At 46.4% G+C, this 72,089-nt stretch overlaps 1 protein-coding gene across 1 annotated transcript; it reads left to right on the top strand.

The window, feature by feature from the left end:
- Positions 1-29,873: 29,873 nt before the first annotated feature.
- GFER (growth factor, augmenter of liver regeneration) lies at positions 29,874-58,870 on the top strand. The gene is made up of 3 exons (XM_069209778.1): positions 29,874-30,186; positions 53,581-53,792; positions 55,801-58,870. The coding sequence occupies exons 1-3, from the start codon at positions 29,911-29,913 to the stop codon at positions 55,961-55,963; spliced, it is 651 nt and encodes a 216-aa protein (XP_069065879.1). The 5' UTR covers positions 29,874-29,910; the 3' UTR covers positions 55,964-58,870.
- Positions 58,871-72,089: the final 13,219 nt, after the last annotated feature.

The following is a 72,089-nucleotide window of genomic DNA, read 5'->3' as shown; positions in this document are numbered from 1 at the left end:
GTTTTCAGTTAATTTTGCTTGCAGTTGTGAAATATATTTCCCAAATCTGGCCAGCTCTACTGGCTTTTTTAGAGTGAATACCAAAGTTCTAGCCTCAGAGCAAGATCTTATGCCGTAGCAGAGAAAGAGAGGTCTTAGTAAAGTGCGTTGTGCATTTAAAAGTGCCGAACAGCAGCATAACAAACAGATAAATGTCTCTGTTTTATAGCCACAAAGTGTGCAACAGCTTATACAAGTAAGGGAGCGCCAGTTTGGATTCATTTCATTTATTTTTAAGCCAAGTAGTCTGGCAAAGGCAATTTATGTCACACAGGCCTTCCTGATTGTGCAAGCTAAGTATGGCTGGCGTGACAGATGCTGTGAATCACTCTTATAAGATGCCACCTCCCTCTTTGTACTGCTGTGTTATTCAGTTTACCCAGATCACATGCTCGGGAAAGGAATTTTTGTCTGTGTTTTCAGGATCGCCTTGATGGATATTTGTGACTGTGCTAGTTTTGTCAGCACAGCTTGATCGATTTGAGGGCCTGTTAATGCTGTGGTTAAGTATTTTGACCATGGGTTTGACTTTGTTTCGAAGATGTAACAAATAAATTATTTCAGAGTATTGGAAGGTGCCATAATTAATTTGTGGTAGTACTCCAGGAAAGCCTGCATACATTCCCAGTTTTGACCTTCCAGCCCAAATTCTAATCTTATCAGGACACTCCTTAGATACTGAAGGAGTCTGAATATTCTTTTATAGATTTTCACTTGAAGCTTTTCTATCAGTGCAGTAGGGTGGCCTGGGTATGCTTAATGGCCATAATTTAATGCTGGTAAGAAAGAAGTTTTCGGTACTTGAAGGATTAGTCTGGCGGTCTGGCTTTCCGTGGTTTTGTTTAACTGGTAGAGTCTAGTTATTATGAAATCAGCTTTTGGCTTCAAGTGATGAAGATGAGCTTTGGGCTTTCCATTGGCCGATAGCCAGACACCCAGATAGTTGTAGGTGTCTGTGGTGCAGATGTTAATTTGCCCAATTTTCCAGTTGAGGAGCCGGTGTTTCTGCGGCCCACCAAAGATTATTACTTTCGTTTTTGGGGGATTCACCATCATTTTATTTGCGGTGTTCTAGTCATACAGAGCAGTAAGTGCTTTTTGTAGGCCAGTTTTTTGAGTGGTCCTGCAAGATGATTTCATCTGCATATGGCAGGAGGGTGAGTTTGAGGTTCCCAATTTTTGGTGGTATCAGATTTGTGTGTTTTACTGTTTGTGACATGTCTGGTGTGTAGAGATTAAATAGAAGTGGCGCAAGCACACAACCTTGCTTTAGCCCTCTGGTGGTGGTGATCTTCTTACTAATGGCAGAGTTCGATAGCTTAATTCTTACCCAGGTTGATGAGTAAAGTAAAATTATTGCCCTTAGTAGTTTGCTTGGAACTCCCCAATTTTGGAGTTTCTCCAAAGCCGGTTCCGGTCCACCGCGTCAAATGCTGCAGAATAATCTACAAAGCACGCAAATAATGGAGGAGTCTTTTTGGTAGTTGCTTTGTGTATCAGAAATGAGAGAGCCAATACGCTATCTATGGTTGCATATTTTGCCCTAGAGCCGGTTAGGCAGAGAGGTACTACCCCTGTGTCCTCCACCCAGTTTTGTAGTTCATCCAAGAGGACAGAGGCAAGGCCTTTTGCTTCGATGTCTAATAGGGCAATAAGGAAATAGGTGGCAGGGTTGTGTCTGTCCCCCTTTTTTAAAATTGGGTGCAGTATGGAGCCTCTCCAGACTGGGGCAATTTCCCCTAATTCCAGACACAAACAGTAGAGAGCCGATAAAACCGGGGACCAAAGCTGTTTTCCTTGAAGATTTGTGCAGAGATGCCATTTAGAGCAGGGGCCCCCGATGATCTCATATTTTGCAAGATGTTGGAGACTTCCCTTGATGCAGGTGCAAAGTCCCGTGCCATCGGGTATCATATGTGCCTGGTTTAAGCAGTTGATGGTTGGAAATCGTTGAGTTGACTGTGTACAATTTCTTGACATGTTTTATCCATTCCGTTTCGTTTATTGCATTAATTTGAGGATTGCTCTATCTCACCTTGTTTAATGTACCTCCATAAATGAGCATGATTGTGCTTTCCCATCAAGGAGTATATATGGACGGCCTCTTTTTACGTGTATTTGTGTTTTAACAGCCAGATCAGCTGTTTATGTTGTTTAACATGTTCCCGTAGTTTTATGGCTAGCACCATTTTCTCTGCAGCATTCCTAGTTTTGTTGTGTTGTGCTCTCAATCTACCAAGACTCCGTTTGCTTTCCATTATGGGTGGTTGGGGGAGGGTTTTACTAAGGCTCTGTTGTGGGATATATGATGATCCTGCATATTTCAAGAGATTGTTGGTGATGACCGACCAATCAGCCTGAAGTGTATCACCAGCCACTGTCAGCATTGTGGGGCCATTTAGTTTCATCCGCGAGCTTTATAGCCGGATTGCCACTGGACCACATTTTATCTTCCTGATTATTTGTGATTCTTCCTCTCCTCATGAAGTTCCTACTAACTTTTGTGTTTCCATGCATTTTATATCTGTTTTTAAGTTCGCTATGAGTGGGAGGTGGTCGCTGGTGTTGACCTGTAAGATTTCAAAAGAGACCAGGCGGTTAATGGTTGCCTCTGACGTGAAGATATAATACAAGTGCTTTTACCCTGATAAATTTTTGGGAATGACTGTGTGTGAAAACTTATATTTTTCTAGTGTTGGAAGGAGAAGAGACTATGGGGGTCATTCCGACTCCCGCCGGCGGCGGTAACCGCACGCCCGGCGGGAGCCGCCGAATGACTGCACCGCGGTCAAATGACCATGGCGGCCATTCTGGCTTTCCCGCTGGGCTGGCGGGCGATCGCCAGAAGGCCGCCCGCCGGCCCAGCGGGAAAGCGCCTTCAACGAGGAAGCCGGCTCCGAATGGAGCCGGCAGAGTTGAAGGCGTGCGACGGGTGCAGTGGCACCCGTCGCGATTTTCAGTGTCTGCTTGGCAGACACTGAAAATCAATGTGGGGCCCTGTTAGGGGGCCCCACGACACCCATTACCGCCATCCTGTTCCTGGCGGTGAAGACCGACAGGAACAGGATGGCGGTAAGGGGGTCGGAATCCCCATGGCGGCGCTGCAAGTAGCGCCGCCGTGGAGGATTCCCTGGGGCAGCGGGAAACCGGCGGGACACCGCCGGTTTCCCGTTTCTGACCGCGGCTGTACCGCCGCGGTCAGAATGCCCATGGAAGCACCGCCAGCCTGTTGGCGGTGCTTCCGCGGTCGTTGGCCCTGGCGGTCGGTGACCGCCAGGGTCAGAATGACCCCCTATGTTTACTGAGAAAATTATGGCAATATTGAGTAGCCCTGCATACTGGTTGTTCAGTAGTTGGCCTCTTTCCCAGGGACCTAAGGTTAAGGTCTCCGCAGATTAAAACGTTGTAGCTAATGTGATCCGTCCAGAATATCTACTAGGTGGGCCATATTTTCTGCTCTATCATAACCAAATTTACTAAAATAAATATTAACTATAAAAATGTTTGACTTTTGGTGTTTTGGCGTTGAAGTTTCTAGCCTAATCATCTGTAACATTTCATTTTGTGTGGGAACCACTGAGACAGTGAAGTCAAGATTGATGTTTAGATATATTGAGAGGCCGCCAGATGGTCTGCCAAATATATATATTTTTAATGTCCCACTTTTTGTATTTCTTGAAAGCCTGGGATTGACAATGGTGAAATTATCCATGTTTCTTATAGGCATAGTATGTCAGCTTTTTTTCCCAGCAGTTGTGTCTGGTCATACTTCATAAGCCTAGTCAGGCCTGCCACATTCCAGGAGACAAGTGTCAGATGGCGATGCAGCGTCTCTATGGTGCTTTCGTTGTTAGGTATATTGCTGGCTGATATGCTGAGAGAATAGGGGAGCTTCTGTTGGTGTTGGTTTCAGTTCCTCGGCTTGGAGTACTTTTCTAGTGCTGCTCGTTGGAGTCGAACAGGTGCAAAGTATGGAGAAATTGGTGTGCTGCCCTGCTACCTTGAAGTAGCCTGTCTCTTTTAGGATACCGTTGGTGTTGTTTTTTGATGCTGTGGCTCACTGGGTTCTTTTTTGAGCGGGATGGGGTATTTGGTCTGGCCAGGCGTTACTACTTTAATGCCCCATTACCGAAGGACCAGCTTGTTTGCGGGTGTATGATCAGCCAATGTCAGGGGGCTTAAAGTTATTATAGTTGATTCTCTGTAATTGTTGTGTTCGGGTAGTACCTTAAATGCCACCTTAAAATATTATCAAAGTTGACAGTAAACTTTTCTGGTAATGCCTTAAATAACCTCAGTGAATTCAACTGGTTCAGGATATCGTGTCTCCCTTCTGAGCAGTAATGGGGTGTGAGAACTAATTCTGCAGAGAGCGCACTATTCCTTCGAGCGTTTGTCCCTTGGATCCCTTCTTCGCTAGCTTTTAATTCTACTGGAGTATTTCTTCTCATCTTAGATTGTGCTGAGTTATTAAAGCTTTGCGCTTCGGGTTTATGTAGTAAAGACAATGTGTAAAGAGGCGGGCAGAGGAGGGTTAACATTTCTGAAATGGAGTGTGGATCCTGTCGAAAATAACTGGTCGTCGTGCTCGAATATTGTTGTACTCGGTCTGCCCTTGTTGTGAGGTGTCCGCTGCCTGTCTATCATCATCGTGCTTCTGATTTGTTTGGTCAATCTTCGTGCCCTTGAAGATAGGGTAAATGCTAAGATCACCTGGTGGTGCTGCCTTACTTTCCGTGTTTTGCTGTGCTTTTAGTGAGGCCTTATTTGTTTAGAGCTTTGCCTTTTTTAATCTTTTTCGCTTTCTTCCATAAAACTCTTGTCCAGTGTGGCGTTCTACTGTTCCCATCTACGTTTCTGCATATCTCTGCTTCACTGTCGCTTTGAGGAAGTGAGAAATATTTTTGGAGTGTGTGGGTCTCATCCATTTGTAAATTTTCCCTTGCGACTGGGAAATTGCGCTGGTTAAGATAATTGTCCTGCTGGTGTGCCTGGGCCAGGGGTGAGGTGGTAGTTTGGGAAGTATCCACCACTTCCGTTGATACTTCAGTTGGTGCTTTCGTTAGAGGCTGGTCTGTGGAATTAGCTTGTGCTGTGTCTAGCATTGATGGCCTGGCTGTGCGAGCGCTTTGCAGGGCTGTTTTCCATTCAATAACCATGGAGGACAGAACTTCTGGTAGAGATGACTATTTATCCACAATCGCCATGCAGGCAAATGCGCTTGTAGTTGAAGTGTTGCCCAATATTACGGAGTCGGTGTTTAACTCTCTTTGTTCTAAGGCTGTGAATTTCAATTCCAGTTTATTAATGGATTTGGCGAACGCATATATGAGATCTAGTTGTATTTCAAGCTTATCCGATTACCAGGTAAGCACGTTTATTGCAGTTGTCAGAGTGGTGTTGATTTATGCCAGCAAACCTGATTGGTCTGTATCCATTAGAAGGTCCAAGATGCTTGTTCTTTCCTGGGTGTTTGGTGGATCCGTCTGGCTCAGGGTGTAGGACGAGTAGTATTGTTATTGTAGGAATCTATGTGCCTCTTTTCGTTGCTGAACCTCAGCCTAAAATCTCGCTCAATAGTGGGTTCGTGCTCGAAGTCACGTTGTCCTGGCTGTCCTGGCCTGGGGTAGCAAGTTGGCTTTCCTAGTTGGCAGGTATCTCGCGATGAAGTCTGTGATGGTGGAACAGTGCAGGACACAGGGGTGCAAGTGCTGTATTCCTGTGTTTTTTTAACTGGCTGAAGGGTTACCTCGTTTGGGGTCCTGGAGAGGGTGGCCATGCTGCATCCATGGTCGACTTGATACACATGGCGTAGGTAATCCTTTATTACAGGTGGGGTGTTATCTATAATACTGTTGGATGATATTTCCATGATTGTGTCGTCCGTCCGCTGGACCGACCCACTGTATGATTGAACCTGGGGTTCCTTTGCCCACTGTTCAGCCCCTATCTTGGCACAGGAATTGCTTTTGCATGGAGGATAGTCTTCAGCTGAATTGAGGTTTTTTTGGAGCCCTGTTAAAAAAATCTAAAACTGATCTCTGAGCTAGTCTGCACTATTTAGTTGTTGTTGCTGCATTGGTGCTGTTCCTAATCAGGCGGTTTCCCTTTGTTGAATATTGGTTTTGCGCCTTTATGCTTTGATGATGATTAAGCAGTTCGTTTTGCATAGGTTCTGGTCTTTGGGCAGCTGCAGCCCAGATGCCCAGGGCCTCGGTGACTGTGTATGGATTGAACCCGAAACCCCTGAGGTCGCCTCCCAGAACTTCCTTCTGGGGATTTTTGAGTCTCTTGTGTGGCCTCAGGTGGAAAGTCGGGTTGGAAATATATCATTGAATACCTTGCTTTCAGATCAGTTCGTCAGCTGAAGGATAACAGGTTAGATATTTTCCAGGTGGGTAGTAGCATGTGTGGCACTTTTAGGTTGGTATGGGAGCCTTCCTGGGCTCATCCTAATGCCCCTGGGTTTGCCCCTAGTTTTGCGCAGAGTGATCGAGGGGGGCACGGTGGACATTGCTCATCTCTGTCATATTAGTTTGGGTCTGAATTTAGAAATTTTGAGATTTTGAGATTTGAATTGGGGAGCTGAGTGGCAGTTGAGGAAAAATTTAAGAAAAGTTCTCCGCAGATCTTGCCTGGTCGTTATGATTATGTACAGCTAGTTGAACTGATAGTTGTCCAGTTATCTAGCAGCGTGTCGACTGCCCTGGAGGGAGCCAAGGAGAGTCCAGAGGGCCAGGAGAGACTGACTAGGTTGCTGAATAGGCAGAGATAGAACAGTGGGGCGCTCTGCTGGCGTGGGGGTTGAGGTTGGAGGGAGTTGGGAGTGAGGCTCACCAGACCCTCAGCAAGGTGCTTCTGAGTTCTAAGGGGCTCCTGTTGCTTCCTTTCCCCCCCACCGGCAGATCTTCACCAGTCCTAGGAGTAGTGGCAGTAATTACAACTTCAGGCTCCAAAGGGACAGGGGCCTGGGGTAGGGCCTGTAATTGCAAAAGGGTACCCCCATTGGCCCCTGCTAGAACATCTGCAGGAGTCAACTCAGAAGGTCCACCGCTTTTTAAGATCGGCACTATGACATCTGAACAGGGGGATAAAACCTCTGAAGCTCTTAAGGGGGAGAATACTGTGAGGCAACAGAGAGCCCACGCTCTGCCAACTCGATTTTCTTGTCAATAATGCCAACTGCCTGCATTAAAAAGTTATCCATACTTGTTCTCTGAGGGCCGGGAGGGCCAGGGGCAGCTTTAGAAGCAAGCTTACGTTTACAAGTGTATGCCTTCGAAATGCTGAAGTAACAAATAGGCTTTACTCGTAGTCAGCAGCAATCTGCAGCATAAGCCACAATAATTGGTACCTCCTCAAGACCACAAACATCAAAGCTGCACTTCCAAGAGAGATGGCCCACCCCAGCCTCTTCCGGCCGCGGACTGGTGCAGACGGGCCCCGTGCTGCGGGCAAAAGTGTCCCAGAAATAGTGCCTCTGGGTGCTCAGCAGCGTAGTGCGCCAACCTCTAGCCGCTAGGCGGGATAGAAGTCGAAGTCTCACTCCACCCTGGTTCCAGACCAGCGCGTCCCAAGACATGGTGCAACAGTGTCCCAGAAGTAGCGCCTCCAGGTGCTCTGCAGCGTCCTGCGGCCACCTCTAGCCGCTAGGCACGATGGGAGTTGGAGTCCTACTGCACCTGGTTCCAGACCAGCACGTCCCATGTCACTGGGAGAGTGTCCTAGAAGTAGTGCCTCCGGGAGCTCAGCAGCGTTGTGCGGCCACCTCTAGCCGCTAGGCATGATGGGAGTTGGAATTCCACTCCACCCTGGTTCCAGACCAGCGTGTCCCATCCTGATCCTTCTGGTCCTAGCTCTCCTGGTGGGCAGTTTATATTCCTAGTACGTCTAATGGGCCAGCCCCCTTTCTTCTCAGTTTCCACCACTCCCTGGTGTTACTGGGGCTTCTCCACCTGGTCCTCTTCTTTATCATTCTGTTTCTCTGCTTCTTCCTCCTCCTGAGGTCTTGGGCCTCGTTCTGATCCTTCTTCTTCTACTCCCACTGCTGGTTTTTCTGAAGTCCACCTGTCCCTCCTTCACGCATTACCGATGCTCTGCCTTGTCTTCCTTGCACTCCTGATGTTAACTTCATCCTTTATGGTTCTCCTTCTCCACACTTGCTCCTCCACTTTGCAACTTCATTCTCCTTGTCCCCCACCTACCCATGCAGTGCTCTCCCCACCCTAATGAAGTCTGCAAGATATGACCCTCAAGCAAGGATACCTTCATGTCCCTCATGAGGCTCTACACACTGTGAACCCCAGCTGTGTAGCGTGGCCTGTGAGATGCCAGTGTTTTTTTGCAGGGTGACTGGTAGGGAGAAACTTCAGCACAGGTGTCCTGCAAGTCACATTTTTGGAAAGATGTTTTCATCATTAAATCTTCTAAGTATGAGGGAGTTGAATATCTGCTGTGAAGCCGACCAAGAGCCAGACAGGGACTGATCTCAACATGAAGGGTAGGCAAAGTTGCATGATTGTTAAGAATGAAATGTGGTCTGCTAGTAGAATGCATTAGTTTTGTTCACGCGAGTGTGCACGCCGCATACTTGCAAGATGTTGGTAGGATACTGGTTCAAGTAAAAAAACCTCTTTGCAAACTTTTTTCTACTCAAACAAGTCTCTTGTGGGCAAAAATAATATGTGAAATTCCGTACTACGAAATTGCAAGTAATTTTGGAAAATTTGAGTAACCTGAAATTCTGGAATTATGCAAATTACGCCAGTGTAAATAACATTTTTCCTAGGCCTAGACACCACCCAATTTTGTACTTTTCCGAAACTCCGTCACAGCAGGATCCACCAAATTACAGTAATGCAAACATTCTTCAGACCTGTCGCAAAACACCTTTCCTTATGGGGATGCGAGAATCTAGTGAAATGAGGTATAGTTACCCTATGTCTTCATGTCATATGGTAACAGCTCTGTGACAGAGAAGTTAGGGCTGTGGAATTTCGGTTTACAGATAATTGTTCTCAGTGTAATACTTTGCTGTATGCCAAGACCACAAGTCCCTGCGTGCACTAGTAGTTGGATACCTAGGATTAGAGAGAAGATCAAAGTGACATGCTAACCTTACATGAAGGCCACCTTAATCTCCAAATGCACAGAAGGAAAAGGAATTTAATGTGCACTTTCCACTGGGTAGTCCAAGTTCACCAGGTCCTGCTTTTCACAAGGGACCATCCCTTCAAAAGATATTGCCATTTATTTGATCTTTAATGTAGCAATTCCCCCACCTGCTCTTACAGAGGTGTCAGGTATGACCCATTCAGCAAGTCCGTACTTTATAGCCAACAGCGCTTTGCATGATGGGATTTTATGGCAAAGGTGGACATTCCTGTTACGCTCCCTTTTCTTGCTTTAATATAGCAGCAAAGCTTCAACTGTAAAAGTACACGTCACAGAGAACCACAGAAAGAACAAACACCAGTTAATCACTAATGTGTGACCAGTAGGCAGTTTTTATGCCCCCACTAGACTGAATCGCGCACTCCTACCATCTTGGTCAGTCGTAGACTCTTCCAGCTTGAGGGTTCCATGTTAGCCTGGTATTTCATTTATTTTTGGGATGCGTTTACTAACGTTTTAGAAGTGTACCCATTTACATGCAATTTATATTTCTAATTGTCTTTTGTTTTCAAACAGCCAAATTACTATTTCTATACATTCTAATTCTATCCATTGGGTTCTTTTTTCCTTAATTACATAAATATATGTTGTTAATTTTCTGAACCATAGTATTCAAAGACAATGCACAATGTCTGATAAGTCTAAGGCGGTCAGAGCATATGAACAGCAGGTTGATGAGTAAAATATTTATAGACAGTATGAATTCCTATATAAGAACATCTGGTTCTACCTCTGTAAAAAAAAAGGCTATACTTGCCACTGTACAAACAATTTCTAAGAAAACTCATACTTCGGTCCCTCACATTTTAGAATGCTCTAGCTTGATCGGTTCTGCTGATGAAAGTAGGAAATATTTGGCACTTCCTGATACACAAAAAAGAACCGGGAACAATAATTCCTGTAGTGATTTTTGTTTAGACCAGGTGTGCCCTCAACCAGCATACATCTATGCTGGCAGACAAAAAATCATACCATATCCCTGGCGTCAACACTTATTGTTGGTTGCCTACTTTGAATGGAATTACTTCACATATGAAGAGTTGTTCTCAACCACCCAAACTCTCAGGCTGAGAGGTAGAGAATTTGGCAAACATGACTCAAAAGTTTATTGTGCTAGACACTGTATCTGAGGCAGATGATGACTATAATTCACATTATTATGAGGATAGGCCTAACTTCACAACATATTAATTAGTTTGGTTCCCTTACAAAAAGTGCAAACTTTATCAACCTTTTATATAATGAGAGCTACTTCTGCTCAATAAAATTAATTGCAAGCACTAACAAATGTAATCACTGTCCAATAGCAACTATGTCCATAAACAATAGAAATAGAAAGACCCAAACATTTCATGTGGACTTACCAGCAGAAATGCCAGGAAAAACATTATTAGTACAAATGTCTCCACATGACTACTGAAATAACAGCCAAAGCAGCATGCGCACACTGGCACAATGTTAATAACCACTGCAATGAGTCCACCCAACTCAGCTTAAATTATCATTTAACTATCAGATTTAAATATATTTTAGAAATGCAAATATTTTGTCTTAATCAGCATATCTTTTTTTCAGAAAAAAAAACATTTTTCAATGGAATACTCCCATTTAGAGCAAACAAACTCAATTATCAGCATTTATTTACTGAACGAAACATATTTTCCCTCCTAATAGCAGTTTTCATTTTCGGTAAATATATGGTTGCCAAACATCAGCTTCTATATGTCATCAAATTCTCACATGAACAAATGCATCACATGTTCAGGATTTCCTTAAAATGTCCAGGTTTTATGATAATCTGCCATGAATGCTCACAAGAGCAGGCACGCCTCCGACAATAAAGCTCACCATTTTATCGGAGGCACCATTGTGCCAAGGCTGGACAGCATAATGACCAGGATGCTCACGTCATAATACACCAGTCGTGATCCCTATTATACCAGAGGCAACCACTTTAATGTCACAGGTGGACAAAATCATATGTCTGTGATGGCTGTCAGCATGAACCAACTAGACCGGGAATGCTGAGAATGTGTCAAGAATGATAAGTATTATTCCAGGTCTACTATTATTTCACGAGTAGTGGGAATCAACATATATGTTTGGTAGTTTGTTTACACCAGGAATTGTATCCAAGAAGTAACAGTCTGTCAGGCAGAAACACAATGCCAAACACACACAAGCAGATAGATACGCTCATAAATGTGCACACATTTATGCTTAAACAATGGGGCTTGCATAGTGATTCTTGAAAATGGATTTCACTTTGGGTCCAGCCTTTGCTATCCCCAGCTTCTAGCTGATCATGCACTCAACTCATACATTTTCTGTCTGGTCTTTCCTGCCAGCCAACTCTTACATGACTGCACTCTGGCAACTGCTATCCTGGCCCATTGTTCAGACACATACTGTGACTGATAGAGAGGAGCCTGAAACATGTCCAATCTCCTTGTGCTTTATTAGATTGACAGAAGATGCATAAGGTTATGTTTCAGGCCTTCTAGGCTAACACATAGGGCCTGATTCTAACTTTGGAGGACGGTGTTAAACCGTCCCAAAAGTGGCGGATATACCACCTACCGTATTACGAGTTCCATAGGATATAATGGACTCGTAATACGGTAGGTGGTATATCCGCCACTTTTGGGACGGTTTAACACCGTCCTCCAAAGTTAGAATCAGGCCCATAGTGTGTTTATATTTTGTTTGGCATAAGCTGCTTTCATTGGATTTGTTGGTTGCCACTGAAAGTGTCTTGGGATGTGGAGTGCTATTGTCTTTAATATGCACAAACCCTCACAATAATGTACTGGACTGAGCTCCCCTTTGGAGAGCTACTTCAAGAGTGTTGGCATGCTACCAGTAGCATCTAAGCTACTTGCTGAAGAGCCACGGAGTAGGGTTACCATTAAACAAAGTGTTATGAAATAAAACTGAAATGTGACTATCCCACTAATACAGATAAAGTTGTGGCTACTTCTCTAATTCAGGTAAAATTGTACTTTCTTTCTCATAGTATAACGACGGTTCCAAAACCTGCAGAGATTCTAACTCATTTTAATGACAGTATAAGCTTTTTGACATTATGGGCCTGATTACAACTTTGGAGGAGGGTGTTAATCCGTCCCAAATGGGACGGACATCCTGCCCACCGTATTACGAGTTCCATAGGATATAATGGACTCGTAATACGCTGGGTGGTATATCCGTCACATTTGGGACGGATTAACACCCTCCTCCAAAGTTGTAATCAGGCCCTATATTTCCTTCAACCAAGATGCTAGAAATAGTTGAGCAAGATCTGACTTTCAGAGAAAACATTATCAAAGAAATTGTTAACTGTGTCTCTGGTTTTGCTTCCATAGACAAAAACAAATCCAAGAATGAGTGTTAGCCTTGGGATTTTTAAAAAAGTTAGTAGAGGCTAAGGAAACCTAGAAACATGCACTCAGGTTGCATGACTCCAAAATCGCCCGAGACCCCAACCCATCCGAAAAATGAAAAAAAGGGTTTTGATCTTTTCGATCAAGAGGTCATGTAAGAGAATGGTCCTCGGTAGTAGGAATTTTCAAATATTGCGTCTTCCCATAGTGGGTTGATTATGTATGTTTTACAAAAGTTAGACAAAGTAAGCAGGAGATGATTGTGTTTTTTTCTAGTCTGCTTTTGGCTTCACACCCTTTACCCGTATAATTTTCAGAAGCAAACACACAAATTGAGCAGCTAGTATCATATTTGAAATAAAAGGATGTGAAAGAACAAACATGGTTTTCCTACATTTTTGCTCAGCACACTATTTTAGATCAGAAAAAAACACTTAACGTGGACAGTGATAAATATAGTTAATTTAATTTGGTGTTTACTGATATTTCAGGATGAAAATGATTGTTTATCTGAAAGACTCTCTTACCAGGAGAGTGGAAAGTCTAGATTCAATCTCTAATGTGCCTGGGTGGACATCTACACGGATGGTCCATGAAAAGAGCAGCCAACTGCATCTCACAATGCACCTTCAAAACTCTGGTGTAACCATCAACAAGAGACATCTATGCAATCAACCTCGCTTCATTCCAGGTGGTATGTATATCAAGAGCAATACTCAGCTGACGCAGATGTATGATGTTGCATATTGTGGACGATGCTTTACGCATCCTTAATGATGGCCACTCACACTTACTCATCCTCCTAGAACTATCAGCTGCATTTGATAATATTGGTCAACCCAACTTTCTTAAAATCCTCTAAAGTCGGGTGAGAATGGATGTAGCAGTCCTTGCTCCACAGTGGCAAACATGGTTGTGACATCGACTCTGGAGCGAAGGAACAGCAAGATTGGCAGGCTAACTCAATCACGTTTCTGGGAGAGTACTCTGCCAAATTCTGAATGAGCTCTTAATCTACAAACCCATATCAACTGCTAAGCTGAGAGCACACAGCCTCCACTCATCCCAGAACTTTATTTTAAAACTGCCAATAAATCTGTGTTCCCATCTTTTGGGAATCCAAAAAGACCAAGTACATCTGTAAGCAGTGCTTCAGGCTGCAGTAAAACTGGTATCAGTAAGAAACGTTCGGGCTGTTTCTACCATGTGGCTTTCACAATACAATGGGAGTCCACTGAAGCCAGAGCCTTGTTCCAAGAGGCCGCATAGTACGTAAAACCCTCTATTAAAATTACAGCAAATTACCAGGACACACAGTCATGCTCTGTGGAGGCCCTGGAGGTCACGGAGGATCTGACTCTCTTTGACTGGAAAAAAATGATCTTAAAAAATCAAAGAACACTTTCACAACCCTTCTTCCTACAGAGACCTGACTAAACTTCAAATGAAATAGTGAAAAACGTTCTGAAGCATCTAGTATTTCATCGCCACTCACTAATAACATCTGTTTCTCTCTGCCAGGTAAAGACCCCTCTCGAAAACATGCAGCACATAGGGCTGCTAATATCTTTTAGGTCTATGGTGTAAAATTATTTTTTGTTAATTTGCCTTTATATCTATTTCCTTGGTAAATAAATACAGTACCCATGCAGTATGGTTCAAGCTATGCAAACGTTCAAATAAGAAAAATCACCTCCCAAAGTATGTATCCTGCGCTCATACAAGCGTCTCCCTGCCCCCCAGCCTCTTAAATCCCCCAAATCTGGTTTACAACTTCTTGTAGTGCTACCTCCAGTGAATTCCTCAGCTTACTCTGCTTCTCAACGCTCCATTCAAATTATGAACTCCAATCAGTTTGACTCTCCATGGAAAAAGAGTGCTAAATGGATTTCAGAAAAGGCTGGCACGTATACACACTAAGGGCCAGATGTAGGAAGGCTTTTGCACCTCGCAAATGGCGAAAAATGCCGTTTGCGAGGTGCAAAAGCCCTTACGCGATGCAGAAACACATTTTGCGAGTCGGTACCGACTCGCAAAATGTGTTTCCGACTCGCAAATAGGAAGGGGTGTTCCCTTCCTATTTGCGATTCGCACCGCGATGTAGAGTTCATTTGTGACCGCGAAAGCGGTCGCAAATCAACTCGCAGTTACCATCCACTTGAAGTGGATGGTAACTCATTCGCAAAAGGGAAGGGGTCCCCATGGGACCCCTTCCCCTTTGTGAATCCTCACAATATTATTTTTTCAGAGCAGGCAGTGGTCCTATGGACCACTGCCTACTCTGAAAAAAACCAAAACAAAAAGGTTTCGGTATTTTTTCTATTTGCAGCTCGTTTTCCTTTAAGTTTGCTATGGGGTCGCAAACTGCGACCCACCTCATAAATATTTTTGAGGTGGGTCTTTGCGACCCCATAGCGAGTCGCAGAAGGTGTCTGAGACACCTTTCTACATCGCGAATTGCGAGTTGCAAATTGCCACTTACATACATCTAGCCCTAAATTACCCTGGCAGCTCCTGGGGCAGCCAAATGCATATAAATTGCAGCACAACTCAACAATGTAGGGAGGAATCAGAGTGCGCGTGCAGATGTTTCTGACTACATCCTCTAGGTTCCAATGTTCTATGCCAGATGATCCAACAAGGACACCACACTGCACACAACTCGCCCTCGCAATAAAAGTAGTTTCAGAAGTACAAACTGCGGGAAGTTAGGGCAGCAATAAAGGCAAGTTTAAGTTTTCAAATAAAAACTCCCACCCAATAGCAGCCACAAAGTCATGGTGTACACAAGTCACAACATATGCAGTAAAGAAGCGTCTTCAAACATGTCAGAGCTGATACCACAGAACAAAAGACCATTTGAAAAGGTTAACTAGTTTAGTTTAGTTGCTCTACTCGGGTGACAAATTGGTACCAATGGGGTACAACCTGCCCAAACATTATTAATATATCTTAAAGTGACAAAATAATTAAATAACTCTCGCAGAGAATGCCTCATTACATCATGTAATTTGTGGCCCTTCTTTTAATTACTAAAGTTTGTATTGCTAAAATGTAAATATGATTTGTGAAATATAACGCTACTATTTAGCATTTTAATAATGTACACAATATCATGGAATGTGTATAAAATACAGTCTATGTTTTGGGATTAAATGGCATCCTGTTTTCACCATTCCTGGCTAACTAGTATTTCGACTTAAGTGCTCCCCTGCTGTTTGAGATTGTGCTGCATCTCCCTTGGTGCAATTTTAGGTCGATACAGCTTACAGTAGACATCTGTAAGGGCGCCACAAAGAAGATGAAGCTGTAGACAGTTTATTACTTGACTGGCCACCTAGGGTGTCACCAGCCGTAGTACAAATTGCTCCGAACAGCAATAAAAGTTAACTCTACGATAAGAGAAGCGGCTTCCAAATGTCACGTCAGTAGAAAACACTTCGGCCCTCATTATGACATTGGCGGTAAATGCTGCTTACCACCATGCTGATGGCCGCCAGCTTACCGCTGCACTGGCGAATATCCGTTCACCATATTATGAAACACACACCAATCCGACAGAAAACAGTCACATACACAAATCCGACAGCCCAAAGGTCAGTGAAAAAGTGGCGGTCCCAAAACCCACACTGTTACGCCAATAGAACTACGCCCATCACATTATGACCCACGAATCACCACAGTGGACATTCAACGGCAGTAAACCATTGGCTGTACATACCGCTGCGCTCACAATGGACACTCACAGACAAAACACCACCACCTTGGCCAATTCAAAAAACACACACCTGACACCCATACACACACCACACCCACACCACTATAAAACATGCACCCACATTACCCACAACCCTTTACGAATACAAATCATTGCCACCAGACTGACACCACACCACTCCCACCCATACACCCCTCACGCACGCCACATCACACACCCCAAAACATTACCCAACACATCCTCACCAACGCACATCACATAACACACATGGCACCACAAGGGCACCCCCGTTTCACTGAGGAGGAGTTAAGGGTCATGGTGGAGGAAATTGTCAGGGTAGAGCCACAGCTATTTGATGCACAGGTGCAGCAGATATCAACAGCAAGGAAGATGGAGCTATGGCGGAGAATCGTGGACAGGGTCAACGCCGTGGGACAGCACCCAAGAGCAAGGGACAACACCAGGAAGATGTGGAACGACTTACGGGGGAAGGTACGTTCCATAGCAGCAAGACACAAGCTCGATATACAGAGGACTGTCGGTGGATCCCCACCCCCCATTCCCACACAACTCACAGCACGGGAGGAGCAAGTCTTCCATTACTGCATCCTGAGGGACTCGCCGGAGTTGGAGGAGGACTGGACACTGGTAAGTCTACTTTTAACAATTATCATCCCTCATACCTGCATGCCATCACACACCCTCACCTCCATCACTCCACCATATCCCACACAATCCACCATCACATCTCACTAATCACAATGCCAAGCCCTGCTTGCTGTACCAATGCATGGACACCCCTCCCAGCCCTGCATGAACAATTATCACCAAAGCATGCAAAGCATAGGGAAACTATCATAACCACAATACACCAACATACACAAGCAAAATGTAGCAGGGCAACACCAACGATAGAGGGGAAGCTACAGAGGTACAAATGTCAGACACCTGAAGCATAATACATCATTTACATCCCCACAGGTACATCAGCCAATGTCACTGGAGGGGAGGTGCCACCATTATGAAGTCCCCCAACAGAAGAGGCCCGCATTAATGACAGTAACTCTTCAGGATCTGGAAGATCTACCTGGCCCATCGGGACCACTGGACAGTCGGTCACCCAAGCCCAGTCACGGACCACCACTGAGCCTCCCCCATAAGGAACCAACAAAACAGCACTCACCCAGCATACCCACACCTCTGTCCCCAGGACACATCAATCAGCAATGTGCCCACCTGTAGAGGGACCCCAGGCCACACCTCCTACACAAGACAATCAGGGACCTGGGGTCAGTGGGCACACCATTCAGGGGACAGAGGCATAGGCCAACAGGGACACTGGGATGACTGCTGTGCACCAGGGGGAGGACAGGACCAGGGAGCCGACACTCCAGGAGGCACTCTCTGAGATCCTGGGAGCCTGCCACCATTCCCAGGACACAATGGGCCAAATTCTAGACAACGTGCAGGAGAACAGGCGCCTGCAGGAGGGACAGTATCAGGGAATCAGGGAGGACTTGCAGGCCATTAACACCATCCTGGTCTCCATAGCAGGAGTGCTGGCAGACATGGCCAACATAATGAGGGAGGCAGTGTCATACCAGCGGGCCCCTACCACTAGCCAGTCATCTGAACAGCCCTCCACTTTTACTGCTGCTAGTGGCCAGGAGGCTCCGCCACAGGACCAACAGGCCACCAGTACCCCTCCCCTTGCAGAAGGTGAACCTCCCGGCAAACGTTCCCTGTGAACCAGACAGAAGCCAGAGACACTTGCCAAGACCACCACCAGGAAATGAGACTCTCCTGATTGTCCCCCTTCTGTCCCACTCAGTCACCTTGTCCACCTTGAACTGCTGTTGCTCCCCTTCCTATGTCCCCATGGACAATGCACCTGTGCTACAAACAGCCTGGAACAATACCCTGGACTTTCCTCTATCCTTCTTTCCATCATCACCCCATTCCATTGCACTTTCCCCTCTATATCTTGACACAACAGCACACACCCTTGGATAAAACTTCACTACTAGTATTTCATGAATTGCAAATTTGTATTTATTGAAACAGCTACAGCCATTGCAAATGAACCGTAAATAGAATGAGCATAGAATTAACAACCTGTTGTTGTTGTGTTGTGATCACACCAGGAGAATATGTCATATCACCAATATCTGCAGAGTGAATATCCAGAGGTAACAGTAAGTAGTGCAAAGAAGTGGGTAATGTCAGCATGGCAGTGCCACACAGAATACACCAATAGTCATAGAAAAGTAAAGTTGCACTGTCTCACCTGTGTGTCATTGGAAGTACTGACGTATCACAGATATTCTGTTGTCCATATTCTCATCCTCTGCCTCCTCATCCTCACTGTCCTCAGGGTCCACTGCTGCTTGAGGGGCATCTCCAGTCTCCTCCTCCTGCAGAAAAGGTACTTGGCGTCTGAGGGCCAGGTTGTGCAACATGCAGCATGCCACTACTATCTGGCAGACCTTCTTGGGTGAATAGCACAGGGATCCACCTGTCAGATGAAGGCACCTGAACCTGGCCTTCAGGAGGCCAAAGGTCCTTTTAAGTATCCTTCTGGTTCGGCCATGGGCCTCATTATAACGTTCTTCTGCCCTTGTCCTGGCATTCCTCACAGGGGTCAGCAGCCATGATAGGTTGGGGTAACCAGAGTCACCTGCAAATATTGAGGGACAACATTTAGCCACACACTATCCCATATGGCCCACACCATAACCATACACCAACATATACTGGGTGGGAACCAGGGCTCACCTATTAGCCACACCTTGTGCCTCTGTAGTTGGGCAATCACATTCGGGATGCTGCTATTCCTCAGGACAAAGGGATCATGCACCGACCCAGGATACTTAGCATTGACATGGGAGATGTACAGGTCCGCCAAGCACACCCTCTGTACATTCATAGAGTGGAAACTCTTCCGATTTCTGAACACCTGTTCATTCTGGCGGGGGGTCAAATGCAATATGTGTTACATCAACCTCCCCAATTATGTTGGGGATATGTCCCATTGCATAGAACTCGGCCTTCACTGTGGCCAAATCTTCAACCTGGGGGAAAACAATGTAGCTGCACATGTGTTTAATCAGGGCAGACAACACTCTTGTCAGCACTATTGAGAACATTGGCTGTGACATTCCTGCTGCCAAGCCCACTGTCACTTGGAAAGAACCAGTTGCCAGGAAATGGAGCACTGATAGAACTTGCACAAGAGGGGGGATCCCAGTGGGGTGACAGATAGCAGATATCAGATCAGGCTCCAATTGGGCACATAGCTCTGTGATTGTGGCCCTGTCAAGTCTATAGGTGAGGATAATGTGCCTATCCTCCTGTGTTGTCAAGCCCACCAGGAGTCTGTACACGGGGGTATGTCTCCACCTCCTATTCATCCGCAGCAGTAGGAATCCAAGGGACAAAAGAGTGAGGAGCCGGTCACAAACTGAACAATGGAGCTTCAACAGAACTTTGCATCCAGTTAACTTGTAATGGGTCAGTGCGATTTGTCCAGTATGTCATAATATCACCAGTGACGCGGCAATATTCCAGGGCCTGCCCCCCTCCCGAAATGCCATCCGCCTGTCCTGTGTGTAGGGACAGGTGGAAGTGAGGTAATTCCGCTGACGTCGTGCCCAGTTGCGGGAGGCGGTCGGGAACCGCCGTGCAACTCCTCATTGGTTATAATTGGGCCCTATGGGGTACAGTGGCCAATGGTGATCTACGCAGGCGGTGACGTATGCACCGCCGTGGACATTACCGCCATTTTGTATCTGATTCCTCACTTGCTACCTGACCTTCCACAGGAGAGGACCTACACTGCATGTGCTGCTGTGACCTGTGTCTGGAACCTACCATGGCCCGTGTGACCGGGGAAAGGGCCCCAGCCTTCACTTCGGATGTGTTGGAGAGACTGGTGGATGGGGTCCTACTCCAGTACGGACCGTTGTATGGGCCACCAGACCAACAGGTGAGTACACTATGGGCACGATGCATGTCACATAAATGCATGGAGTGGTGTGTGTGAAGGCCTCGTGTAGGGGGGGGTGGGTGGATGTCCTCTGGGCGGCGTATAGGTTGTGTGCTGGGCCATGTGTGTGCCAATCGTGATGGAAACAGGTATGGTGGGCAATATGTGTAACTGGATGGACTGTTTGTCTAAATCTATTTTCTTGTGTGTATTGCCTCTGCAGGTCAGCACCCATCAAAAGAAGGGTATATGGCGTGCCATCGCCAAGGAGGTGCAGACCCTGGGGATCTTTGGCAGGCAGAGCACCCACTGTCGGAAACAGTGGGAGGACCTGAGACGCAGGGCACGGAAGACGGCGGAAGCCCAGCTGGGCTCCGCCTCCCAACGAGGAAGGGGTGCCTGTACTGGTGGTGGCCTATCCAGCCTATCCAGAGCTGGATGGGTGCTTTAGGGCATCACCGCAGCCACAAGGGGGTGAGTACAGTGCCCATCATTACAACTTACGCATGGTAGGGTGGTATCCAGGTGGGGGATGTGTGTCAGTGGGTGCCCCTAGGCCAGGCCAGACATTGCAGCATAGGTCCCCTGGTGGCTAGGGTTCAGAAGGGAAAATCTTGCTACCTAGCTCGTAGGCATCCACTACTGGTCAGGGCTGCTTGGGTCCCAGGTGTGCTGCATTTGGCGGTGTGTGCCCCTACCCATGCCTTAGTTGCTATTTCTCTGGTAGTGCTATGGCATATTGCGTAGGCCTGTTCCCTGTGTGTTTGGTGCTGTGTACGCCAACGGTGGTGTTGTTGCAGCCACTGACCAAGTGTATCCTTTGTCTCTTCCCCCCTTTTTGTTTTGTCATCCTGTCCTTATGCGCATTAGCATCATCTGGTGGAGGAGTGGAGGCACCGGCGACGGAGGGAGCTGCATCCCACAGGACCCAGGATGAAGAGTCCACTGACGGTGAGAGCACCAGTGGGATGGAGGGCGAGGGGAGCACCACAGCGGAGACTGGAGGGGACAGTTCTGACACAGATACCTCCTCCGATTGAAGCTCCCTGGTGGTGGCGGATACTTCTGTGACCACTCCAGCTACAGGTACATCCGCCACACCCGTACCAGCACCGCCCTCCCAGAAGCCCCTCATCGAGTTTCCCGTGCTCGCTCACCCAAGAGGGTGGGCATTTCCTTCGCCCTGCTGCCTGAGTGAGGAGGCTATTGACCTCCTGAGATCCATCTCTGTAGGGCAAACAACCATTGTGAATGCCATCAAGGGGCTGGCAGCCAAGATGCAACAATCTAATCCATTCCTGGAGGGCATTCACACTGGATTGGCGGCCCAACAGAGATTGATTCAGGCTCTGGCCTCCTCTCTGATGGCAGCCATTGTCCCTGTTTCTACCCTCCCCCCCAACTTCCACTGCCCAGTCCCATTCTCCTCATCCCCAACCCATCCCAAGCACACAGCCAGACGAGCATGCACACAAGACAACATCCAAGAGTGTCACAGGCAAATATAAGCACCACACTTCATCCCACAGGCACTCACACAAACACCATCCAGTTGCAGACACACCAACATCCACTATTTCCACTGTCTCCCCCTCCTCCTCCTCCTACACCACCTCCCATCCAGTTACGCCCACACTCACACCTGCATGCACTACATCATCATCCACTACCAACATCACCACACCAAGCAGAACACGCACCTCACTGGCAGACACCTCCACAACAGCCATGCACACGTCCCCTGTGTCCTTTCCCACTGTGTCTCCCCCCTCCTAAAGTACACAAACGCAAGCACTCAGACACTCAACAGCCATCCACCTCACAACAGCATGCAGGCCATGCACCTGCACCCAAAAGCAGCAGACAGACACCTCCAACAACCACTCCCTCATCCTCCACTCCTATTCCTTCTCTGTCTTCCAGCCCCAATGTCCCTAAAAAACTGTTCCTATCCACCACTGACCTCTTCCCTACCCATCCCACCTCCCCGTCCTGCACGTATGGGCAAGGTAGGAAGAACCCAGCCAAGCACCTCAGCCACACAGTCCACGGGCCCAGTCTTCACCACACCCACTTGTAGTGGAAAAGGATCCAGGCCACATGTCCTGAAGGTGAAGGAGCCTACACCAGGCAGGCTCAAGGGAAAGGAGCCTGCCCCAGCTTCCAGGAAGACCAAGGAGCCTGCACCAGCAGATAAGAAGGGAAAGGAGCCTGCCCCAGCTGCCAGGAAGACCAAGGAGCCTGCACCAGCAGGCAAGAAGGGAAAGGTGCCCGCCCCAGCAGCCAGGAAGACCAAGGAGCCTGCACTAGCAGGCAGAAAGACCAAGGGGCCAGGGACAGGATCTGTGACGGACCCCCCACCACCAACCATGGTTGTGCAGCCGTCTGAGGTTGCCGGTGATGGGCTGGAGCCTCCCCCCACCAGTAGCACCACCACCACTGTGCAGCCGTCTGAGGTTGCAGGGCATGGGCAGGAGCCGCCCCCCTCCAGCAGCACCACCACCACTGTGCAGCCATCCGAGGTTGCAGGGGATGGCAGGAGCCACCCCCCACCAGCAGCACCACCCCCACTGTGCAGCAGTCACCACCGGCGGACGGTATGTAATCCTGCCTCCATGGGCTGCTGTACAGCCTGCCCCCTCCAAAGCCAGTGGGTATGACACCCAACTGAGAGACTGTGACCTTGCACTTCCCAGGATCAAGCACGGGGCATGTAGCCTCCTCCAGAACCAGTGGGTAAGACACCCACATGGCCACCACTCCCCAGGACAAAGAGCACAGGGCATGTTGCCTCCTCCAGAACCAGTCGGGAAGACACCCACCTGAGAGACTGTGACCTTGCAATCCCCAGGATCAAGCACAGGGCATGTGGCCCCCTCCAGAACCAGTGGGTAAGACACCCACATGGTCATCACTTCCCAGGACAAAGAGCACAGGGCATGTTGTCCCCTCCAGAACCAGTGGGGAAGACACCCACCTGAGAGACTGTGATCTTGCACTCCCCAGGATCAAGCACAGGGCATGTTGCCCCTCATGAACCAGTGGGGAAGACACCCACCTGAGAGACTGTGGCCTTGCACTCCCCAGGATCAAGCACAGGGCATGTTGGCTCACTCCAGAACCAGTGGGGAAGACACCCACTTGAGAGACTGTGGCCTTGCACTCCCCAGGACACAGAGCAATGGGCATGTTGCCCCCTACAGAACCAGTGGGGAAGACATCCACTTGAGAGACTGTGGCCTTGCACTCCCCAGGATCAAGCAAAAGGCATGTTGCCCCCTCCAGAACCAGTGGGAAAAACACCCACTTGAGGGACTGTGGCCTTGCACTCCCCAGAATCAAGCACAGGGCATGTTGCTCCCTCCAGAAGCAGTGGTCTTGTAATATCTCCCGACTGAGGTGCCCCACCTCCCCCATCTCCCTGAGGTGCCTTCCTATTTACCAACTGATGCCCTTGCAGTGTTCTCTCCGTGTTGAGGCAGGTGACATGTGTGGCCGTGGACTTTGGCATGTGGCCATGTGGCCTACGTACATTGTGGACTGGGCTGTGTCCCTTTTTCTGTACATATGTATATATCTATTATCTTGCCTAACTTATTTTTCATCTGTGTTGATCTCATTACATTCACTTTTGCAAAATCGTTTTGTCCTTGCATTACTCAGCCCACTTACGGGGTAAAATAGTTTTTATAATGCATCTGGTTGTGTGTATGGTGTGTGTGTCTGGGGTGTGTATGATGCGTGTGTGTGTCACTCTCGTTTTCCTCCCCCCTCCCTTGTGTACTAGGCTGCTGTACTCACCGTCGTCGTCTTCGCCGGCGTTGGTGTTCGTGGTGGAGCAGAACGCAGATCATTGGGAAGACATGCAGTTCTGGTTCCACGGTGGTGTGGTTGTTCCCTGTGTCTCCAATGGTGAGTCCTTTTCCTTCTGAGCTCAGTTTCCGCCAGGCTTTTGATGTCGTTGGTACCGCCCGGGAAAAGGTGGCGGTTTCCAGGGTCATAATATGGTGGGCGGTACATTGACTTCCACCTGGCTGTAGGCGGCTGCCGCCGTGGTGGCTGTTGTTTCCGCCCTGGCAGTCGGTGTGATGCATTGGCTGTCTTTCGGAGATCTTTCCGCCATGGTCATAATTTGGCGGTAGTTACCGCCAGCCTGTTGGCGGCATTACTGCCACTTTATCACCGACCGCCAGGGTCGTAATGAGGGCCTAAGTGTTTCTCAGATAAGCATAAGATAAAGTGTCTCAGGAGAGCACCGGAATATGTGTACTTGGTCAAGCGCCTTGAGGAGCTTTAATTGAAACCTCTCAAGTGGGCATGCATGACCCTCAAGGTGATGTCAATGATGTGCCACTAGTGAGCAATCAGTCATGCACCTCAGGGATGCACGGGGTCATGAGCTACAGAAACAAAATGGATCATGAGACTGAGGAGTGGAGCAGGTGATGTGTTTCGCAGGCTCGATGGATCATGCCCTCAAGAGTGTGCTCTGTCATGCGCCTTAGGAAGGCAATTTCGAAATCACTTAATAAAGCGAGTAAAAAATCTGTATCCAGCAGGTGTGGAGTAGATTACCTGAATATCTTGTATGCAGCTACCCTTCCAGTTAAAGACTTCATACACAGTGTGAACATAAGATATTGTTTTATAAAATAGTGCTTAAAATAGGTTCGGTTTAGTTATCATAATTAGGACACATTAGCAAAACTGCTTGTCACATTGCACAAAAGTGCCTGTTTATTTGTTGTGCACGAGCTGCTCTTTCATATTTCATTCAGAAAATCCTAGAAATCCAGCTGCAAACCATGGCCTTTGTCCCTGGGTGCAGCTGTAACTAATAACTAGCTTCCTCGATAAGGGATGTACGTGTGTTGCCACGTTTCAAGGCTGTGAGCTAAGCCTGTTTTATGAATATGTAGAAGCAGTCTTTTGTTTTCTAATGTTTTGCATTAGTAAAAAGGATGATTTATTATGTGCAACAAATAATGTAATTTACACCAAATTAATATAATTTGCAAGTACTTTATTTGACTTCAATAGAAAATTGATTTACTGCACAAGAAACATCAGTGCTGCCCATTTACTTAAAATCAACTTATGAATGTGCATTTTCTTTGTACAGAACATTATAAAAGATGTGCTTTTTGAGGATTCTATAAGCTAACTCCACTGAAAACCATCAACAAAATATAAAGGAACAATCTATGGCCACAGGTTGTATTTATATGCTTTTGATTAAAATATATGGACACCCAGGGGTACAAAAAGGAGAAGTGTGCAAATTGAAATATTGTTTTGTCTCAGATGATTCTTCCTTATTGTTGTGATATGTGGTATATATTGTCCTATATATTTATTTCATTTTAAGGATTTATATCATAGGATTAAAACCATATATATTTTTCAAAATCTTATGTAGTGTTCAATTTTGCTGTGTCTATAGGTATATGTTAATATAGATGATTGAGGAGAGTTTGAACAGTTGTGGAGTGCTCATGATATGTTTTAATATTCACTAAGGGGAGAATTTAATATTTTGGTTTAGACAACCTGTCCCCTTGGCTTGAGAGGGTACTCTCTATTTTGTTTGGATTTTGGGGTAAAAAACTGTTTTATCCTTCTTAAGCTTTTACACTTTTTCTGCTTGTTGTTTAGCAGAGGGCTAGATGTTTGTGGTACTATCTGTATTTTTGCCTGTATACTATTATTAAAATGACTGATTGACAGATGTGCTGCACTTGTTTAATTTCTTAAAGGCACATTGCATTATATTTATTATGATTTTGGTTTAATGCTAATTCCCCTAACTAAATGTTGCTACATGTGCGTCAATGATGTGCCATCAGTCATGTGTCTCAGGAGTGCACTGGTTAATGTGCCACAGGAGAGACATGGATCATGATCTTATGGAGAGCACTAGGTGATGTGTCACACAGGCTCAGCGGGTCATGTGTGTCATGGATGCCCTTGACAGTGCTCAAGAGTGTGCTGGGTCATGCACCCTGGGGAGGTAATGAACCATAAGTGTGCCAGAATACTTTGCTCTTTTCATCCAAACCTGTGACCTGGAGTCCCCACATCCACTGACCCAACCGTTAGTGAACCGCTCCACCCCCCCACCCAAGCTCACTCAATATCTATTTTAGCTATGATCCAACCTTCCCTACCTCCTTTTTAACCACTTATCACCCAAAAGGTGACTTAGGGGGTTATTCTGACCCTGACGGGCGGCGGAGGCCGCCCGCCAGAGTTCCCCCACCAAAATACCGCTCAGCGGTCGAAAGACCGCTGAGGGTATTTTGGGATTTGCCCTGGGCTTGTGGGCGACCGCCAAAAGGCCGCCCGCCAGCCCAGGGCAAATCATCCTTCCCACAAGGACGCCGGCTCAGAATTGAGCCGGCGGAGTGGGAAGGTGCGACGGGTGCAGTGGCACCCGTCGCGTATTTCAGTGTCTGCATAGCAGACACTGAAATACTAAGTGGGGCCCTCTTACGGGGGCCCCTGCAGTGCCCATGCCATTGGCATGGGCACTGCAGGGGCCCCCAGGGGCCCCGCGGCACCCCCTACCGCCATCCTGTTCCTGGCGGGAGACCCGCCAGGAACAGGATGGCGGTAGGGGGTGTCAGAATCCCCATGGCGGCGGAGCACGCTCCGCTGCCATGGAGGATTCACATGGGCAGCGGAAAACCGGCGGGAGACCACCGGTTTTCCGCATCTGACCGCGGCCGAACCGCCGCGGTCAGAATGCCCTGCGGGGCACCGCCGGCCTGTCGGCGGTGCTCCCGCCAACCCTGGCCCCGGCGGTCTCTGACCGCCGGGGTCAGAATCACCCCCTTACTGCTACAGGAAGAACTCTGCCTGAATCAAGAGTAATACTCGTCTGCACTCCATCTCCGAGTGGCTGCTCCCTCAACCTCCCTGCAACACTCAGAGAAATTGTCAACTGAAATGTAATGATTTAAAAGAAACAGTAAAGCCTTATTTCAAATGGGGAGTACCAGCACTTTGCAGCATATGCAGTCAGTGATAGCCTTAGGGAGGTGAAACCGGTACCACCACGCTTTGCTCCTAGCTCGGTGGAAGGCTGTATTTTGAATTATCTGATGGATAAAAGCAACTGCTGCAGAGTTCCTTATGTGACCAGAAACTTTCAGGCAACAAAAAGTCTGGGTAACTCTGCTGCTTAATGGATCTACTAGAGAGTGCTTTGTTTTGACTAATGCAGTGTTGACTCATCATAAAGTTAGGCAGAAGGTAACTGTCCCAGCTGCAAAGTGGGTGTAACATCATGCAGATCACAACATTGTATTTTATGTAACTAGCTCAGTGGGTTACTGCTTTTGTCACGGGGATCCATTACTTGTAATCATAAGTTAAAGTCCTTACAAAATAGCACAGTGAGGTATGAACTGACATCGAGGAACTGCATGGAAATTGCAAAGCATATGTTTAGAATCTTATTTTTTCCCCCTCGGTCTTTCATTAGTTTAAGGTAAATAAATGGATTTGTTTTGGTAGAAACAAATTCTTAGGGGTAGTGCCAACCCCAACCATTGTGTTACGTTTTAAATCCTGAGTTTGTGCTCCCCAGACTAAGCACTCCGACAAATGACTTCTACACCTTGCAATTCTGATTGTCTTGTGTAACATTTCCTATACACTGACTCAAGATTCATTGTCTCTGTATAGGGTGTGTGTGATGTAAAATGGCCTGACACCCTACGCTGTTATGACCAGAACGATAAAAGAAGTGAAATACATATGATAATAATAATGAACAGATGAGGGGCACCACTGTAGAGCTGTAGTAAGGGACTCTGTGGAGAATGAGGTCATTGGACAAGGGGCGCCACCAAAGATCGTTGCACCGGGCACCAACAGTGATAAAGCAGGCCCTGTGAAGAGTTCTTTTATCGGTACAATACCGCCAGTACTGTAACTGGGCAGGCACTGGCCGGTACTGAGTACCTGCACTTCTTTAATTTGATGTGTATATATATATATATATATATATATATATATATGTGTGTGTGTGTATGTTTTGTATGCTTAACATGTTCATAGGTCATTGCATAGCTCCTAGATAAGTTGTTATATTAGATACTTATATATCCCTGCTCTCATTTTATATCACACTGATCACATGTTGTATTATTAAAGGCATTTGGCTATTCAAAAATCGAGTAAAGATAAATAAATGTTAGAAAAGTACACTTATTCATTAACTTGAAGTATTACAAATCTTGAAAGTCTGTGTTTATACAATACTACTTGTCTTCTCATATTATACCCATTATTATATTCCTTGGACATATATTCCCTTACTATGTATTTACATATCTGTTTATTTATTACTCTAGTCCTACTGTACTATAGAAAAAATGAAATAAAAATAAAATCTATAAATAAAATTCAAATTATAAGTAAATTAAAAAATATATATTGATAATAATGAATAAATTAAATTAAAATGATCAAAAAATGTATATATATATATATATAATTATAAATAAAAAATATTATATTTGTACTCTCTTGCCAGCTTTACCTTGTCTACCCATCACCATGTCATGTCTCTATCAATCTATCCTCCATCCCCACTCTGACTCATCCTAAATCCATTATACTACTTTCATCTCCTAAAAAACCCTGCCTAAACTCTTCCCTCCTCTTCCCCATCTCAATCACCCAAACCTGTTTACTACCATGATCTCCCAAACAACCCTACTAAATTCTCCCTCATTTATCTCACCTTTGACTCATCCAAAACTACTCCTGCTACTATGATCCCCCCAACCCTTTCCACAGACTCTTCCCTCCTCCATCCCTCCCTTATTCATCCCAAGCCTTATCCTATTACTATAAACTCTCAATTAACACTTCTGGATTCTTCCCTCCTCTACCCCTCCATTATTCCAGTCCAATTAACTCATAATAAAACTAAACTCATATTTCCCTATACTAATCCACCACTAATTCCTTTTGGGTTCCGGAGTAGCGTGCTACTCATCGAAAAGCGCTTTGGCGCCTCGTCAGGAGAAGTAAGCGCTATATAAATACTACTACAATATGGAGAGTGCCTGCACTTCTTAGCCCTGCTACAATACATTTAAAACGGAGTGTACCGGCTCTTCTCAGGAGCAAACGTGTAATCTAGTGAGTACCTGTACATTTGCATTTCCATATAAAGCGTTTACCGCCATAGTTGTGCGTTCCCACTTGCAGCATAGGTTTTATTCAACCTATTCCCCACCCCCCACTATATCCTCATTCACCACCGCGTAAACTACAACTGGTCTCCTTCCCCTGTGAGCTTCCCAAAATAGCTAGCTAGCAAAAGATTCCCCCGAAAGCCGATTCAGACACTGCCAGAACCGTAGCTCCGCTACTCTTTTGCCGCGAAGCTCTCTACAGTATTTCCATAAACCCCAGCAACAACCACCAAATAAAATGCCGGCCGCGCATTTGGCCGCAATGACGTTTGAAAACACGCTCGCGGTAGCACGTTGTTATGCGTAGTTGCTAGGGACGCCACATACGTTCTACTAATAAGAACTAAATGAGAAATAAGAAAACGAAGGCTGAAGGCTGAGGGCGAGGATGTACCCAACATGCTGTGCGAATTCAATATGGCGGCGCCCAGTGAAAGACGTCCAGACTCCTCCGCAAAGTCTCCCGTTTCCTCGGCACAGAACACTTCTGCGGCACCCTCCCCTCAGGGTCACCGTGTTTTGTCTGATCAGTCGCAGACTTTAGCACAATTTTTCCAGGCTGGGCTAGCTGCAGAAGGGAGCGGGGATAAAAAGAAACCATGCCGAGCCTGCATGGACTTTAAGAGTTGGATTAAACAGCAGCGGAAACAGAACCCGGGGGAGCCGGGGAAACAGGTAAGAAATTAGGATGACAAGAAATACCAGGCATAATTAGTAGGGTGACCAGATTCTCAAAATCAAAGAAGAAAGAGTAAATGGTCGCATAAGGTTGCCTCCTTTCTCAGAGAAAAATGCCGGCGATTTATTCACTTTATAATGTTCTGGAATGACGCTAACATGATACTTACATTATATTTTACTTAACCGATATTTACTGATTAAAGCTTGTAATGATAAGAGAAAAGAATATCGGCTTTCAGCGATTTTCTCTTTTTTTTAGCGGTTGGGGCATTAAAACATGCCGGTAAAAAATGGCCAGGTGGCAACCCTAGGCACTAACAAGGATTACACAGAAACACCCCCACAGTCTATGAGACAATCTATATTGTAAGATAAACACAAAGAGCGGTGTTTTAGAGGGTTTATCTTTGTTTCAGTTCCGAGTTCTTTGTGTGTTCCACAGAAAACATCACAGAGGTCTGAAGTTGCCTCATGAGCAACCTCTTGCATCTTATTTTTTTTTATGCATACTTGGAAATGAAGTGATTATTTTTTTTAACTGTAAGAACAGAACCATTCAACGCCTCTTCAGGGGTAGTTAGCGCCAGATAAATACAATAAATAAGTATCAGAAAGTAAAATATAAAATCAGGATTTGGTTAGCATTAGTATGTGAGTGTGAGGCAGAGGAAAGTAAATGTGTACAGAGATGCACATAGATCCACAAAAATAATTTGAAGTTCCTGTTATGTCACTACTAAACATGCATGGTGAGTTTTAATACATAGTAGCATTAACGTTGAGACAATCTCTATTATAGCCTTAGTGCCCGCCGTAGTGGGCTATACCGGCCATTAAAGGCCCGCTGCTTTGGCTCGGGCCTTTAATAAGGGAGCAGGACTTTAATTGCCGGTATAGCCCAGCTACGAAGGGCTATAAAGCTGTTAGAACATTCTGCCACTAGAGGGCAGAATGTTCTAATAAATAAAACAAAGTTCTCGCGGAGCTCGAGGGTATGGAAATCCCCCGGGCTCCGTGAGACCTTTGTTCAAAGCTGTTGCTTTGAACAAAGAACATTGGAATGTTGACTCTCTGGTCTTTTACCAGCCAGTAAAAGCCCAGAGCACTCCATTGTCTCCAATGGAGCTCCCAACATTCCAGTGTTCTAATATAGCCTTAGAACCCGCCATAGCGGGCTCTACTGGCTATTAAAGGCCCGCTCCCGCGTTAAAGGCCCGAGCCGAAGCCTATTAGAACATTCTGCCATTAGAGGGCAGAATGTTCTCATAAATAAAACAAAGGCTTCATGGAACCAGAGGGGATTAAAATGTTGCTGTGAACAAAGAAGATTGGAATGTTGGCGCTCCGGGCTTTTGCCGGCCAGTAAAAGCCCGGAGCACTCCATTGTCTCTAATGGAGCTCCCAACATTCCAGTGTTCTAATACATGTTAAAAGATAATGGTGCAAATAAAGTGTGCATGAGAAAACATTCCTCCCTCCCACATGCTGAGAGGAAGGCTAATGGGCACTGGTGTTGGCCAATTGCTTTCTCGTATGCTGATTCACCCTCTTTACACCCTAATACAAGGCATGATTGGCACTGCAGTATGTTAGACAATTTACGGCTGTTCCATTTGTGACGTAAATAGAGGTGGTGGATGGAAATGTGAGCTTGCACCACATTTTTAAAACTTAAAGTGCATTCTCATTTAATCCACCCACCGTATTGCCAAACCCAAATCGTATTTAAATTGGGAAAATAATGCTAGGATGCATGGACAGGCTGTAGATAACAAGGAATGTCTGGGCAAACTTGTATATCTGTTCACCCTGGCCATGGAAATATGTGTGTGTTTAGGCATGGAAAGAAAATACTTGAGTGGTTGAAGTACAAAGAAGGTTCATACCTTTCAACAGGGTGCAGCTCCTCTATTCGGGTGGAGGAGTGTCGCCCCTCTCTCCTACCCCCCTTTCCCCTCCCAACAGCAGCAGAAGCTCCAAAACCTTTCAGAACAAAAGGATAATAAACTATGTTCATTATCCTTTCGTTCTGAAAGGGGCGGGCCGTGGGATTGACTAGAAGTGAGGGGGAGTGCACAGCACTCTTCTCCCCCCCCCCCCCCACCACGCATGTGTGTTTGGCCGGCCGTCTTGGGCCTGCCAAACACACATGCGCGCAGTAGGCTCTATCCAGCCCGACAACACAGTTGCTGGGCTGGCGAGAGCCTGCACGGCTCCCAGTCCGCCTGGGAGCAAACCTGGCTGAGTGCTCCCAGCCTATCGTGATGCTGCGTGAGCAGCGTCAGGATTGGCCGCAGGGCAGGCTGGGAGCCTGTGCCTGCAGCGACGCTGGAAAGGAGGGCGGCGTGGTCGGCGGATCAGGTAAGTTTGAAGAAAAAAAAAAAAAAACATTCAATTATTATCTATTTTTTTTTTTTTTTTTTTTTTTTAACACCCTCCGTGCCACATCCGCCCCTTTTTAGCGCTGCAAGCCATGACTACCTTTCAAGTGGGCTAATTTTGTGTACATCGCACTGCGCCATGCACCTAGCTTTTCAATTACTATCATTTTTAATGCTGCTATTTATTAGTCCCAGTACTTGAAGGACTCTCAAAGGACATGTAATGTCTTGGCAGCTAGGCGGCAGGCTGAGCTAGTAAGTGATGTATGAAGGTAAACTGAGGGAGACTATTTAAACAGACCCAGTAGGGAGTATTGTTGAAGAGAAGGCTAAAAGTGACAGGTCAAGGACATTTCCTTATTACTGGATTATCTTCAGCACTCCAACTTCTAGTATTTCTTGACCTAGACCTTACATACCTGAGGTGGTGAGCTACCCCACTTACATTGACCCACCTCCTCACATACATAAGGACTGGGATAAGGAAGGCTGGAGGGAAGGTAATTACAGAGGAGGTGATTTGTTAAAGTAACTGGAATTTGTGTAGCACACATCTTAGTGGTGTGACCTTGTAGCTTTTATCAGGTATCCAGGTTGGTTTTGCATACATCAAAGACAAACGTAAACCACCAACTATACATTTCTGCTCTTAATTCAATAAAACAACAAGGCAAAAAAAAAACTCCTGTCTCAAAACATGAATGAATCAATTTTCTTTATGAAGATTGATTACCTTTGGTACATAACATATTTATAATAGACAGGATCGAATTCACTGTCATTATAATCTTAAACAGTAATTCTAAGTCAAAATGTGTAACGAAAGTTGCACAAGGACTGTTTTTTTCCAATGATTTTTACGAGAAATCATAGCTTGAGACTGGTTTTGTAGGTTGTTTGGGGTCTATGTTTGACTTTTTTCATCATTGCTATAGTCCCCCCAGTAATAGAGAGTAGGGTGTTGTAAAAGATATTTAGAATCAGATGTTCAGTGTCTCTGGTGCTGATTGTCATTCACTTTAGTGGAAGATTTCTCTTCTAAGCAGTGATTCTAATTCAAGATGGTTTAATGTAGCCCATTTAAGTACACCTCCTTTCTGTATGTTGGTAAAGACGGAAGACAGGTTGCTACTTTTTATCTAATTATGAATTTTTAGAATGTTTTCTAGAAGATGCTTGCAACGTTATTTCTTTCTAGCGTCGACGAGAGCGTATTTTTGAATATGTCTAGGTATTCTCAAGTCTCCTACGAGTAGTGAGTATTCATTATGATAACCAGATTTTTGAAATGTTTGAGTAAGTATCCTGAATAGTGACGGATGATATGGGATCGGAGTTGAATTTGTTTTAGAGGAGGTACAGAAAAGAAAATGATGGAATGTTAGTAGTTAAGCATGGCATGTTTTCCAACGAATTATAGATAGTCTGTTGCCATTTTTATTGGGTCCTACTTCAGAGATGACATCGGAGCTGTCTGAAACTATTATGTCAGTGAGGGTGTGGCTCGGGGTGCAAGCCAAGTTTCCGTTATGAAAAATAGTTCTAGACTAGTGCTGCTTAATCTTTTGACTTGTGTGGACCCATACAGAATCATTACTGGAGTCCCTGGATCCCCACCGAGTCTTTATTGGAAGCCAGGAAAACAAATCACAAAAAAAATACAAAAACAAGTATACACCTATCAAATGCTCCAGTATCGAAATATTTTTCTTAATTCATAATCAAATATAAACATTTTTCAACATTTTCCATTTTGATTCTTTAAACGTACATGCTTTATTAATTTAATTATTATTTGATTTAGTAAAACAATATCAGACCACCTAAGTCTTACCGATCCCTCCAGGACTCCTCGGACCACATATTAAAAGCCACTGCTCTAGACAATATGGAGTTCGTTATGAGTTTGGTGGATGGAAAAAACTGTCCGCCAAACTCCTGAAAGGGTGGCCGCCGCCTATGCAGCAAACTCCCTGCCGGAGTTATTTAGAGTTTCCGGCTAGGTCAGTTGGTGGAAACCTACATTTCTGTGTGCTGGCCTAGTGGCAAACAGACTACATCATTGTCACCGGCTCATAATCGAGCTGGTACCAATGCTGTAGCGAGCAAGATGCGCCAGCACCCTCGCAATGCGATGATGCTGGGCAGGGGGGCCCCTGCACTGCCCATGCCAAGTGCATGGACAGTGCAGGGGCCCCTCTGCGCCTCTGGCGGAGAACGAGGTCGTAATCCCCAGGGCTCCACCACCTCCAGACTGCCAGGATCCAAGATCCTGGTGGTTCCTGGCAGTCTGACCACCATGGTTTTAATGTGGAAGTCGGACTGCTGTACTGGCGGTGATCCAGACCACCATCACAATTGTGGCAGTCTGTAGACCACCACACTCATAATGAGCCCCTCCTAGGTTATAATTAGGTCTGCACATTCACATGGATGAGCTTGGATAGAACTGACTGATTAACCAGCATTTTATTGTAGATATGTGGTAAATGACTCGCCCACAGGATGATTGCAGCATATATTTTTTTGTTTTTTAAGATGGATGCCCTGATGTGAGTTCATTGCAGTGAGCTCTGTTCTTCCTGGATGTAGTAGTACAGCACAATCCGTTTTGGATTTTGTAATGTACACTATGCTGGTGTTCCAAGATTGTGGATTTAGAAAGAAGGCCAAACAGCACTGAGTCAACATTTCCACAGACATTGTTCACTTTGACAGATTGAGCCTGCATAAGTGTATTCATCCCAATAAATCAGGGGGGTCAAACAGTATCCTGAGGCTCACTGTCCTCTCCAAAGGCAATTCTCAGATGTTAACAGGTAGTTAAGTAGGGCAGCCTTTCTGCCTTTTTGCTTTTGTTTTGGGTTGCTCCTGATACACAACTCGCGACTCCATCCCACTTTTCTGCTCCTGCTTCATGACCTATATCTTTGTTGGCCCAGTCAGAGTGAAATAACCAAACTGCAGTACTGCCAAGAACCAGCCTTAGAAGTGGTATTTGAAATAATACATAAGGGTCATTTTGCATAAACATAGGACACAGACTTCCAGCCAGTGTGCCAAGATTTATTTTCTTGAATCTGGGTCCCTACACCAGCGGTGACAAAGCCCCTGTTGAGTTCGAGGGGTGTGGTAGCCACTGCCGCTCTTCTTGCCAGGTTAGAGACCAATAAGCTGGAGGCTTCAACCCAAGGCTGCCAGTAGAGGCTGGATGAACCTTGATTCGTGGTAGAGAGCCGACAAACTACTCAGGAGGGATAGTGGATCTATCCTTGCACAAGGAAGATGCTTCTCAGCAGAAGATGGACCATGAAGGACTTGAGGTGGGGTGAGCTGAAGAGGCCCACTGCCACCTCAACGAAGGACCTGCATCATCCTACGAGGGTTGGGACTAGAATCCCACATTTTCCCAACAATGGAATCAAACTGCTTACCTACCATGAATCGCGGGAACAAAGAAACTTGTGCCCAGAGCAGCTCCCGAACTAAAAAGTAGCAAGAATCCACATACAGCTGAATAAAGTTGTGACCGTGCTTGTGGTACAAAAGGATCAAGCGTGCCTGAGGAGATTTGCACTAGCCGAGTGTGCATCTCTTTAGACTATGAAAAGTGGGCACCTACTTTGTTTTTACAGTTTTGCTTGCTCTGATGAGACAAGCTGGCTTCCACCTGAAATTTGGGGAGGCTTGCTTTCAACATATTTCCCCCTTCGTTCAAAGATCTTTAGGGAGGGTAGTTGAATCTAGGTCAAAAGGATGCCTGGATTTTAAGATCAGTGGGAGAGTAGAAACCATTGTAGCCACCGCCGGTAGGTGGAATACAGAGACACCCCCCACTTGGATCTGAGACTTTCAAAGGAGACAGCTGCTGGAGGTATAATAGGTAGCCCAGTCCCTGCTGTTGCTGTGTCGCTGGCAATAATTGAGGTAACACTCACTGTTCTGCTAAAAGTATTTCTGTTTGTGGAGGATTGCAGCGGGTGTCGTGCAGCCCAAAATGAGCCCCATTTGCTTATTCTGTAGTAGGCGGGTTCCTCGATATTATTTGACAAATCAGAGGATTCACGTTTCATCATGGCAGGGTGATATCCAGACACAAGTGTGGTTTTGAGCGTTGGTGTCCAGTGGACCTGACTTAGATCTGCTGACGTTCTCCTCTGAAGTAGAGGACGAGGTGGGCACAGGTTGGTCTGTTCTTCTTTATGTCCACAGTACTTCTGTATGTGCCAAGGGGTCCTTGTGTTCCAGATTCTAGATGGCCCAGGCTTGCATCCGTAAATTATTGTTAGTGGAGAGTGTGGAGAAGAGGACTAGAATGAGGAGCCTTTGGCTTAGTACTTTTCACCTCACTGTTTCTCATGAATGACCCTTGTTCTGGCTCCAAATTGGTAACCTCATACTTAATTTCATAATACTTATAACTTCCCAGGATCATAAATACATTTTGAAACAGGCTCTGCTACCTCCCACATTCCGTTTGGAGCTACATGTGTTCTGGTCAGAAGTGGTATTTGGTTGTCTTTTCAGTCTCCTTTTTGACCTGTTTATTAACAGGCTTGTTGATAATCTGCAAGGAGTGGCACAGGACATATTGCAGTTTTGTGGGCCGAAAATACAGGTGTATATATATATTTTTTCTTTACAAGGATAATTCTGTGTGTTTGGTGATAATACATAATTCCTCAAGGAAAACTATTGGGTATGAGTTTAGTACTTTTTTGTACAGAAAAATGGTGTGGGATAAATATTTACAGAACCTAAATCTATCAGATCGGTTGGGGGCCTAGAAGAGTTCACTTTGTATAAGTCAGATCAATTCTGGCCGACTGCTGTATTATTATTGGGCAGTACAATATCAACAGAGAAGGGTAGCGCTATCAAATCACAATGGGACACCTGGGTAGTTCAAATACATAGCCATAAGTTTGGACATTACACAGTTCATCAAAATGGCAACTTCTTAATTGAGTCTGTTTGACTGATCTGTGAGAAGGTGGGTCAGACAGCAGTAGGACCCGTAGTATCCTGGTCCTGGTTTATAAATCTACTGGATCTTGTGGCTGAGTGAACTATGTTTGATACTAGGCTAATCGGTTTAAATATTGGTGGGTCCACTCAGCCATTCGTCCTTCCAAGGTCAATTAAATGAGTATCGTTTGAATTGAAGGACCGTCTTGAGCTCAAACACCTGTTCTACAAACACACCTGTTATTTTATTCTATCAAATCGTAAAGTATTTCAGCTCCCTTGTCCAATCTGTAGCTAGTGTTTGGATTATGATTATTAATTGGCACATTAGCACCTTTATGTTTGTGCAGCAGAATGGAGCAGATGTGTGAATGTTAATCCTTTGACCACTGCAAAGAATATTTCTATGTTAGAGAAAGGTGAGTGTGAATCAGGTTCCTCTGCCATTGTTTCTAGGGTCCTTTCTCAATTACTGCTTCCTCACTGCCCACCTTCAGTGTAAGTTTTGGCTGAACATTTGAAAAGCTTTCACTCTTATTGTTTTTTTTTAGGGGACTGTTTTTGAGTGTCAGATAATTGTTTAGAATTGAGTTGTGTACTGTAGCACATTGTAGATTACAATAATTTATAGAAATAATGTGCAATGATCTGTCGTATCACAAAAGGTTTGTAAATCTGCAGTGTTATTTTTATTTTTTTGTGTGCACATATCAATTGATTTGTTGCTTCTTGACGTGTTCAGGATGCCCAGAGTTGACATGAACAGAACTGAATGACGAGCATTCAAGATTCATGAGAGTTTTCGGCTATTGTGTTATTATTGTGAGTAATCTGTGAGACTGTGCTTGAGCTGTTTATGAGAGTGTGCTGTTGTAAAACTGCTGTGCTCATGATTGGTATGGACAAGAGGGGTGTGATGGTGTAAGTGAGATGGCGCTGACATTCATAAGCATGCTGATCTTAGGAGGAGTTCAGGGAGTCAGCTAGTAGTGTGTGTAAAGATATCTGTTTGAGGTGAATGGCTGTATTTCCTATTTCAGGGCTGTTGCCAGCACTGCATGAGTGGGTGATGCAGAGACAATGTATATAGAAGTGCTGGTGGTCTTTTAGTTGTGGTGGACTGAGCACAAGGTGAATGTGATGAGGAGTGGTTGAGACTAGATGTACTTGTGTGCTAACCCATGTCCATCCTGGGCTCCCGACTCTTGCCTAAGTCAAAACAACTCGTGCTCAGTGCCTAAAGTCTTGTGGTCACTATACACAGAGCCTTCTTCACTCCTGAACTATGTACATGCACAAACATTTAGGCCCTCATTACAACCCTGGCGGTCGGTGTTATAGCGGCGGTAATTCCGCCAACAGGCCAACGGTAACAAAAATGGGATCATGACCATGGTGGAAACCGCCAACACATACAGCCTCTTTAACACTCTGACCGCCATGGCGGTAGCAACAAACACCGTGGCGGTCACTGCCAACAGCCAGGCGGAAGACAATGTACCGCCCACCCCATTACAACGTGCCCATCCGCCAGATTTTCCGGGGCCATCGAAAGCACGGCGGAAACAGTACTTGGAATGGAAACCACTCACTTCTCAACACTCAACGAAGAACCAGGACGGCATGGGTCCCGAGCTGCGTGTTCTGCCCATGCTGGTGTATCTTCTCATATATCAGGAGCACCAACGGCTACGACGACCACAGTGAGTACAGCACCTAGTAGACAGGGGGGGAAGAAAAAGAGAGTGACACATACAATATCCTCACCCCCAACACCATGCACACAAACACATGCAACAACATTACATAGACACCCCGTAACCTTCTTGAAGAACGCAAGGACAAAAGCAATTGAGTCAAATTAGTGTTATATTAGAATTCAAGAGAAATACGTTCATAAATAAATAAACAGTATGTACAATATATACAATATGAGGGACAATGTCCACACTAAAATAGTCCGTGGCCCACTGGGCCATAGCACATAGGCCAAGCCCACACTTGAATCCTGCCTCAAAATGGAGAGAACACTGCAGGGGCATCAGGTTGAAAACACACAGGCACCTCAGGGGGACAGGGAAGGGGGGCACCTCAGCCGGAAGATGGTACAATGCCCCTGCTCCTAGAGGGGGCTCCATGCCCACAGTGATGTCCTGGGGAGTGCAAGGCCACAGTCTCTCAAGTGGGTGGTTTGCCCACTACCTGGTCCTGGGAAGTGCAAGGCCACAGTCTCTCAAGTGGATGGCTTCTTCCACTGGTTCTGGCGGCGGCATTGTGCCCAGTTTGCTTCATCCTGGGAAGGATAGGGTGAGTGGATGCCTTTCTCCACTGGCTCTGGAGGGGGCTTTGTGCCCAGTGTGCTTCATCCTGCCGAGGATAGGGTGAGTGGATGCCTTTCTCCACTGGTTCTGGAGGGGGCTTTGTGCCCAGTGTGCTTCATCCTGCCAAGGATAGGGTGAGTGGATGCATTTCTCCTCTGATTCTGGAGGGGACATTGTGCCAGTGTGCTTCATCCTGGGAAGGAGAGGGTGAGTGGATGCCTTTCTCCACTGGTTCTGGAGGGGGCTTTGTGCCCAATGTGCTTCATCCTGCCAAGGATAGGGTGAGTGGATGCCTTTCTCCACTGGTTCTGGAGGGGGCTTTGTGCCCAGTGTGCTTCATCCTGCCAAGGATGGGGTGAGTGGATGCCGTCCTCCACTGGTTCTGGAGGGGGCTTTGAGCCCAGTGTGCTTCATCCTGCCAAGGATAGGGTGAGTGGATGCATTTCTCCACTGGTTCTGGAGGGGGCTTTTTGCCCAGTGATGCAGCACGTGGGGGGTGCCAGGTCACAGTCCCTCACCTGGGTGTCAGACCCACGAGATTTGCAGTGGTCAGGATGCATGATCGTCCATGGAGGCAGGGCTACAGTCCATCCGCCGGAGGCTACGGCTGCACAGTGGTGGTAGTGGCGGTGCTGGTGGGGGTGCTGCCAGTGGTGGGGGGAGGCTCCAGCCCTTCTCCTGCAGCCTCAGACGGCTGCCCACTGGGACTGCTGCTGCTGGCAGCGGTGCCACTTTCATCGGTGCTTGCGACGGTGCTGGCCGCGGTGGAGGTGCCGGTGCTGGCAGTGGTGGGGGAAGGCTCCAGCCCTTCACCTGCAGCCTCGGATGGCTGCCCACTGGGACTGCTGCTGCTGGCAGTGGTGCCACTTTCAGCGGTGCTTGCGACGGTGCTGACCGCGGTGGAGGTGCCGGTGCTGCCAGTGGTGGGGGGAGGCTCCAGCCCTTCTCCTGCAGCCTCGGACGGCTGCCCACTGGGACTGCTGCTGCTGGCAGTGTTGCCACTTTCAGCGGCGTTTGCAACGGTGGAGGTGCCGGTGCTGGCTGTGGTGGGGGAAGGCTCCAGCCCTTCTCCTACAGCCTTGGATGGCTGCCCACTGGGACTGCTGCTGCTGGCAGTGGTGCCACTTTCAGCGGTGCTGGCCGCGGTGGAGGTGCCGGTGCTGCCAGTGGTGGGGGAGGCTCCAGCTTCTCCTGCAGCCTCCGACGGCTGTCCACTGGGACTGTTGCTGCTGGCAGTGGTGCCACTTTCGGCAGTGCTTGCGGCGGTGCAGGTGGCGGTGCTGGCCGCGGTAGAGGTGGCGGTGCTGGTGGTTGTGCTGGTAGTCACCAGGCCTTCACCTGCAGGCTCGGACGGCTGAAGTGCCTTGCCTAGTGTTTTGTGCCCCTTCCTGCCCTTGGCAGATGGTGGTGTCACCTTGGGTCTGGCAGCTGGAGTCTTTGAGGTGGCCTTGCTCAGTGGTTGTGTCTCCTTCCCCTTATTGGATGCTGTCCCCTTCTTCACCTTGCCAGGTGGCGGAATGGTCTTTGCCTTGGCAGGGGTTGGTGGTACAGTGGCTGGCTTGACGGGTGCCCCTTTTGAGCCTCTGACAGCTTTAGGAACAACAGCGGACGTGGACCTGGTGGATGAGGTGCTGGGTCTTGGCCACCCTGGCTTGAGGCGAAGGACGGGGGGGGAGGGATAGGAAACTGTCAGTGTTGGCTAGGAAAATCTTAGGGACACTGGGGCACGAAGAGGGTGAAGGTTTGGGAGTGGAGGAAGAGGGAGTGGTTGTAGGAGGTGTTAGTCTGCTGTGCTTGGGTGCAGGTGCATGAGCTGGATGCTGTTGGGAGGTGGATGGCTGTTGGGTGGGTGTGTGCTTGCGTTTGTGTACTTTGGGAGAAGGGGTCACAGACACAGTGGGAGAGGACACAGGGGACGTGTGCATGGATGTGGGGGTGGTGACTGCCAGTGAGAGGTGTGTAGTGATGGGCGTGCTGGTGATGGAGGTAGTGGATGAGGACGTAGTGCAAACAGGTGTGAGTAGAAACGCAACTGGGAGGGAGGTGGGCGACGAGGAGGAGGGGGACACATTGGAGGCAGTGGATGTTGGTGTGTCTGCATGGGGATGGTGCTTGTGGGAGTGCCTGTGAGATGAAGTGTGGTGCTTGTGTTTGCCTGAGCCACTTCTGTGTTTTGATTTGGGTGAATGCTGGTCTGAAGGTGTGCTTGTGATAGGCTGGGGTTGAGGGATTGGGACTGGGTAGAGGAAGTTGGAGGGGGGAAGCTAGAGACAGGGACAATGGCTGCCATCAGTGCGGGGGCCAGAGCCTAAAATGCTCTCTGTTGGGCCGCCACGCCAGAGTGAATGCCCTCCAGGTAGGCATTTGTTTGTTGCAAATGCCTCTCGACACCCTGGATGGCATTCAGAATGGTTGACTGCCCAACAGTGAGGGATCTCAGGAGGTCAGTAGCCTTCTCACTGAGGGCAGCAGGGCTGACTGGGGCAGGGCCTGAGGTTCCTGGGGCAAAGGAGATGCCCACCCTCCTGGGTGAGCGGGCACAGGAAACACGCTGAAGGGGTGCTGGTAGGGGGGGGTGGCGGCTATACCTGTTGTTGGGTTGGGCACAGAGGTGTCCGCCACCGCCAGGGAGCTTCCATCGGAGGAGGAGTCGCTGTCTGTAGTGTCCCCTCCTGTCTCTGTTGTGGTGCTCCCCTCACCCTCCGTCCCACTGGTGCCCTCACCCTCAGTGGATTTGGCCTCCAGGCCCATGTGGGATGCAGCTCCCTCCGTCGCCGGTGCTTCGGCTCCTCTGCCAGATGATACAAATGCACACTAGACCGGGTGACAAAACAAAAAGGGGGGGGGAGAGACAGAGGATACACTTGGTCAGTGCCAGCAACAACACTACAGTTGGCATACACAACACACAGGAAGGCTGCCCTATGCATTAGGCCATGCACGACCAGTTACAATGCTAGTCACCAGACCATGGGGGACATGGCATAACATCATCAGCTGCGCACCTGAAACCCACAGGACCCTGCCCAGTAGTAGATGCCCACTAACATAATCAGGTTTGGAGTCCTTCAGAACCTGCACAACAAGGGACCTACCCTATCATGTACGCCCTAGCCTAGGGGCACCCACAGTCCATCACCCCATCTCAGGTAAAACCTTAACGCGCACCAACGAATGAACCAGAATTTGTACTCACCCCCTTGTGGCTGCTGTGATGCCCTCAAGCACCCATCCGACTCCGGACAGGCCACCCCCATGGTGCGGAACATCGGGCGGTCAGGGTAGGACGGGCACCCCTTCCTCGTTGGGAGGCCAGCCCCAGCTGGGCTTCCGTCGTCTTCCTTGCCCAGCGGCGCAGGTCCTCCCATTGTTTGCGGCAGTGGGTGCTGCGCCTGTCAAAGACCCCCAGGGTCCGCACCTCCTTGCCGCTGGCACACCACAGGGTGCTGACCTGCAGAAAAAAATACAGCAGAAAAGGGATTAGTCATACCGCCTGGAACGTCACACTCATGGCCCACCATATCCCTCCCATCCACTAACGCACATACATTGACCACCATACATGCAGCACTCTGCCCAGGACCCTTCAGCCATCCCCCCCTTTACAGGAGGCTTACACACACAGCACTCCATGCATTCAGGCCCCATGCACCGTGCTCACAGTGTACTCACCTGTTGGTCTCGAGGACCATAAAGTAAACGGTACTGGGGTAGGACCCCATCCACCAGTTTCTCCAATTCCTCCGCAGTGAAGGCAGGGGCCCTTTCCCCAGACACATGAGCCATTGTCGCTTCCAGTCACAGGTCACAGCAGCACTTACAGTGTAGGTCCTCTCCTGTTGAAGGTCCGGTAGCAAGTGAGTGAACAGAAAGAAAATGGCAGTCGCATACGTCACCGCCGGCGTACATCGCCATTGGCTCCTGGCACCCATAGAGCCCAATGATAACCAATGCGAAGTTGCGCGGCGGTCTTCGACCGCCTACCGCAACGGCGCACAACGTCAGCGGAATTACCTCATTTCCACTTGTCCCTCCTCACAGGTCAGTCAGCCGCCATTTCAGGGGGACACAGGTCATGGCACCTAACTGCGTGACAGCAGACATTGCTACATCCGCTGACTCTGATTCACATACTGGTTCTGTAAATGAAGAGATGCATCATTATAGCAATGGATGAGTGAATATGACCCTTTGCTCACCGTTTTCCTCCCTAGGCTTCAACCGCTGAGGATGAATATGAGATGGAGACATCCTCCTGTGTACAGACCCTTGGTGAACCTTGCGACAATGGAGGACAGACACATTATCCTAACCTACAGACTTGGTAGGGCCACAATCCAAGAACTGTGTGCCCAATTGGATCCAGACCTGATGTCAGCTATCCGCGAGCCCACAGGTATCCCCCCCCTCTAGTGCAGGTCCTGTCAGTGCTCCATTTCCTGGCAAGTGGTTCCTTCCAAACAACAGTGGCCATGGCATCAGGGATGTCTCAGCCAATGTTCTCCAACGTGTTGACCAGAGTGTTGTCTGCCCTGCTGAAACACATGCGCAGCTACATCGTATTCCCCCAGGTGGAGGATGTGGCCACAGTGAAAGCTAACTTTTATGCCCTGGGACATATCCCCAACATCATTGGTGCCATTGATGGTACACATGTAGCATTTGTCTGCACCCCCCCAGAGAAATCAACAGGTATTCAGGAATAGAAAAACCTATCCCTCGATATGCAGATGGTGTGTTTGGCTGACCAGTACATCTCCCATGTGAATGCCAAGTATCCTGGCTCTGTGCATGACTCCTTTATCATGAGGAATAGCAGCATCCCGTATGTGATGGCTCCACTCCAGAGGCACCGGGTGTGGCTAATAGGTGAGCCCAAGGTCCCCACCCAGAATATCTTGGTGTCTGGGTATGGGGTTGTCCCTAAGGGATAGTGTGTGTATAACAGATGTCCCTCGATATTTGCAGGTGACTCTGGTTACTCCAACCTCTCATGGCTACTGACCCCAGTGAGGAATCCCAGGACAAGGGCAGAGGAACGTTACAATAAGGCACATGGGCGAACAAGGAGGGTTATTGAGTGAACCTCCGGCCTCCTGGAGGCTAGGTTCTGGTGCCTCCATCTAACAGGTGGATCCCTGTACTACTCACCCAAGAAGGTGTGACAGATCATCGTTGCATGTTGCACAACCTGGCCTTGAGACGTCGGGTGCCTTTTCTGCAGGAGGATGAGCCTGGAGATGGTCTTGTGGCAGCAGTGGAGCCTGTGGACAGTGAGGAAGAGACGGCAGAGGAAGAAGATGTGGACGTCAGAAGTAATATCATACAGCAGCACTTCCAGTGACACACAGGTAAGACACTGTAACTTCACTGTTCTTTTCAGTTTTCTGTTGGACATTGTACATGGCAGCATGATTTCCCTATGTCTCTGGCCACTTACTGTACCCTTTGGCATCTCTATTTTCAGATCTCTGTACCCTACTCTGGCTCCTGGTATGTTTACTTCTGCCCACTACAGGTCATACCAATGTATAAATTAGTGTACATAAGATTTGCAATGTTTTCAGATTGTTGTACTAATACATATTTCAATCAATTGACAGACTCCAGAATTGTATTTGTTCAAAGGGTGTTTATTTAAGTGCTAATAAGTAGAGGGGGATGTGCAATGGGCTGGGGTGATGGTGGAGGAAAGTCCATGGTAGAGTTCAGTCTCTTGGTATCACAGGTGCATTGTCTAATGGGGCATAGGAAGGGGAGCAATGGCAGTTCAAGGTGGACAGGATGACAGAGTGGGACAGAAGGGTGACAATCAGGAGAGTCTTATTTCCTGGCGGGGGTCTTGGCAATGTTCTCTGGCTTCTGCCTGGATCGCAGGGACCGTTTGCGGAGTGGTCCTCCTTCTGCAGGGGGTGGGGTGCTGGTGGCCTGTTGTTCCAGTGGCGGGGTCTCCTGTCCACTAGCACCGGCGGAGGTGGAGGGCTGTTCATCGGTGTGGCTAGTGTCAGGGGCTCGTTGTTGTGCCACTGCCTCCCTCATGGTGTTGGCCATGTCAGCCAGCACCCCTGCAGTGGTGACCAGGATGGTGTGGATGTCTTTGAGGTCCTCCCTGATCCAGGTACTGTCCCTCCTGCAGCCGCTGTGTCTCCTGCAACTTGGCCAGTATCTGGCCCATGGTCTCCCGGGAATGGTGCTATGCTCCCAGGATGTTGCCGAGTGCCTTGTGGAGAGTGGGTTCCCTGGGCCTGTCCTCCCTCTGTCGCACAGCAGTCCTCCCAGCTTCCCTGTTGTCCTGTGCCTCACGGACCGGTGACGTTCAGTGGGGGTCCTGTGGGAATGAAAATGCAGTGTTATTGTATCTGCATATGCCATCTTGTGCATGGGTGTGTTCCCCTGTATGGTTGTGATAGCTCTGTCAGCTTTGCCTTGTGTGCGTTGTGATTTTGTGGGCTAGGTGATTCTCTCTAATTGGCATGCTTTAGTGATGGGTGTCCATGCATAGGTGTTGCATGCAGGGCTAGGTATTGGGATGGGTGGGTTGTGATAGTGGGGTATTTGTGAGTTGGTGGGGTGATGGGGGTGAGGGTAGGGATGGGAGTTTGTGATGGTATGCAGGTAGGGTGGGGGATAAAGTAGTAAAGATTTGACTTACCAGAGTCAAGTCCTCCTGCTACTCCTGCGAGGCCCTCAGGATGCATGATCGCCAAGACTTGCTCCTCCCATGTTGTTAGTTGTGGGGGAGGAGGTGGGGTCCACTGCCAGTCCTCCGTACAGCTACCTGGTGTCTTGCAACCACAGAATGCACCTTCCCCTGTAGGTCGTTCCACCTCTTCCTGATGTCATCCCTTGTTCTTGGGTGCTGTCCCACAGCGTTGACCCTGTCCACAATTCTCCGCCATAGCTCCGTCTTCCTTGCAATTGACGTCTGCTGCACCTGTGATCCGAATAGCTGTGGCTTTACCCGGATGATTTCCTCCACCATGACCCTTAACTCCTCCTCTGAAAACCTGGGCTGTCCTTGGAGTGCCATGGATGTGGTGTGAGTGGTATGTGTGGGGTGATGTGTTGTGGTATGTGCTGTGAGGTGCGTGGATGGTGTATGGGTGATGATGTTCTGTGGCTCAGAATGAGTGGGTACTCCTGGATTGTCTCTCTCTCTCTCTCTCTCTCTCTGTTCGCAGTCCTTGTTTTCGTTGAAAGGGTTGTGGGTAATGTGGGTGTGTGTTTTATATTGGTCTGAGTGTGTGGGTGTGGTGGGTGTATGTGTGTCAGGTGTGTGTATTTTGAATTGTCCAATGTGGTGTAGTTTTGTAAGTGTGTGTGTATTTTGAGCGCAGCAGTGTGTACCGCTAATGGTTTACCGCCATTGAAAGACCGCCGCAGTGATTCGTGGGTCCCGATACTGTGGGCGTATTTCTGTTGGCGTAACTGTGTGGGTTTTGGCACCGCCAGTTTATCACTGACCTTTGGTCTGGTGGACTTGTGTGTGTGTGTGTCTTTATAATGGCGGATTTCCCTGTGTGGGTCATAATACCCGTAGCGGTATACCGCCGCGGTCACAGTATATTGGCGGCCGTCAGCACGGCGGTAGGCGGCATTTACCGCCAAGGTTGTAATGAGGGCCTTAGTTTTCTTTTACAACCTTTCTGTTCCACTTCTCACCAGCTGCTGCCTTTACTTAACTACCCTCGGCTTACCCTACCCACTAATATTTACTCCCTCACACACTCCCCGACTCGTCCATCCATGCAAACTCACATACAGTCTTGCTACTCAATAAACACCTGGCTGCTACATGTTCGTTTTATCTGTTGGATTGTGTGGGTATCTTTTTCTGACGTTGCTTCTGTCGCCACGTATCCTAGACATGGATCAATGAGGAGCTGAAGGTAAAAAAATTAGGTTAGTGTCTCCCCAACTCTTGTCTTGAAGGCTTTAAAGATTGCAGTCATATCTATAGGATCTCCAGGTCACACACAGCAGTGCCAACACCAATTGGTGGTTAGGCTTCAAATCCTAAAGTAGCCATCCAATTTACGATTTTTTTTATTTATTTTTTTGATTTAAGATATAATGTGTCAATGAGTTTGAGGCTGAATATCTTAATTTCTCTATGTCTGTCAATAATCTGATGATGTCTGGTTGGTCAGACAATGGACCTCTTGTCCTTAGACACTCCAGCCCCTAAAAGCTAAAGTACTCCGACCCACCCCCCCTAAATCCACCCTGCTAAAAACTACTCACCAACCCTGACAAACCCCACTTACCTCCCTGTGTCCTCTCACGCTCCTTCCTCCTCTTCTCTCCTCCCTTCCTTAAACCTCTCCCACCCCTTCAAAAATAAACTACGCTGCTCCCCACCCTAAATAAAAAAATATATATATACCCAAACCCCCCTCCGCCCCTGAAGAAAACAATCTATAGCCCGACCCCCGCCTCTTAAAAAAACAAATAGCCCGCCCCCACCCACCACAATCCCTTAATCCGCCCTCCCCACCCCTGCTAAAGCCCCACTTTACCTCACCACGTCCTCTCCCGAACAAACATGGCTTTTTCTGCATGGTTAAGGCACAGAAAAAGCCATGCGTTGTTACGTTTGCGTGGGAAACGTCCACGTTGTTTACAACGCGTGGTTGAGGACTTTTCCCTTGTCTTAGTGCCCCTGTTTAGGTTAAAGTAATCTGAAGTGAACCCAATGATCATAACTGCTGGTTTTGGATTTTCCTATAGGGCCATCATTGTTTTATTACCTTTTGGACCAAATTGGAATTTGGATGAATTCTGAAATGCCTTCTCTGCTTCCAAGGTGATGGATGCCGCTGAGGTGTTTATTTTGTTAAGGTGTTCACTTAGCTTGTAGTTGTTTAGAATACCCCTCCTGAATATTCTGCCATTTAAGATTCTTGAGTGTATGAGTTAGGGGTGACCTTCATGTTCCGATTTTTAGATCTTCCCTTTGAATTTATAGTCCAAAAGTCTTTGAATACTGGTCTGTAGTTTGCATGCGACGTGTGGGCTATGCCTTCTTTAGGAATGGCTATGATGGTTGTCTTTGACATCATGCTTTATATTGCTTTATATTGCGGGTCCGGTGGAGTTTGTGAAAAACTGAATTAAGTTTCAGTGCTAAAATGTTGCATGTTTTCTATAAACTTTGGCTGAGGGGCCATTTAGGCCTAGGAATTTACTATAGAGGGCATTGTTAAAAGGCCTAATTACTTCTGGTAGTGTAAGGTCTTGCTCTAATTCTGTTGCAATATTTGTCATCTATGGTAGGTAGAGGTTTTTTCATACATATGTGATGGTATCCTTTTTTACAGTGCACGATTGTTCTCTATGTAGGCCTTGGTAAAACAATTTCATTATTTCTGCTGTCGGTATCCTCGCCTCTTAGTTCTCTGGATTTTGCAATTATATGAAATCTCTGTTGCTTGTGTTTTCAGGAAATTAGCTAGCATTTCACCCACTTCATTCCTTCTACTTCATTTTTGAGCATTAATGTTTAGTGATGTACCTGCCCTCTGCCAGAGAAGTTCGTAATAAGCATGTTTTAGGTTCCTAAGGGAGGTATTAGTGGGCTTTTAAAGTTCTTGGTATCTATGTCCTCGAAACTCCTTCCTAAGTCGATTGTTTTGTCTGCACCTATCGATGTTCATTTGCTTTAACTGTTGCTTTAATTACAGTCCACCTTAGTGAGAATCCCTCACAGATTCTTCAGCACGCTTCACCTGCTGCTGCCGCAGCTGGTCACTGAGTATTGTCATGAAACGGTCACGGTTGGAATTGTGGCCACCATTTTGTCTTTTCCAACCAATGGTGGAAAAATGTTCTACTTTGCTCCACAGCAGTGACCTCAACTCAGCAGTCACTTGGTGGTAGTCCTTATTGTTAAAGGTTTTGTGTGTTCTCTGCCAGGTGGGTTGCTGTACCAGAGATTAAGCTTGGGTACCAGTATGAAGGAGAGCTATTCATTTTTGATATGTGACCACATGTCTGAGTTTTCGAACAGGGATATCATGTGATTCTTGGGGTGTTTTTTTCGAAATGTTTTTTTTGTTTTCCCACTGATTTAGAATTGAACACCAAAAAATCAAGTGCAGTTCAGTAGATAATAAGTGTCCTAACATTCTGAATTTGTGTGCTTCTCCTGTTGAAATTGGTACTCCACATTTGTAAATTGGCATATCACATTGGGCATGAAAGTCCCAAAAGCTCATCGGTGTGAACAGAAGACATAAAGTGTGAATAAAATAGGCCTTTCTTTTAGTGGTTGTCGACTGTAATAGTGCCAGGTGATGTCTGACGTACCAACCCAAGTTATTTCTTGAAACTAGAAACCCATGGGAGTCCAGTATAGTGTGACTTGCATGGATCCCACCACACCTTCATATCCATAAGTCCTGTAAATGTCAACATTTGGATGAAATCAGATAATTTTATGATATTTGTGGAAGATAAAGTTACAGAATCTACAGTACCCTACATGTGTGGGCCTATTGCAAGGGGCAGCAAATGCGGCAAACACACTGTGGAAACGTTAGGCTGTTTTAATTTCATTGATTGTTATAATGAAGTTAGCTTCGGCATTAGGGCTCAGGTACCCATGGAAACTAGACATGTGGAATTCCATTTTGGTTTGTATTTTATGGATCTCACTATTTTTACTTACTCGGAGTCCTGCAAGTGCCAAACACTGGGAAAAATTACACATTTTCCAAGTATTTCTGTGAGGGAAACATTCTGGAATCTCAAAGAATCTTACCCCCCAGAATTCTTGTCTCCTGATATAAATGTACCCTACATGTGTGGCTGGGACCACCAGCTGGGCTATGAAAGAACAACAACGTACCATGGAAACATCAAGATTTATTATTTGAAAGGTATTGATTCTTGGAATGGTATAGCTTTGGTATTTGGCCATAGGGTTGGCTGCATCCATTGAAACATATGAACCCCAGACATTTCTGGAAACTAAGCACTCGGGCAAGCCCATGTTGGTTTCCTGTATGTGAATCCCATTACTTTTTCCTAGCCCAGAACGACTTTGGGCAAAGTCACAGATTTTCAACATATTTTTGGTAGAAATGTTAATTTCTGAGTGGGCCTGTCACCCAAGATAAGAAAGGCCCAACAGCATAACATGGAAATGTCATGAATTTTGTTTCCACAGGTTCTTGGCATGTGAGTAGCTGCTGTATTTGGGCCTGCGATAGGCTGGAACCTTTACTGAAAACTAGAAACCTAGGGGTATCCAGAGTGGCGTGGCTTGTGTGGATTCCAATGTATTGAACCCGTAATGGCCTACAAACTTAAATACTGCCTAAAACAATTTCCTGTCACATTCCCTGGGGTTGAGCTTCACAGTTTGGCCCGGAGTTCAGTCTGCACCCAAGGAATCCTCCAAACCCATGGCTTTTCTGAGAACTGCATGGGTGGATCTTATTATGTTTCTTAAGCAGTGTCTCCAGTAAACATTGAAACTATGCCTACAAAATCCAATTTCCTCACACTTTCCATGTGAGATGGCTGCTTCATTCAGGCTGGGAAAGACTGGTACCCAGGAAAACCTATTGTCCCTATATTCTGAAAACTACACATTTGAATCTAAAGTTGGTGGAATGGAACCAACCATCATTTCTTGCCCAGAATGCCACAGTGTGCAAATGCCAAAATATAGCAAAAGTTCTATCATTCTGCCTTCTCACTATGAAAAGCATACACCACATGAGTGGATGGATTTATCCTACTAGACAGGAGCTGGGCAAAATTGGGACTGTTTAAAGTCATTGTGGTTTTGACATGGTTCTAAGTTTTGGTCCATTCCTATCAAATGCCATAGACCCACCCACATATGTGAAGTATGGCTTTTCTCTGGAGAGAAATGGGATTGCATGCTGGTAAAAATGTTGTCACTGGCTGGAAGTTCCCAAGATATTTGTCACCTAATGTAGTGAAATAGTATTTTTGTGCCCAATTCTTTGACCTTTACAGGTTATTTACATACAAAAAAACTTGCTGGGATCTAAGCATTCAACACCAAGTTAAACTCATGGATTTCTAGTTTGAGAAATAGGCTGCTTTAGTGGGGGTACTCTAGGTGTCGGACCAACCACTGTGTGCCCCCCCCACCCCCTATTCCCCTACAAAGACTGTTTTGGCTTCCCTGGTGGAGGGGTCCAGTACAATAGTGCGACTGGGTAGGGTCCCATACTATTCATTATTTATAAATAAATACATTCAACATGTCTAGTGGGCTTTCTGTTGCTAAGGTGGTCAAAATGGGTGTAAGCCACATTTTGGCTTTCCCCAGGGGGGCAGAAATTCTGACATGGTTTTGTGGTGGCGCTTCCAACCTTCAATTTGTCTAGCAGTGTAGTAGCATGGATATCTATTTGGGGATTGCCCTCTTCTATCATTCCCTGAGCAGGGATGCATTAGGGAGAAGTACCACTGGAAAGGGGATAGTGGAGAGGTTCCCATTACCAACTCTACCTCTGCCATCAAAATCGATGCTCAAGGTGTCTGAACTGTGTCCCTGAATGCCAATCTAACTGAAAGCAGCTAGACTTTTGAGCCCCAGCTGCTTTCGTTTTTACATTTGATGTAGTCTGTGCGTATAGCTCACTGATCCTTATAAAAAAATAAAAAAAAGCAAACCTCGGGCTACAATGGGAGCTCTTTCTTTGCTGCCCAAGATAGTGGCTTCTAAAGGGCATGGGAAATATCTCCAGGCCTGGTTGCTTGGAGAAACCTTCCCATTTATAGTGACCAGTGGGTTCTGCTGTGGATAGAGAAGTTATATTCACACAACCCAAGTGGGTAGCCAGCTCTTTCACTAATAAAAAGTCATATTTAATGTCTGTGCCAATGTCTGTTTTAATGAAATGCTTAAATTAATCTCAGCTACTGTTAATTACTCAAGGCAACATACCAGCTCATCATTCTTGAGCCCACCCTGCCCCCTCAGATTAGAGCCTATCCTATGTGAATCAGCCTTGCTCCTGCTCCAGTAGGAACAGTCCACCCTGAATTGCAAAGCAAGTTCTTCTCTGAACTGGAAAGACGGGCAACCTAAGATCAGTTTCAGCCTGTTTAAGCCTTGTCACACTGGTGCAGCTTGGTTCCAGTGGCACAATGAGCATGGGACCCACTTCTGGGCATAGTCATTGCACGCAGTGAAAAATACAAAAAAGTAATAGATGGAATGCTTGAATTATTCTGGGCTACTGGTTACTACCTTAGGGTGCAAGTAAGGTCATTGTTGTTTTGCTGCCAGTGCCATCTTAGACTAAACCAAGCTATATCCAAACCAGCCTTGGTATTTCACAAGTAGGAAAAGTCTAGCCCTGATTGCCAAGCTAGGTCCTCTCTCTGAAGTGGAACAAAATCAATTCAAGACCAGTTTCCACCTGTTCTGTTGGGTGCAGCTTGGTTCCAGTGAGCACAGGTCCCACTGATGGTGCACCTATTGTGCTGATTTTTTTTATACGGCTGGATCTAATCTGAGGTGGCATGGCGGGCAAAACAATGATGGCGTTTTTTGTATACTTCAGTGTATTTTGAGTGAGGCTCACCAATTTCTACTACCAAGTTTCTGTCCATCCTGTTACCCCTTGTGTGTCTGAAGGTGCAGGCAAAGAGTATGTTGAACATCCTACGAGTTACCCCTTTGATAATGCATTGACATTTGTTCATTCACTTTGCCCTATTTTCTACAGGAGATCAGTGTTGAGGAAGAAAGAGAACGCCCTGCAGAATGTCCTTTAGACCGAGAAGAACTTGGCAGAAGCACGTGGTCGTTCCTTCACACAATGGCTGCTTATTATCCAGACCAACCAACAAATCCCCAGCAGGAGGACATGAAAAACTTCTTTACTTTATTTTCCAGGTTTTTCCCATGTGATGAATGTGCTGAAGACTTGAGAGAAAGGTGAATATTTTTTTTTTTCCTAAATTGGATTTAAAAAAAACCCAAACATAATGTTGTCTTCTTTGCCTCGTAGATCATCTCGCATGTGCTACATCAGTAGGTCTCGATGAACCCTTTATATTGTGTTGTGGTGTAACCTGTTTTTTTAGTGAACACTCAACAATCACTTGGTCTATTAAGGCTTTTGTTCAGACCTGGTCTGTGGTTGTAGGTTCACCCACACATCGGGGATTTGTGGAGCTGTGCCCATGGACATGCCTTGGTACAATGAGCAATTCTGGTGAGGAATGAGTGTAAGGCTTTTCCGTTCAGTTCGGGTTTGTAAGGATGGGAAGGGAAATGTCCAAACTTCTGTTGGGTTGGTATATTTTTGGTTGTATGTGCAAGACATGTCTCCGAGTGGCTGACTAACTTCTGGCCATCTACCAAACCTGAACTGGCTTTAATCTCACCAGAGCTTGAGTATCAGCATAGAGCCCCGGTCTTTTTCTCAGATACAGGATTGGGTGTGTTATCTTGCTTGGTTAAGGGACTCTAATTGTTTCTAGTATCTCAGCAGTATTCTATCCCAGCCCATCTTCTAGTTGCTGAGTTTCACGTACCCTGAGGAGAAGACAGAAAATCAGGAGACAAGCTGAGCTTAGAACCAACTTGTCATTAGTTTAGAAGTTGGTGAGAACCTGATCTGTCCTAGAGAGGAAATTTATTTATAATATACAATATTTTAAACAGTAACATGTCCAGAAGCTAATCAAAGAACTTCATGACAGGAGTAATCTAGTATGCCCATTTAAGAAACAACTGTGTGAGCCACCCTTTTTCTAGGTCCTATTAAATGTGTTCAGTGACTCACACCCGCACCTATAACAAGAATCTAGTTGGGTTATTATCTCTGATAAAACCCAGACATTCTTATGAGCAGCAGTCAATTGGTAGAGTTGAAGTACAGATCAGACTCTAACAGACCCCCTGAATTAGGGTCTCTCATAGTATGAATAGTGTATGGTTCATGAAAGCAGACTATCTCAATGCAGTTGGGCCCAGTGGAGCAGTAGAACTCACTTACCCAGTTATGCATCTAATTTTAGCTCTGTGCCCGTCACTCAGAGACTTAATGTTGTGACACAGACACAAATTGAATCCTGATCTAGTTGCCTTTGCCATACAAATGGAAGCCTGCTTCTTGGTTGGGCAACCTGTACAACCATTGAAGAGAAACAACAAGAGGGATGAAGTTTATTGAACAGGGAGAGCCGTGCCTTCCCAGGAATCGTGGGAACTGGATCAGGAAAGGAATCCTTTCGGTGTAACAAACTTGCAATTGTTTTGGCCTCCTATTCTTAAAAGCAAAGCAGTAGAAGGCAGAACAGTAAAATGATGGGGGATAAAAGGTTTTTGAAAACGATTTGACCTTGACCACATAGGGCCTGATTCTAACTTTGGAGGACGGTGTTAAACCGTCCCAAAAGTGGCGGATATACCACCTACCGTATTACGAGTCCATTATATCCTATGGAACTCGTAATACGGTAGGTGGTATATCCGCCACTTTTGGGACGGTTTAACACCGTCCTCCAAAGTTAGAATCAGGCCCATAGTGTATTTAAAGTGGTATAGAAAGAAACAAATCATTTAGACATCGAGAACCATGAAACGTTCAAGTCCCTGGTCTGGAGCACACTATAGATTATTCAATTCTCACTCATTTGTGAGCGATAAAGAAAATGTCCAGCAATTTTATGTGGTGTTGTAAATGCGTTTAGACTTGGATTTCCTTTCAAAATGTGGCGTTGCAGCCTTCAACACCGCCCCATGAATGTTAAATGACTGATTTTGAGAAGCCAATACTTGTGTGAGCATTCTGACTAGGGCTGAGAATAGGCTCATAACTACATAATCATGTCATAGGTGCAGTTTTGAGAGAGAGAGTGAGGAATCTGGTGCATGCACTTTAAAGGAAGTAACATAAGAACATCACCAGAACAATTCTGTTTTTTGTTTGTTTTAGACTCGCCACAAATCAGCCAGACACCAGCACCAGACACAACTTATCCCAGTGGCTGTGCTTCCTCCACAATGACGTCAACAGGAAGTTGGGAAAGTCTGAGTTTGACTGTTCCAAAGTTGACGAGCGGTGGCGAGACGGATGGAAGGATGGCTCTTGTGACTAACCTTCACACCAAGTTGTTAATATTCAAATACATGTATATATCTCTGTAGTGCATTTGTAGCTAAGTATTTGACGTAAAGATCTAACCATGTAAACCTTTTGTGAATGTAAATGAAGTGGTAGGTTTCTTAAGTAAAAGACAAGTGCATATCAACTGTAAATATATTTTTAATAAAGCTCTTGATAGACGTTGCACTTTTGGAAGACCGAGACAACCCTAAAATTATTTATAAATGCTGATGTGAAATGCAACAGGAAATGGAGCAGTGACATTCGTTAGTGGTACATCAGGCTTGCTTCATCAGAATTTACTGTACTGACACGTTGAGATCGATCCTAACTACTGAACGTTTTGCGAGTCACATATCTTAGTCAGAAAGATTTCAACACATCACACCTAGGCTGAGGAAGGTTTCCATCTTTTGATAGTGTTTTTACTGCCGTCATATTTTTGGGGAAGATTGTTCACGGCACTATATCCGATATCCGATGTAAAAACGACCTTACACATTGGCATCTCAGTGTTGTGAACTCCTTCCGGCGTATTGTCTCTGTTGTAGAGGACCTTTATCTGGTCTCTCCCTAAGGCACTATATATTCTACAAATATAGCCAAGTTTTAAATGAATGAATTATAACACTCGTATCACACACACTGCCACAGGGCTTGGGTCTTCTAAGCCTCTAGAGTTGGGTTGCTTTTAGCCTTCTTTAAAAAAGGCAGGATATCTGTCTGCTTCAAATTGTATGGCAGGAGTTCCGAAGGATGGCACCTGCACAGAGAATGCTCTCCTGCTCTGCTTTCACGTCTGAATTAGGGAACAGCCTTTATTTACTGGTTCTGGCATCTAAGCACCCTGACTTGCTGGGGTGTGGAGACTGTTCCCCTAGATAACTGAGTGCCTGATTGTTAATGCCTCTGAACATGATTGCACCAAGTCTAAAGAGGATTCAGTCATTGATCTGCTATATAAGTAAGTTGTGCCATGCTTGTGTTTCGTGAGCTCTCCTAATGTTAGCCTAATTTCTGTTGTGTACTCTTTGGAAGCGAGGGATGGTTTGGAATTTACTGCTGCCGCAGTAACTGTGGAATGGCAAGTTTCAGGCGTCTACTAGTAACAGATCCAGTGTATTCTTAAAGGGACTTCTCAGCATTTAAAGAACACCATGGTCCTTAACCTTGATGGATAAAGGAAGTTATTACTTTAGGATGGGTATTGCTGAGAGGCACATTACATAGCCCTAAGTATATTGAGCTTGGTTGTGGAAAGGTAGGTTGCATCCAGAGTTCCTCTTCTTAAGAGATTTGTATTTGAACTACAGTGGCTGTCTTCCGCTACCAAAAGTAGGAGAAACATTGGATCCCTGTGTCAGAGTCCTTAATGATTTTTAACGGGTTAGTGACAAAGGAACATTTTATATCCGGGCCCAGAGATACTTGTTCTTACGGCTGTAGAAGAGTGTCAACTTCTTTATGGTGGCTGGAACAGGATCTGCTTCCAATGCTAGTGTTCTTGGTAAAAGAGAGGGATCTTTTGTGCCTAAGGCATAAATAAGTCCAGCATGACTAATTAACAGAGACACCCTCATCTGCAAACCTCTGTGCATTTTTCCTGAAATCAATCTTAAGCTGTGGGAGGATGCCAGAGTGGTCTCTTTTTGACAAGGACTTATCCCTGCCTCACTTATAGGCTGTGCATGTCTCAGATGGCATTATTTCTACTGGACGTATACCCTCTAACACCTATCCAAGGTTGCAAGTGAATTCCTTTTAAATATCTTTGTTTAGATATATCTTTGCTTAGACACAACACAAAATCAGTGACCTCAATTCAAGGCTATGCAGTGTCTCCAGCAAATTTGCTGGTGAAGTTGCACCATCTAGCTTCAATCAAAGGCTGCTAGACAATAGTGAAATACGTGTGCTGCACATGCATCACTTAACATCAACCCTAACCGGTATGGACTAGTGAACTACCTCTGCTGTAAATGCACCCTGCTACAACAATTTAAAGCGTGCTGTTTTTAAGGTACTATCCTTTGTTTACATAAACCCGAAACATCAATCCTGTGGTGGGACTGATGAGCTTTGGATCTGTTGGCTAATTTGAAAACTTGCAAAGAATTGGACTCATCTACCATCAGTTTGTTCCTAGAGGACACCTTTGCTGGCATTACCTTTAAATTATAATATCCCTAAATTGATATTTTAAGTCCTGCTCTACCTAGCACTAGTGTGCCCTGTGTCTTCTCACAAAAGTCTCTTCTATTTACAAACATATTTTCTCATAGTTTGGGGTATTTTGGAAAGAAAATGTAGTTTGTTTCGTGCAACACGGCCTTTACGTCTAATCCCAATAAAATGAAAATCTTTGTAGTAGTATTCCTTGTTATAGGGTGCATTTATATTTCCTAGTAGCGAAGAACTTGAAAGAGCCATTTTACCATGTTGTTTACTCATGGCCTGTCTTTTCTTTAGTGTAGCAGTTTGTTAGCATTTATTATACTTTATTACTGCAAAGCATTAACTTTAAATACAAAAAAATACATTTTATTTCTGTCTGCTTGCACATTGGGTAATCTGACTTCTGAGTAGTTCCTGAATTTATGTATCTTTCTAGGCTAAGCCAGACTAGGATATCACTTATGGTCTCCACCCTAGGTACATAAGGAAGAATAATAAATTGTTTTCAAATGAAACTAAGTAGAAAAACACCACCAACACATGAAAGTAAAAAGAAAGGTTGTGAGTAAATGCCTAATAAAATACAACGATGTTTAACTGATCCTTTTAAATGTTATTAGTTTGAAGTTAGCACTTTGTTTGTCTCGTTTAATAATTTCAGTATTGCCCATGACATTGAGTGCATCATGTAATAAAGTGATTAGCTATTGAACTACTTTATAAATATATTATTGTTCAGTTCACTTAATTTATAAAATTGTGTGTCATTTGGAAAAGTATTTCTCCTGCATGATTCTGAGCTCCTTCACCTTCAAAACATGGGCAGTTTTAAAAATAGGCCAACTCTTTGTGGTAAGTGCTTTCTGAAAAAAAAGTTACTCTCTTCTATTCCTTTTCCTAGATAGATAGATATGTTTGTATTGTGCAATTATTTGAAATCATTACAGTAAAATCAGTGATGCATATATTTTCCTTTTTGTGACCACATCTAAAACAATGTTTGCCTTGGCCTAAGCGGCCTGCAATCATTACATGAGATATATATATATATATACATACATATACATATATATATATATACATATATATATATATATTTATTATTATTTTTTTTATTTTATTTTTTAAGATAATAACCCTTTATAAAGTTCATGATTGTTAATCAGAAGGTTAAAGAGCCGAAGGAGTCTAAAGTGCAGCTTTTGCCCCTGAACTAGGAACCGGACAAGTCTCAATCTGAACTTCAAGTCTTCAGGAGATCTCAGAGACAGAAACGAGTCAAAAGTGCGAGGTATAGTGTCTGGTGCATTCAATGGTAGAGCCCAAACTGCTCTCAAAAACCTCATAAATCTAGCTGCCAACTGAGAGGACTCATTTTTCAAGCATGCTTCCATGGCCGCACTGCAAGGGTGGATGTGCAGTGTGCGCCATATTGAGCGCAGCCAGAATACTCTAAGGGGAAGCAGCTTTTCACATACACAAAGATATGGATTAATGATTTCTCCTGTGTAGTGCAAAATCTGCACCGACTGTCCTGAGCTTCAAAATTACTCCGTCCATACCAGTACATGTTTAGTGGAATTAGCACCAGACACAATCTCATTAGCTCCTGGTTTAAGGTCAAGCTAAATGGCAGAGAGAGATTAATCGGTAAGACCCCCGGCTCATAAAGGATGGGCGCCCACCGGCCATAAGCCAGTTTCTTGATTGACTTGGAGTCCTGGTCCCTATATAATAACTTTGCTTGCTTAGTTATCAATCTAGAAACTATTGGCACTAGGAGGCCACTTACCCAGATCTCCCGAGCCTCCATGGTATCCAATACATGGTTGAAATATTTAAACCAATTAGTTTGAGCGTTGTTTATTGTTTCCCAGATTATACATTTAGCATACTTTCTTTTGCCTGCTTTGCTTTCGCACAGTATATTAAAAACTTGGCTTTAAGGGCCCAATGCTGGGAAAACAGACAGAACTCCTGATGAATTTGGACATGTGCTGTATAGTGAGGTAGGGAAAAAAACTCTCTTATATCAAATGGATTGCATCCTGTCAAGCCAGATTGCCATTCTCGGTCTATATACAATTGTTGCATGGGTTAAAAGTTGGACATAGTTTACTGCCCATCACCTTTAGCAAAAGCCCCAAGTCTGGGTTCACCAATGACTTCCGAAATTTACGAAAGGCCCACTCCAGTGAATTCGCTGCTGCCTGGTGAGTGCAATAAGAGGTGAAGTGTGGTCCCTATGGTCCAGCCAAACCCTCAGGTATTTATAAGATTTCGCAACTTCCACAGTGCTTCCCTTAACCCCTTCGCTGCCAGGCCTTTTCCCCCTCCTGTGCCGAGCCTTTTTTTGGCTATTTGGAGCAGTTCGCGCTTAGGCCCTCATAACTTTTTGTTCACATAAGCTACCCATGCCAAATTTGCGTCCTTTTTTTCCAACATCCTAGGGATTCTAGAGGTACCCAGACTTTGTGGGTTCCCCAGAAGGAGGCCAAGAAATTAGCCAAAAAACAGTGAAAATTTCATTTTTTTTAAAAAATTTGGAAAAATGGGCTGCAGAAGAAGGCTTGTGGTTTTTTCCCTGAAAAGGGCATCAACAAAGGGTTTGCGGTGATAAAATCACCAGCTTCCCAGCTTTCAGGAACAGGCAGACTTGAATCAGAAAACCCAATTTTTCAACCCAATTTTGGCATTTTACTGGGACATACCCCATTTTTACGATTTTTTGTGCTTTCAGCCTCCTTCCAGTCAGTGACAGAAATGGGCATGAAACCAACGCTGGATCCCATAAACCGCAACATTTCTGAAAAGTAGACAAAACTCTGAATTCAGCAAGGGGTAATTTGTGTAGATCCTACAAGGGTTTCCTACAGAAAATAGCAACTGAAAAAGAAAAATATTGAAATTGAGGTGAAAAAAACATCAATTTTTCTCTAAGTTTTACTCTGTAACTTTTTCCTGCAATGTCAGATTTTCGAAAGCAATATACCGTTACGTCTGCTGGACTCTTCTGGTTGCGGGGATATATAGGGCTTGTAGGTTCATCAAGAACTCTAGGTACCCAGAGCCAATAAATGACCTGCACCCTGCAGTGGGTTTTCATTCTATGCCGGGTATACAGCAATTCATTTGCTGAAATATAAAGAGTAAAAAATAGCTATCAAGAAAACCTTTGTATTTCCAAAATGGGCACAAGATAAGGTGTTGAGAAGCAGTGGTTATTTGCACATCTCTGAATTCCGGGGTGCCCATACTAGCATGTGAATTACAGGGCATTTCTCAAATAGACGTCTTTTTTACACACTGTCTTACATTTGGAAGGGAAAAATGTAGAGAAAGACAAGGGGCAATAACACTTGTTTTGCTATTCTATGTTCCCCCAAGTCTCCCGATAAAAATGATACCTCACTTGTGTGGGTAGGCCTAGCGCCCGCGACAGGAAACGCACCAAAGCGCAACGTGGACACATCACAGAAAACAGACCTGTTTTTAGCAAAGTGCCTACCTGTAGATTTTGGCCTCTAGCTCAGCCGCCACCTAGGGAAACCTACCAAACCTGTGCATTTCTGAAAACTAGAGACCGAGGGGAATCCAAGATGGGGTGATTTGTGTGGCTCGGACCAGGTTCTGTTACCCAGAATCCTTTGCAAACCTCAAAATTTGGCTAAAAAAACACATGTTCCTCACATTTCTGTGGCAGAAAGTTCTGGAATCTGAGAGGAGCCACAAATTTCCTTCCACCCAGCGTTCCCCCACGTCTCCCGATAAAAATGATACCTCACTTGTGTGGGTAGGCCTAGCGCCCGCGACAGGAAACACCCCAAAGCGCAATGTGGACACATCACAGAAAACAGACCTGTTTTTAGCAAAGTGCCTACCTGTAGATTTTGGCCTCTAGCTCAGCCGCCACCTAGGGAAACCTACCAAACCTGTGCATTTCTGAAAACTAGAGACCTAGGGGAATATAAGATGGGGTGATTTGTGTGGCTCGGACCAGGTTCTGTTACCCAGAATCCTTTGCAAAGCTCAAAAATTGGCTAAAAAAACACATGTTCCTCACATTTCTGTGGCAGAAAGTGCTGGAATCTGAGAGGAGCCACAAATGTCCTTCCACCCAGCGTTCCCCCACGTCTCCCGATAAAAATGATACCTCACTTGTGTGGGTAGGCCTAGCGCCCGCGACAGGAAACGCCCCAAAGCGCAACGTGGACACATCACAGAAAACAGACCTGTTTTTAGCAAAGTGCCTACCTGTAGATTTTGGCCTCTAGCTCAGCCGCCACCTAGGGAAACCTACCAAACCTGTGCATTTCTGAAAACTAGAGACCTAGGGGAATATAAGATGGGGTGATTTGTGTGGCTCGGACCAGGTTCTGTTACCCAGAATCCTTTGCAAACCTCAAAAATTGGCTAAAAAAACACATGTTCCTCACATTTCTGTGGCAGAAAGTGCTGGAATCTGAGAGGAGCCACAAATGTCCTTCCACCCAGCGTTCCCCCACGTCTCCCGATAAAAATGATACCTCACTTGTGTGGGTAGGCCTAGCGCCCGCGACAGGAAACGCCCCAAAGCGCAACGTGGACACATCACAGAAAACAGACCTGTTTTTAGCAAAGTGCCTACCTGTAGATTTTGGCCTCTAGCTCAGCCGCCACCTAGGGAAACCTACCAAACCTGTGCATTTCTGAAAACTAGAGACCGAGGGGAATCCAAGATGGGGTGATTTGTGTGGCTCGGACCAGGTTCTGTTACCCAGAATCCTTTGCAAACCTCAAAATTTGGCTAAAAAAACACATGTTCCTCACATTTCTGTGGCAGAAAGTTCTGGAATCTGAGAGGAGCCACAAATTTCCTTCCACCCAGCGTTCCCCCACGTCTCCCGATAAAAATGATACCTCACTTGTGTGGGTAGGCCTAGCGCCCGCGACAGGAAACACCCCAAAGCGCAATGTGGACACATCACAGAAAACAGACCTGTTTTTAGCAAAGTGCCTACCTGTAGATTTTGGCCTCTAGCTCAGCCGCCACCTAGGGAAACCTACCAAACCTGTGCATTTCTGAAAACTAGAGACCTAGGGGAATCCAAGATGGGGTGATTTGTGTGGCTCGGACCAGGTTCTGTTACCCAGAATCCTTTGCAAACCTCAAAATTTGGCTAAAAAAACACATGTTCCTCACATTTCTGTGGCAGAAAGTTCTGGAATCTGAGAGGAGCCACAAATTTCCTTCCACCCATCGTTCCCCCACGTCTCCCGATAAAAATGATACCTCACTTGTGTGGGTAGGCCTAGCGCCCGCGACAGGAAACACCCCAAAGCGCAATGTGGACACATCACAGAAAACAGACCTGTTTTTAGCAAAGTGCCTACCTGTAGATTTTGGCCTCTAGCTCAGCCGCCATCTAGGGAAACCTACCAAACCTGTGCATTTCTGAAAACTAGAGACCTAGGGGAATCCAAGATGGGGTGATTTGTGTGGCTCGGACCAGGTTCTGTTACCCAGAATCCTTTGCAAAGCTCAAAAATTGGCTAAAAAAACACATGTTCGTAACATTTCTGTGGCAGAAAGTTCTGGAATCTGAGAGGAGCCACAAATTTCCTTCCACCCAGCGTTCCCCCACGTCTCCCGATAAAAATGATACCTCACTTGTGTGGGTAGGCCTAGCGCCCGCAACAGGAAACGCCCCAAAGCGCAACGTGGACACCACCAAAGTTTTGGAAGAAAACAGAGGTGTTTTTTGCGAAGTGACTACCTGTAGATTTTGGCCTCTAGCTCAGCCGGCACCTAGGGAAACCTACCAAACCTGTACATTTCTGAAAACTAGAGACCTAGGGGAATCCAAGGAGGGGTGACTGGCGGGGCTCGGACCAGGTTCTGTTACCCAGAATCCTTTGCAAAGCTCAAAAATTGGCTAAAAAAACACATGTTCCTCACATTTCTGTGGCAGAAAGTTCTGGAATCCGAGAGGAGCCACAAATTTCCTTCCACCCAGCGTTCCCCCACGTCTCCCGATAAAAATGATACCTCACTTGTGTGGGTAGGCCTAGCGCCCGCGACAGGAAACGCCCCAAAGCGCAACGTGGACACATCACAGAAAACAGACCTGTTTTTAGCAAAGTGCCTACCTGTAGATTTTGGCCTCTAGCTCAGCCGCCACCTAGGGAAACCTACCAAACCTGTGCATTTCTGAAAACTAGAGACCTAGGGGAATCCAAGGAGGGGTGACTGGCGGGGCTCGGACCAGGTTCTGTTACCCAGAATCCTTTGCAAAGCTCAAAAATTGGCTAAAAAAACACATGTTCCTCACATTTCTGTGGCAGAAAGTTCTGGAATCCGAGAGGAGCCACAAATTTCCTTCCACCCAGCGTTCCCCCACGTCTCCCGATAAAAATGATACCTCACTTGTGTGGGTAGGCCTAGCGCCCGCGACAGGAAACGCCCCAAAGCGCAACGTGGACACATCACAGAAAACAGACCTGTTTTTAGCAAAGTGCCTACCTGTAGATTTTGGCCTCTAGCTCAGCCGCCACCTAGGGAAACCTACCAAACCTGTGCATTTCTGAAAACTAGAGACCTAGGGGAATCCAAGGAGGGGTGACTGGCGGGGCTCGGACCAGGTTCTGTTACCCAGAATCCTTTGCAAACCTCATATTTTGGCTAAAAAAATGCATTTTCCTCACATTTGAGTGACAGAAAGTTCTGGAATCTGAGAGGAGCCACAAATTTCCTTCCACCCAGCGTTCCCCCAAGTCTCCCGATAAAAATGATACCTCACTTGCGTGGGTAGGCCTAGCGCCCGCGACAGGAAACGCCCCAAAGCGCAACGTGGACACCACCAAAATTTTGGAAGAAAACAGAGGTGTTTTTTGCGAAGTGACTACCTGTAGATTTTGGCCTCTAGCTCAGCCGGCACCTAGGGAAACCTACCAAACCTGTACATTTCTGAAAACTAGAGACCTAGGGGAATCCAAGGAGGGGTGACTGGCGGGGCTCGGACCAGTTTCTGTTACCCAGAATCCTTTGCAAAGCTCAAAAATTGGCTAAAAAAACACATGTTCCTCACATTTCTGTGGCAGAAAGTTCTGGAATCTGAGAGGAGCCACAAATTTCCTTCCACCCAGCGTTCCCCCACGTCTCCCGATAAAAATGATACCTCACTTGTGTGGGTAGGCCTAGCGCCCGCGACAGGAAACGCCCCAAAGCGCAACGTGGACACATCACAGAAAACAGACCTGTTTTTAGCAAAGTGCCTACCTGTAGATTTTGGCCTCTAGCTCAGCCGCCACCTAGGGAAACCTACCAAACCTGTGCATTTCTGAAAACTAGAGACCTAGGGGAATCCAGGGAGGGGTGACTGGCGGGGCTCGGACCAGGTTCTGTTACCCAGAATCCTTTGCAAAGCTCAAAAATTGGCTAAAAAAACACATGTTCCTCACATTTCTGTGGCAGAAAGTTCTGGAATCTGGGAGGAGCCACAAATTTCCTTCCACCCAGCGTTCCCCCAAGTCTCCCGATAAAAATGATACCTCACTTGCGTGGGTAGGCCTAGCGCCCGCGACAGGAAACGCCCCAAAGCGCAACGTGGACACCACCAAAGTTTTGGAAGAAAACAGAGGTGTTTTTTGCGAAGTGACTACCTGTAGATTTTGGCCTCTAGCTCAGCCGGCACCTAGGGAAACCTACCAAACCTGTGCATTTCTGAAAACTAGAGACCTAGGGGAATCCAGGGAGGGGTGACTGGCGGGGCTCGGACCAGGTTCTGTTACCCAGAATCCTTTGCAAAGCTCAAAAATTGGCTAAAAAAACACATGTTCCTCACATTTCTGTGGCAGAAAGTTCTGGAATCTGGGAGGAGCCACAAATTTCCTTCCACCCAGCGTTCCCCCAAGTCTCCCGATAAAAATGATACCTCACTTGCGTGGGTAGGCCTAGCGCCCGCGACAGGAAACTCCCCAAAGCGCAACGTGGACACCACCAAAATTTTGGAAGAAAACAGACCTGTTTTTAGCGAAGTGCCTACCTGTAGATTTTGGCCTGTAGCTCAGCCGCCACCTAGGGAAACCTACCAAACCTGTGCATTTCTGAAAACTAGAGACCTAGGGGAATCCAAGGAGGGGTGACTGGCGGGGCTCGGACCAGGTTCTGTTACCCAGAATCCTTTGCAAAGCTCAAAAATTGGCTAAAAAAACACATGTTCCTCACATTTCTGTGGCAGAAAGTTCTGGAATCTGGGAGGAGCCACAAATTTCCTTCCACCCAGCGTTCCCCCACGTCTCCCGATAAAAATGATACCTCACTTGTGTGGGTAGGCCTAGCGCCCGCGACAGGAAACGCCCCAAAGCGCAACGTGGACACATCACAGAAAACAGACCTGTTTTTAGCAAAGTGCCTACCTGTAGATTTTGGCCTGTAGCTCAGCCGCCACCTAGGGAAACCTACCAAACCTGTGCATTTCTGAAAACTAGAGACCTAGGGGAATCCAAGATGGGGTGATTTGTGTGGCTCGGACCAGGTTCTGTTACCCAGAATCCTTTGCAAACCTCAAAATTTGGCTAAAAAAACACATGTTCCTCACATTTCTGTGGCAGAAAGTTCTGGAATCTGAGAGGGGCCACAAATTTCCTTCCACCCAGCGTTCCCCCACGTCTCCCGATAAAAATTATACCTCACTTGTGTGGGTAGGCCTAGCGCCCGCGACAGGAAACGCCCCAAAGCGCAGCGTGGACACATCACATTTTTTCATTGAAAACAGTGCCTACCTGTAGTTTTTGGCCTGTAGCTCAGCCAGCACCTAGGGAAACCTACCAAACCTGTGCATTTCTGAAAACTAGAGACCTAGGGGAATCCAAGATGGGGTGACTTGAGGGGCTCTTACCAGGTTCTGTTACCCAGAATCCTTTCCAAACCTCAAATATTGGCTAAAAAAACGCATTTTTCACACATTTCGGTGACAGAAAGTTCTGGAATCTGAGTGGAGCCACAAATTTCCTTCCACCCAGCGTTCCCCCAAGTCTCCCGATAAAAATGATACCTCAGTTGTGTGGGTGGGCCAGGTGCCTCCAACAGAATAAGGCCCAAAACTTGTAGAGATACAGGGGATAGTACTGCGAGTTTATAAGGACATATTCTTTTATACATCTTTAGACTGACTCTGCTTTGGGGACCCACATACGTGAGGTGTCATTTTATTTGGGAGACTGAGGGGAACACTGGGGAGTAGGAATTTTGTGCTGGAGTGGTGATCGTACGAAGAAAAGTCAGGAAAATATGCTTTTTTTAAGCACATTTTGAGGTTTACAGAGTAGTCTGGGTAAGAAAATGTTGGGGGATCCACGCAAGCCACTCCTCCCTAGACTCCTTGGGGTGTCTAGTTTTAAAAAATTTCTGGGTTTGGTAGGTTTCCCTAGATGAAGGCCGCACACAGGACCAAAAACATAGGTGCCCTCTCCCCCCCCAAACACAGGTAGTTTTGTAATATATCGTTTTGATGTGCCCACATACGTCCGTGATGTGCCAAACACTAAAATTTTGAAAAGAAACACACTTAGGTTATGTGAAAAAGACCCCTCACCCACCAACCAAGTTGGTGGCATGCTTCATCATCGGGGTCCCACCTGAGGCACCTAGCGTGTCATAGGTGTGCTGCGACGCCTGATTACAGCGGAGCAGGTTTGGTCATTTTTACCACACATACTGGTTGGATTTGGCACGAGGGTGAGTGATGGTTCAGTGGATCAAATTTTACTAACAAGAGCTTTCACAAAAATGAAAAGCACTGTTAGTAACTGAAAGGCAAAAAACTGAACCAATGACTCACAGCTCGTGAGCTGTAAAGCCGCGACAAGGCACCAACCGCTTTACAGTCCATTCACACAACTTTCATACATGACACACACAAGGCCATTCACACCGCCAGCCACGGGCCCAGCACATTACAACACTCACATCGACAGACAGCGCCACTCAAGGGCCCATCACTTACATACGCCCACATGCCTGATACAACAATCACACCAGCTGATGGGAGTGTGTGGACTGGTGTTTGGCTTGCAGTGTGTTGCAGTAGCCAACATCAAGTCAATATGTACAGTCTCAGCCAAGCCCCACTCCACACACAATGGCATCATATTTTTTTTTTTTTTAACAGAGGAACCCCTAACTAAGTAGAAAGAATTACAAAACAACAAACACAAAAGCTCTAACTAACAACATGACAGAAATGCTAACCATGAAACTAAACACATGAAAATACTAAACAGACATGAGTTTACACTCATGGTTGTTCCCAGAAATTCTTCTGGGTGTGGTAATTCTTAAAACAAGCACCGACACACAGCCCAGGCTTTGAAGGACAATCTGGGCAGTACATTCGAGTCTCCCTCCGGATACCTTTTCGAAAACACACTCTACATTTCTTAGCTGGAAAGTCTTTTTTGGGTGTGGGAGGAATGTGCTCAGCAAAGTGGCGATCTTTCAATCTAGCCACATCCTCCACCACTGCTTCTCTAGGAACTCTGGCCTGTTCCACCACAATAAGGCTCTCTATCACTGACTCCTGAAATTTCACAAATGTCATCTTTGAGTCTGGAGACCTATCCCTAAACACAATAAAAGCATTGAAGGTTGCTAAGTGGAAGAGGTGAAGTGCTAACTTCTTATACCAAACATAAGACTTACGAATAGCAGTATAAGGTTCCAACCTCTGGTCAACTCTATCTACACCTCCCATGTGCTTATTATAATCTAAAATGCACACAGGTTTGCGCACTTCAGCAACCTGGCCCCAAACAGTCACAGGGGAAGTACTCTCATCATGGATGGTACTTAGCATGTAGACATCCCTCTTGTCTGAAAATTTCAAAGCTAGCAGCTCCTCGTTCCGCAAGGCACAGCACTGTCCCCTCTCAAGTTTTTTACAGACAAGCTCCCTTGGATAGCCTTTCCGGTTAGAACGGATTGTGCCACAAGCAACTGTGTCCACTCTAAACAATTCCTTGAACAACTGCACACCAGTGTAGAAGTTATCTACATACAAATGGTGACCTTTGTTGAACAGTCGTCTACCAAGATCCCACACTATTTTCTCAGTAACTCCAAAAGTGGGAGGACAACCAGGGGGGTCAATATTGGAATCCCTACCAGTGTACACACGGAAACTATACACATATCCTGTCCTACTTTCAGACAGCATATACAATTTAATTCCATATCGTGCCCTTTTGCTAGGAATGTACTGCCTAAAAACCAAACGACCCTTGAAGAGGACCAAAGACTCGTCCACACTTATCTCTTTGCCTGGAACATAGACCTCCGAAAACCGATCTACAAAATGATCAAGGACAGGCCTAATCTTAAAAAGACGGTCAGAATCTGGGTGATCTCGTGGCAAGGCTAATGCATTGTCAACAAAATGCAGCATCCTAAGAAGAAGCAAATACCGATTACGACTCATGGTAGCTGGAAATATAGCTGTTGCCATCAAGGGACTAGTAGACCAATAAGAAGCCAGTGACGGCTTCCTTATCAACCCCATCAAAAAAGTCAAACCCAAAAACTTTTTTAGCTCCTCCAAATTTGTGGGAATCCACTGGGCAGCTCTAGAGTGTGGCCTAAGTCTAGCAGCGTTGTCCCTCAAATGCTGCTCCGCATACAAATTAGTCTGCTCAACAATCTCTTCCAAAAACACATCATCCATGAATAACTCAAAGAAATTGATAGGCATAAAGTTCTCTGTATTGGCGTTACACCCCGGGAGACCAGTAAAGGCAGGCAACTCTGGCTGCTCCATGTTTGGGGCAACCCAGACATCAGGTCTTCTAACGGGAAACCTTTCAGCCCCAGGTTGCTGCACTATTGGCACATCAATGTCCTCCTCTAAAACAGAACCTTCATCTGCACTGAGTGTGGCTTCATCATCAGAAGATTCCCCTCCAACAGAAACATCACTGCCAGAATCTCTGACTTCCTCCTCTGCCTCAGATGCAGAGTCCGTCTCATAGTCATGATCAGACTGTGACTCAAAAAGCATACCAACCACCTGCTGAGCGGTCATCCTGCGGCTAGCCATGATCTCTCCTGCTAAAATTAACTGGACAAATTCACCACCAACAACCAGCACTGTGTAAGACAAGTAACAAAGTGTAGCTTTGTTAGTAAGAGTTACAAACTCAAAAACTATACCGCTCACTTGCCTGAAAAAGCTTGATTCACCAGCAACTACACAGCAATCACCAATGATATCCCACTAAAAAGAAAGAAAGAAAGGCAAATTAGAAATAAGACAAAACAAATATCATTGTGCACAAACCTAAGGACAATTTCACACACAATCCTGCATTTAGTACACCCCCTACAAACATGTCATTCATGCATGGCAACAATACTCCTTTGGAGTAAATTGTTTTTACTTACCTAAAACATGCAACTGTGCAAACTGCAGGTCAACCACCGCCAAAACCGCAAGGAGCCACAGCAAATAAAGCAAAAGCTTTGAACTAGAACAAAAAGGAGGAATTTTTTTTTTATCACAAATGCAAAGACTTCTTCAGTTGACAAACACCCCACCATCAAACATTTTAGAAATTGGTGCCTAAGTGGATTCTGTCATAGGGGCAGATGGGCCTACTAAAAAAATAGGCCTGTCTGCCCCAAGGAAGCCAGAAAATACCTTTAGTACTGTGTCCCCATGGAGAGCGACCCTTGCCAAAGGGGACAGCCCTCAAACAAAAAAAACAAAAAAAAAACACACACAACACTATCCCTGGTGCCTAAGTGGCTTCTGCCCCCTTGGGGGCAGGTGGGCCTAAGAAAATAGGCCCATCTGCCCCCAGGGGGTGTAGAAATGGCCAACAGGTCAATGCCCCCCTTGGGGGGGCGCCCCCCGTGACCAAGGGGACGCCCCCCCACAAAAATAAACAAATAAAATAAAATCCCTGGCGTTCTAGTGGTTTCTGCCCCCCTTGGGGGCAGATCAGCCTAAAAATAATAGGCTGATCTGTCTCCAAGGGGTGCAGAAATGGCCTGGGTACATGTGCCCCCAAAGTGGGGGGCGACCCTTGCCCAAGCCCCCCCCCCATCCACTAACACACACACACACTATCCCTGGTGTCTACGTGGCTTCTGCCCCCATTGGGGGCAGGTGGGTCTAGAAAAATAGGCCCATCTGCCCCCAGGGGGGGCAGAAATGGCCAACAGGTCAATGCCCCCCTTGGGGGGGCGCCCCGTGCCCAAGGGGACGCCCCCCCACAAAAATAAACACATAAAAAAAAATCCCTGGCGTTCTAGTGGTTTCTGCCCCCCTTGGGGGCAGATCAGCCTAAAAATAATAGGCTGATCTGTCTCCAAGGGGTGCAGAAATGGCCTGGGTACATGTGCCCCCAAAGTGGGGGGCGACCCTTGCCCAAGCCCCCCCCCATCCACTAACACACACACACACACACACACACTATCCCTGGTGTCTACGTGGCTTCTGCCCCCCTTGGGGGCAGGTGGGTCTAGAAAAATAGGCCCATCTGCCCCCAGGGGGGGCAGAAATGGCCAACAGGTCAATGCCCCCCTTGGGGGGGCGCCCCGTGCCCGAGGGGACGCCCCCCCACAAAAATAAACACATAAAAAAAAATCCCTGGCGTTCTAGTGGTTTCTGCCCCCCTTGGGGGCAGATCAGCCTAAAAATAATAGGCTGATCTGTCTCCAAGGGGTGCAGAAATGGCCTGGGTACATGTGCCCCCAAAGTGGGGGGCGACCCTTGCCCAAGCCCCCCCCCATCCACTAACATACACACACACACACACTATCCCTGGTGTCTACGTGGCTTCTGCCCCCCTTGGGGGCAGGTGGGTCTAGAAAAATAGGCCCATCTGCCCCCAGGGGGGGCAGAAATGGCCAACAGGTCAATGCCCCCCTTGGGGGGGCGCCCCGTGCCCGAGGGGACGCCCCCCCA

Source organism: Pleurodeles waltl, chromosome 10 (genome assembly GCF_031143425.1).
Source record: "Pleurodeles waltl isolate 20211129_DDA chromosome 10, aPleWal1.hap1.20221129, whole genome shotgun sequence".
NCBI classification, from domain to species: Eukaryota; Metazoa; Chordata; class Amphibia; order Caudata; family Salamandridae; genus Pleurodeles; species Pleurodeles waltl.
The sequence above is the reverse complement of the archived record's forward strand: the minus strand, read 5'-3'. Positions and strand labels throughout refer to the sequence as shown.

Bases quoted from the DNA above. Each gene is read 5' to 3' on its own strand.
- GFER (XM_069209778.1), top strand. From the start codon at position 29,911: ATGCTGTGCGAATTCAATATGGCGGCGCCCAGTGAAAGACGTCCAGAC. The intron at 30,187-53,580 runs GTAAGAAATTAG...TATTTTCTACAG, and splicing joins CGGGGGAGCCGGGGAAACAG to GAGATCAGTGTTGAGGAAGA. The intron at 53,793-55,800 runs GTGAATATTTTT...TGTTTGTTTTAG, and splicing joins GCTGAAGACTTGAGAGAAAG to ACTCGCCACAAATCAGCCAG.